Here is a 70,764-nt window from a genome sequence, read left to right on the forward strand (position 1 = left end):
GAGACTTTTTTGAGGTATGTGGACTCAATTTCAACTAGAAACCAGCTGGGCTTTACCTAGTTTTTCATTTTAGTGTAAGCTTTGAATTGATATGATGTCTGTGATATTTGGCACCTGCAGAAGCAGTCAAGGAGCTAAACAACTACACATGGGTGTTGGGAGGAAGTAACTGTGCCCTCTGACTGGTTGAGTTAGAGATGGCAAATTTAGTTTAGGGGGAAAATATCATTTGCAACAGGCAGGAGCCTCACCTGATGTAGTCCGATAATTCACTTATTTTTGACGTCCTGGTTTTCACTAACTGTAAAAGAAAAAGAGACGATGTAAAGAGAAATATAATCTGGGACAGCAGAATTGTTCTCACACACATGATTCTTCCACACTAGTGCTGACAGCATCTACTTTAGTTCTCTTGAGGGAATTAAAGTCACTTAGGAAGTCTTATGGCAATATTATGGCATATGCAAATTATTCAAATAACTTTGAGCTAGAGTCCCATGGGAGATGTCTGAAATACACTAGCACTGTCTGCAGCAGAATGTCTGGCAAATCATGTAATCTCTTTGTGCTTCAGTTTCCCATCTGAGAGACAGTGTGGCCTAGTGGATAGAGAACTGGACTACAACCCAGGAGACCTTGGTTCTGTTCCCAGCTTTTTCCACTGGCCTGCTGGGTGACCTTGGACAAGTCACTTCACTGCTCTGTGCCTCAGTTTCCCATCTGTAAAATGGGGATAATGACAATTACTTCCCTTTGTAGAGTGCTTTAAGATCTACTGATGAATTATAAAAGAGCTCGGTGTTGTGTGTAAAACAGGGAGAGGAATAATTCCCCTGCCTTGTCTGTTTAGACTGTAAACTGTTCAGAGGAGGTACTCAATCATTCTATGTGTCTGGAAAGTGCCCAGCACAATGGGGCTGGTGCTTCTAGCCATGTACATGCAGGAAAAATGCTGGATTGACAGCCCTGCTGAGTAAAGTAAACGTTTCCCCCTCCTTGCCTGCTGCTGTGCCCTGACCTGAATGGAACCTTCTCAAAGTGAGAGTTCAGCCTGTTGTGGCTCGTTGAGGTCAGGGTGTCTCTGCTGGGGGTTTCTGTGATGTGGACCCCTGTCCTCAAGGAACTGGAGAGAGAACCTCTGAATCCATTTCACGCAGTCCTCAGATGGTACCAACTCTTGGCCACTACTGCCCTGAGCTGGAGCCGTCCCCGCAAATCCTCATAATATTTGAATTAATCGTAGGTGAGAGTCAGAAACGGGGCCCCTCTTAGAAACGTGTCTCTCTAGGACATACACAGGACCAGACACTTACTAGAAGTATTTCAGTGGCTTCTTCTATTTCCCCTTTCCAAAAATACCTAGATTTAAAAGGAGAAGAAGAAAGAAAGAAATACAGTAAATGACTGCAGTCCCATTTATACTGGCTCGGCATTAAAATCCATTAAAGACATTGAAGTGCTTTGAGATCTGCTGAAGGAAAGTGCTCTGTAAGAGCTAAGTATTATTATTGTTTGATTTTTGCCTGTTCAGTGCATGCTACAAGGTCACATTTCTTTATCTTGTTCTGTGTCATTCTAGAAATGTCACGTTTTCTAATCACTTGCTGTAGATTTGACTGAGCAGGTGGAGTCACAAACCTGACAGATTGCTGGCTAAACGCTTTCTCCCATGCTCAGTAAGGCCCAGCTCCAGCCCAGGTGGACCCTTGCATCCATGTGGAGCCCCAGTGAGGTCGGTGGTGCTCTCTGCTGGCACAGGGGTCTGCCCAAGCAGAGCGCATTGCAAGTTTGGGAACTACGGCTGGCTGTTTGGACACCGTAGGGAATGAATGCCTTGGATGACATTTATGGGCAAAGAGGCTCGCTTCCCAAGCACGCTAAGGGGCTTTATAAGCATGTACTAAGGGTAGAGCGTTCAGGGGTAGATTGTCTGCCTGAGCCACGTGCCTGCAGAGCAAGGACAAATCTGGCAGCTGGTTGCTGATCCGAGCTGGAAAACCCGAGGTACCAGGCGACTGTAAGCATTTTAAATTACTTCCATGTCAGAACCCCCATGGGATGTGACAGTCTTGAGGGCAATCACTGCATTTATGAAAAATGAACATTTATTGCCCTAGAAAATGTCCGGCTGCTTGCCTGGGGCTAGGTCTACACAGAGTAGATGAGGGAGCGTCTGTAGTGTTGGAGCGGCTGGAGCTACCATGGGTCAGGATTGAGGTGCCTCAGCAGAACTGGGTGGGGGCAAGATTAGGAGGGGAGTCTGAATGTCAGGAATGAGGTGAGTTGGCAGAGCTATGCTGGGGTGTGAACCGGCAAGGGAACAGCAAAGTGTGTTGCCGGGGCTGTTTGGGGGCCCAGGACTGGAATAACAGGGGCAAATCTCCTTGATCACACTCGTGCCCTTTTAGAACAATTCTCTTGGCAGAATGCCGCCATCATGCCACCCGTGCGCCCGGAGCTGGAGGCCAGAAGTCCTCTGGAGGCATCAGAGTGGCTAGTGAGCAGCAGCTAGGGGCTCAGTTGGCCTGGGAAGGAGGAGGCTAAAACAGCTGTGTGCGCATAAGTGTAACCAGGATCCAGCCTTAACACGGATTATCACACACCGCTCTGAAAACAGAGAGGAGCTAATCATAGAACTGGAAGAGACCTTGAGAGGTCATCTAGTCTAGTCCCCTGCACTCATGGCAGGACTAAGTATTATCTAGACCATCCCTGACAGGAGTTTGTCCAAACTGCTCTTAAAAATCCCCAATGATGGAGATTCCACAACCTCCCTAGGCAATTTATTCCAGTGCTTAACCACCCTGACAGTTAGGAAGTTTTTCCTAATGTCCAACCTAAACCTCCCTTGCTGCAATTTAAGCCCATTGCTTCTTGTCCTATCCTCAGAGATTAAGAAGAACAATTTTTCTCCCTCCTCCTTGTAACAACCTTCTACATACTTGAAAACTGTTATCATGTCCCCTCTCAGTCTTCTCGTCTCCAGACTAAACAAACCCAGTTTTTTCAATCTTCCCTCATAGGTCATGTTTTCTAGACCTTTAATCATTTTTGTTGCTCTTCTCTGGACTCTCTAATTTGTCCACGTCCTTCCTGAAATGTGGCACCCAGAACTGGACACAATACTCCAGCTGAGGCCTAGTCAGCGTGGAGTAGAGTGGAAGAATTACTTCTTGTGTCTTGCTTACAACACTCCTGCTAATACATCCCAGAATGATGTTCGCTTTTTTTGCAACAGTGTTACACTGTTGACTCATATTTAGCTCCTGATCCACTCTGACCCCAGATCCCTTTCTGCAGTACTCCTTCCTAGGCAGTCATTTCCCATTTTGTATGTGTGCAACTGATTGTTCCTTCCTAAGTGGAGTACTTTGCATTTGTCCTTATTGAATTTCATCCTATTTACTTCAGACCATTTCTCCAGTATGTCCAGATCATTTTGAATTTTAATCCTATCCTCCAAAGCACTTGCAACCCCTCCCAGCTTGGTATCATCCGCAAACTTTTTAAGTGTACTCTCTATGCCATTATCTAAATCATAGATGAAGATATTGAACAGAACCGGACCCAGAACCGATCCCCTTTGTAGGATGGTTCTGCAGGAGTCGAGTTCAATGGCATCACACTGCTTGAGACTGCTGCGCGAGAGATTGAAGTAGGAACAGAGACTCCTCCTGAGATGGGGCAGGTGAGCCTGGGGCTACTGAGGGATTAGTGGAGTGGGAGAAATGTTAGAGAATTGCTCTGCTTGGAGTGCTGTTGTTCAACTCTACCAGCCAGGTTAGGAAAGGGTGGGTGGGACCCCAGATAGATTTGTGGCTGGTGGGGAGCTGTGTGGTGCATTCGGGGCCTGATCCAGAGCCCACGGAAGTCTGCCTTGGAGTGGATGGCTTCATTGGGCTTTGGGGCAGGCCGTCGGAGAGGCAGGATGGTCCAGTGGCCCAGGCACTGGAAATGGAAGATTTGTGCTAGTCCTGGCTCTGTGTGTGTGGCCAGGCGCAAGTCACAACACCTATTAATAATGAGGTCATTAATACGTCCTGAGCTTCATTCATTAATGACAAGGTTTCCAATCTGTTGGTGGAAGGCCCAGGATGCCTGTGAGTATTATTGCTGTTTCCATATTCCAGGGCCAAAGGCTGCCCCTTCCTACCGTATGAAGACATCAATTAATATTATAAATTTAGGTCCCATGAAAGAAACAACACACATTAAATCATGGTGAAAGAGGCTAAAATCCTCTTTGCGAAGATTTCTATTCCTAAGTAACCAATAAACAAATGGCCACAGGTGGGCATGTCTACCATCCACCCCCTATTCTTCATATGCTTAATGCACTGTGGCAGTACAGGGGTCACTCTTATAATCTCCCTGTCTAGCAATCGGAAAGCAGTGCAGCCTTCTACAAATAAATTGGTCTCCTGATTGCATGGTTTCATTGGCCTAATCCTGAGAGGTGCTGAGCCAGTTGTGGGTGCTCCGGCACCTCTTGGGTTTGCTATTCCTGGCTTAGGCTTCCATTTGCAGACGAGCATTTGTATGTCCTTTGGAGGAACGTTCAGTGCAACTCACATAGACGAGGCCTTCGGCAGGATATTCACGCAGGCAGCCAGCTTTTTATCCATAATGGCCCTAAACAGAACAGACAAGGTGAGTTTGTAAATAAACTGTACTTCCTCCACTCCCGGCACCCTCCTCCACCTTGAGCTGTGAAGTTAACCTTGAGCTGTTTCCTCCAGTGACAAGCCTTGACATCGGAGGCACGATTAATCCGTTTCCAGCTGAGATTAGCTCAGCATGTCTCCTACTTGCTCAGCCAGGGGGAGGGTCCCTCCAGCGTGCTGCTGATAGACCTTGAAGGTTCCAGCATCAGTGCTGGCCTGGGGTAATATGCAGGACTCATTGGCACAGATGGCAGTCTCAAATGCTAGCTAATGAAACCTTGCACCATCCCCATGGTGCATCAGTCTTATCCCCATTTTACAAGTGGGGAAACTGAGGCTGAGATTAAGAATTGGAGCTGGGATTAGGACAAAGGAGTCCCTGACTCCCAGTCATAAACTCACATCATGAGACTCCACTTCTTGCATGCACAGCAGACTAAAAATCATCGAATGTACTAAAGGTTTAACAACATCGGCCTTTTCATACCAGAAAGTTATTAGAAATCTGAAACCCAAATCCATTCCTTCCTGAAAGCTTCCTCCTTTGGTTGTGGACTAGTTTGTTATTGCGGGGCTGCCGGTGCGTTACATCTGGGCTGCCGGCAGAAGTGAGCACAGAAGCAACTGTGGGGCAGGGTAGGAAGAGGGCTAGGAGTACAAGGTCAAAGGTTGTGCCTACCAACCCCACCAGGGTCTCTCTGCTTTTGGAGAGCCCCTCAAGCTTGTTTCTTTTGCACCCTCTGCCCCCAAAATTGTGTTAAACGTTCTTTGAAGGCATGGCCCTGTTAGGCTTGTAATTTGTTTTTCTTTAACTCTGGCCTGTGTTTTGTACTTAGCGCTATGGCAATGAAAACTTTAAGCTCCTAACAATTACACTTGGGTCAAAAATATGACCTCAAAATTCCAGAGGAGTCAGGAGTGAATAGAGAATGAAAGAATAGGAATTAACCCTCCGTGGGTCTGATGTTTGTACACTATTAGCTACTTCAAACAAAATAAAACAAACCTACTTTGGCTCTGAGCAAGTTAAAAATATCGCTCTTGCATCCAGATTATAATAGATCCTAGGTGGGATTATGAAACAAACTATATCATCTAGTGAATCTTTTATCCTTAAAAGAGGATTTCATGTCACAAGCTGTGAAAATACCACATGTAGATTGAGGACTGTATAACATCACAGGGTGACCTGCCCCAAATGCAACCTAAATCAGCACAGACGGTAACTAACCCAAGTCAGCTGTCGACATCCAGGCCACGGGACCACTATGCAATTATGTAACAGGTTCAAATCTGTCACCTAACCCATAAAGCAAAGCTATTTAGATAGCCTGGGTTCTCATTTGGATTCTCATAAGCTTCTTTTCACATCTTTATTATTAGACCTGCTTTGTCTGTCTACACAGTCCGCAGCCAGATCCATGAGACAATGGAGGCGGCTTGTTACTATTCTCCCTGCCACAAGGCAGGACCACAGACTGGCCTCTCCTCTAGTAGCAGGAAGGAAAAGGGACCGACCTGTGGAGGGGGGAGAAAAGCAGCTCCATTGCCTTCTTCCCACAGATGCTGGGAAATCCCCTCCGTGGCAAAGCACTGGGCACTGGGGAGGCGAGATGCCAGAGAGCAGTCGCCCTCCAAGCCATGCTTCTCTTGGGTCTGGGCTGGTTCCCAGCTCCTGGAGGAGCGGGTTGGGTGCAGCCACTGCCAAAGTGAGTATGGCAGCACAGCTTCTGAGGGAGCCATGGGCGACTGTGGGAGTGAAGCCATGCCCCACAGGACAGTCAAATAACCTTAACTCTTCCCCAATGGAACAATATGGGGGAGACTATGAGCAGGTGGCCCAAGGAGCTGAGTTTTTAGCCATGCAGTGTCTGAATCTCATGCAGCATAGAGTATCTCAGAAGGGGGAAAATGACACGATCCAGTGAATGGCTGGAACTGACTCAGTTTTACTATTTAGGTCAAGGTCATACTGTCTTATCTTACTAAGTGATTTGAAGAAGCAGTAACATACTACAGAATGGGGGACAGTTTTCAAAAGATGCAGCTGATTGCTATAATAATACTTAGCCCTGTTCTCCTCAAGGTGCTTTAAAAACACTAATTAATCCTCTTAACACGTTAAGGTAGGTAAGAATTTATCCTCCCCATCTCAAATTTACAGAGGAGGAAGCTGGCCCTGAGAGATTACAAGACATACCCCAAACCACACAGGCAGACGCTATTAGAGCTGGGATTAGAACCGAGGAGTTCCTGGGAACTACTCCAGTATTTAGGTGACACCTCTGTAATGGGTGACCATTTCCCGGTAAGTTATATTGCTTTTGTGGAGTCCTTTGCAATAATGCTGAAGGCTAACATTGACTTTCCTCTAACGAGGAATATCCCATGGATTGCAAAAAATCTCTTTTAAAACAAAAGAGAGAGCCAATCTTTGTGCAAGATTTTATATTTCACTTTGTTGCATCAATCAGTTGGCCAGCAGAGGGAGCACAAATTAATAAATACTATCCCTGACACAAGTAAGGGTGTAAACAACGCAAAGGTATATTGACTTATGTGCCAAAATAAACTGGAGCAGGAAAGTGAAAATCCATTTTTGCCATATGAAAACAGACAAACAGGAGGGCAAGGTCTGTATCAGCCTTCTAACAGAAAATTGCAAACAGCAGAGAGAGCACAAGAAGAAGAAACTTCTGATGCTGTCCCTTTAAGGAAACTATTTATGTCCCTCCTACAGAGATTTGATCCAGAATTCTTGTTACAAATTAGCAGGTCAGAAATTGGTCCCTGAGGAGCACAGACTATGACAGGGAATGCAATATAACTTCTTGTGAAACGGTATCCATTAGGGAGCCATTTAAACTGTGGCTCATGCACATCAAATGTTTAATGTTCAGTACTTATGCATCCATAAGTAGCCACAAAAAGCTTTTCTAGGTGATAACCTATCTCCAGACAATGACACAATTTTCCCATGCTTGATTTTTGCAATTGCTGATGAAGGTTTAAGTGTTGGTGACTGGCACCAAGAACACTTGGAGATGGACACATTTCAGAAGACAAAGGGCATTTAAAAATGCATGTTATAGCAAAATGATTTGCTTCTTTACCAACCCCCCCCCCCCCACACACACACACAAACCTATCTAAAGGCTTAGGTTCCAGATTTAAAGTGGCTCATTCTAGTTGCAAATGTGTTGCTTAGTCAAGTGTAGTTACTTGAAAATCTGATTACTACTTACAAGAAAACACAATGTTACACTTTTTATAGACCCTACACATAAACTAAGCTGTGCACATGTGCTACCGCTGGGAAGAGCTGGACATAGCGCTAGCTCTTTGAACCTATATTTCTTTGCTGTTTAAACCAGGTTAAGGTTTGAACACAAACAAAGATTTTGTATCTGAATTATGGGCCTGATCCAAGCCCCAGGGGTCTTTCATTAACTTCAATAGGCTTTGGTTCAAGCTTTCTTCTAGCTGGCATATTTTATAGCAGTAAAAATGCTACATTTACACTGATCTATAAGTTATTTTTGTCTACTACAGGTATTATATTAAACTCTAACTTGTATTTTAGTAGCACTACTATTACATTAGCACTGCCCTATCTGTCTGACACCCTGAGGGACATAGAACAAAGCTTAATGGCAAAAGCTGACAGTGATGGCAATCCCTGGAGAGGAGCAGTTTCTGGAGCAAACTTGTTTGGCAGCTTGACTGGAAGAGGGAAAAATACAACCACAGAAGCATGAGGACATGGTGACATTAACACTTCAGCAGGAACAGATTCTGAGCTGAGGATTTTAATGGTGGAAAGCCAAGCCAACTAGCCCCTTGCAACTGATAGGAAGCAGTTCCCAGTTTGAGGGCTGCAACATGTCCAGACATTCCAACTCCTCCATTTCTATTTTAAAAGAGAGGTGAGTGGCTGGTTCAGTAATTATTGAAAGAGGCCCCTTACTGAAAGGCAAATGACAATAATCACTCAGATATTTTCATTTCAGATTACTACCAGATAACTAGGAAAACATACTTTTAATTGGAATTAAATGGAGAAGAAAACTGTATAAAGCATGCACGCCACCTCAGCATGCAGGGGATGGAGAAAGAAGGGATATTAGGGGAAACCACTGTCTTCAGATTCAGTGATGTACACACAAGCTCTTAGTTTCAACTGTAAACCCCTAGTACTTGTAACATGATCTATACAGCTGGTGAGAAAATGCAGGTTTTTCCCATGAAAAATCTCAACTTTTTATTGAAAACCTGAACATTTGTGACCCAAAACAGCCAACAACTAAACCAAAAATGTTCAGGTTTTTGTTTTTTTTTGACAAAAAATAATTTTTTTTGAGGAAAGCAGATATTTCCTGGGGAAATTTTCATGTTGTCAAACCCAATTTGCCATCAAGAAATGTTTTGACAGAAAATTTTCAACCAGTCCTAATGATCTACTAGAGGTGTGAGAAGTATCAGGGGTTAGCCGTGTTAGTCTGTATCTACAAAAACAACAAGGAGTCCGGTGGCACCTTAAAGACTAACAGATTTATTTGGGCATAAGCTTTCGTGGGTAAAAACCTCAGAGGTGTGAGAGTTTAGGAGGAAAATCAGACTTAATTTTTTTCAAAAAGTCTTGGGTCTGAGATTAAGGTCAACAGGGATTGCAGACGTGAGACATGATCAGAACCGCATCGAGAATGTGGTTGATACACTACATGAGAAAAGTGATCAAGTTGATGCAGGTGAAGCATGCCAGCTTGAGAGCCCTGGAGACTGCAGCCCTCTGTTAATCCACACAACAGGTAAAGTACCAGGATAAAAAATAACAGGGACATAAACTTCCAGGCTGTCATGACCACTAACTGACTGGAAGCAAGGAAGGAATATCACCTATGATCAGGTTATGGGAATCCTTCTACCTTCCTCCAAAGCAGCTGGTATTGGCCACTGTGGGGGAGACAGAGTGCTGGGCTGTATGGATCCTGGGTCTGATCCTGTAAGGCAATTCCTATGTGAAGGGGACTGTTCTCTAAAGAGTACCAACAGAGTCCTATGCATTTTACCAATGAGCAGGAGGTCACTGCTGGGCAGAGCTTATAATAATCACTTAATACTGAGGTGTTGTGAGACTTCAAGTTTTTAAAGCACCATAGAAGTATAAAGTACAATTCCTGGGATATTGTTTGGTGTCATTCCCTCCCAATGAACTGAGATCTATGAAACACATGGACCCTGGGGGAAATGCAAATATTAATAACAAGATGAAGATGGATGGCTGAAAATGGCTGTATACTTCATGATGGCTTTGGGGTGGATATTTCATGTGTATTTCTATGTCCCAGCATTAACACACATTTGTATTCATACTCTAGACAGATGAAATATGAATAAGCAGAAAAGTAAAGAAAAAGACGTGCACAGATACAAGGCAAACCTGGGGGCTGATGGAACATTCAGGTGTAACCTAGTCTTATCTTCATAAAAGATAATGATCAGCCTGAAATATTTTTAGGTTAGATTATTTGTGAGGTCACCTTCAGAATGCTTCAGGGCCTGATCATGCCCTATGGACCCACAAAACTCAACTTCCCAAATCAGACACAGGCAAAGAAGCAAAATCTCCATTTTGTAAAGACTGGGAGACTTCTACTAAGTATCAATTTTAATATCAATGCAGGTCACTCAGTTATAACTTGCTCTAACTGGTGTGCCTCCAAACTGTATTTGTTTACAGCTGAGCAGTCCTCGAAATCTGAAACCCTTTACAAACACCAAAGAAAATACTTGCAAGCGGAGTCTGGGAATAAGTGCCTCAGTGAGCAATCTAGGAGAAAGATAAAGACATCCATACTAGCAGCTAATGGGTTTTGGAAAATCAGCTTTCATCTACAGAGCCAGTTGCTACAACCCATTATCACTTAATCCAAATTCCTCTGAGCTCAACTTTAATTCATTAATACCAAGAAAAATGTTAGCAAAATACATGTAAATCTCAGCAATGGGCATGAACTGCAGAGAGTGATTTATTTCCTCTCCCTTCCCTGGAAGAGAAGGAACAAAAGACAGAAAATGTTTGCGGAGCTGCTAATGTGAAGCATTTTCAGAGACTAAATGGTCTTCTCCCCAGTAATGCACAGTTATTCTTTTTTGTCATACACATCAAGTGGTAACGCACTTGATACAGTTGCAGTATTGAGGGTGACACAAAATGCCTTTTAGTAGCCCATTGTTTCCTGAATAGCTGTACGGGAACACTCTGTTATTACAGAAGAGAGGCAGAGTTTTTGGCAAGCAGAGAGTTAGCAGGGAACAGAGCTCATAAGAGGTGTTGCAGGAAACTTAACGGTCCACTATAAACATTTCCAGTATTCTGAACAGAGCAGCTATTTAGCCATGTAGCTAGGAATTTGTGAAGTGTTCATCAGACAAATCTACGGTACATTAAAAATGATCTAGATGTATTTGAAGCCCTTGCAAAATGCATTAGAGTAGGGAGGGGTATTGAGTGGCAGATTTTGTCTCCCCCCCAACCCCCCTCTTTTTTTGGCCTGGTTTTCTTTTCTTTATTTTATTTTATCTATTTTAGGCTTTTATACTGCCACCCATCATTGTAGCATCTGGGCACGTCCTACACAAAGTCAATAGCAATAGCAAAGACCCTAGTGGACTTCATAGGGGTCTCTGACACTTTACCCTTTCTAGGGTAGAATCTCTGCTTGGGCTATTTTCTGTTGGTTTCTGTTTTGGGTTGGTTGGTTGGTTGACTGTTACAGGATTTTTTTTTTCTGGAGGAGTGTTTGGGTGTCAGTGTTGTAAGTGTCATTCTTGCTATGGTGATAAGGCTTTTTGAAAGAGAAAAGTTTGGCAACATTTCCTCAAGGTGGTCATGCTCTGGAGTCACCGAATCTCACCTGAACGTTTGTTCCAGAGGCAGATCCCCTTGACCCAGAATGATTTGCCCTCCACCCTCATGCACCGCTGCTGAGCTTTGTGACCTGCATTGTCTCAAAGGAGTTCAGCTGACATGGTGGTTGCTTGATCCAGGAATTGCCTTGAGAATTAGGACTGAGGCCTTAGACTGGCATCTGAAACAGACTGGGAGCCAGTGCAGGAATTGGAGAAGAGGCGTGATGTGCTCACATTAGCCTAGGCCTCGAAGGAGGCAGGCAGCTGTATTCTGCACCAGCTAGATAGATATTTTTGGGGGGTACAATTTTCCTTTAGAAGGTTGAGTTCCTACTCTACAGAGCTGTTTATGGGAGAGAGTTAATGCATGAGTGGGAGAGAAAGTGTGTGTCATGTGGAGAAAAAGGGAGAAACCCTCCTCAGAAATAACTACTGTAAATGAAACAAACAACCCATTACTTCATGACAGCCAGGCTTTGAATTATTCAAGCACAACAACAATGAAAGTGACACCGTACCTTGCAATATCCTTTGCAACTTGTTCATTGGGACAGTTAACGAAAGCAATGGACTGGGTTCCCGAGATATAGCTGCCAGTGACTGCAGAGTGCAGCTGAAGACCTAGACTCTTCAGCACTGGGTACATCAGTAAAGACAGAGTTATTACCTAAAGAATGCAAAATACAACAGTGAGAATGCCAGGTCAAGTGTGTCCCTCAAATTTAGGTTGTATTTTAAAGAAACCCCAAGCATTTACTGTATGTATGAGCCAAGAAGAAAGTCTCCATTCTTTGTGTTGCCATTATTACAATAAAGCTTATTATTTTAGTTCAGAGAAACAATGTTTAAAACAAATAACCATTCCCCAGTAGTGGGTTCAATCCAACATTAGAGCAGTGGGTTTAGTGCATAAATAGGTCAGTTTCAGAGTCCGGAACAGAACCTAGGAGACTGGGGCCACCTGCTTCAGCAATAATCATGCTCAAAATGTGCATGTACAAAAAAATTCACTATACAACCATAAAAAACATTTATAATTTTTTTTAAACAAGAATCATAAAGTACTTTGTTGGCGGGATAAATGACATTCTATCCTTTAAACAAAACCAAGAACAAGCTGAACTGACCTTCAGTATAAACTATTATTTCAGACTTGATACTGAAGGGAAGTAAAGCTGTAAGAGTGGGCCCTTAATATGCAAATAAGATAAAAATGTATAGTTTGGTTGGCTGATCAGACAGTTTGTTTTATGAGAAATTGCATCGTAGAGATTGAAGATAATCAGATTTTTATGCAAGCCTGGTATCCAATTTATTGCTAAAGGAATTTCTGCCTTTCTGTCTCTACTATGGACAAGTACAGCAAAAACATATTTACAGAAGGAAATCATAACTCACTCACACAATATTTGCATACTATGTTTGTTATAGGCACTGATTTAAAAGCACCAAAACTGAAACCGAACAGTCTCCACTGTTATCTCAACTGTGTATTTAATTTTGTGGGTCAAATTCATCCCTGGAATAACTACATCTGATTATAGAGCTACTCCATGGATGAATTTGGTTGTGTGCACGCTAAGGTTAAAGGAACATTGACAACTTACATTTAACTCAAAACAGAGCCAATTCTGGCCTGGGTATTTGCCAGAGTAGAGCAGTGCTTCTATTCCCCTTATTAGGAGAGAAATACATGCTCCCTTCTGTTCAGCATGGCAACCATGAAAGTTATATGTGCATCCCTTGAGGCTGTCCCAGTGAGCAACATTTGTAAATAAAGAGTAATACAATGTTTACAACCCTCCTGTTTTTTCCCGACAAGAAGTGAGAAATCTGATGCAGCAATGCAATCGTTGTTTCCTCGGGTTTGTCCAAGAAGTGAAGGCCAAATTGGAAAATTTTGGATTTCTGGGTTGTTGATCTGGATACACCCAGAGCTGTCAATATTTAAAGTGACTTAGATTCAAAAACCACCGTTGTGGGATCCTAAATTCAGTGAGATGACTGAAAAATATGCAATTTTGTTGGTGCTGTGTTGGTCCCAGGATATTAAAGAGACAAGGGGGTGAGGTAATATCTATTATTGGATCAACTTCTGTTGTTGAGAGAGACAAGCTTTTGGGCTACACAGTGCTCTTCTTCAGGTTTGTGTAGCTCGAAAACTTGTCCCTCTCAAGTTGGTCCAATAAATGATATTACCTCCCCCACCTTATCTCTCTAATATCCTGGGACCAATGGGGCTACACGAACACTCCATACAATCACTGAAAAATGGGAGACTGGAAAGTGATGGTCAAATCCAGGACATTTGCAATTTTGCAAAATCTCATCCCTTAAGTTTTGCAAAACAAAACCTAGGACTGGTTTTGGATCCGGGTTTGAAATCCCCATATCAATGTTTTTGATAAACAACTCTAGTGTTGATGCATCACTAAACGAAATCATCATGGCAGCCTTAAGTAGAGCAAGGATTCCTCAGCACTGGTGAAAGAAACTTTTTAAAATTGCCTTCCAATCAAATGAGAAGTCTGAAAATGTCCACAAGGGAATATTTTTCATATGTGTGTTTCTTCTCTCAGATCAATTTTTTGAAAGTCCCTCTGCCCCGCCCCCCAATCTCTACATCTGCATCTCCTAATCACCCACTGGATTAGATGTCTGGGCATCAGGAATTGATCTATATACAGACTGGCATGTGCATGGGTCTTTTTTCTAAACACTGAAAGCATAACTTGTCTTGGGATCTGCATTGTCCCAAGACAGAGAATTTTGTCTGCAGCTTTCCCACAGCTAGGGAGAAGTTGGCTGGGAAATGCACTCAGGTGGGTGCAATTAGTGTCCCGGAAAAGTTAATCTGTTGTGAAGTTACCCAACAAAACAGGAACGAATACACTGACTCGTCTACGCTCTGCTCTGCTCTGCAGCATGCGGGGAGTTGAACGGGGGTGGGGAGGGTGTTCAGGTGAGGTGCCGCTTGCTCACAGATTCATCTTCCCCTAAGCAGCTCCCCCGCTCTCCTTGCCTGCCCTGCTGGGCAGCTGGTGCCTCAGGGACCAGCGGAAACGATCCTTCCAGGTGAAATCGCCTTGCCCCGGGCGCTGTCCCGTCCATGATCTGCACCCTGCCTGCGCCCACAGGGGCTCTCAGCCGGTTGCAACGAAGGGAGCAATCTTACCAGCAGCAAAGTGAAACACCCCGGACGGGAGCAGCCCTGGGCAGCCGGCAGCTGGCAGCGCTGAGTTAGCCAGTTCAGCTTCATCCTGCAGGTCGCTCCTAGTCCAGGGCCAAGGCCGGTGCCTCCAGCCCGTCCCCCCACCTGCTCAGCCTCAGCCCAGAGCGCTGCTGGGGCCGGTGGCGGCGGGTCTGGCTGGGAGGGGTGTTTGCAGTGGACACGGAAACTCCTCCTTCTGCTGCCGCTGCCAGGAGGGGCTGGTACCCGGCTCATGTGCTACCTGACGCCCAGCTGGGCAAGGCGAGGGCACGGAGCAGCCGGAGCCGCTCTCAGGCAGCCCGAAGTTAGAGCTGGGATTTGCTCCCTTGCAGGAAAGGATCATGTGCTGCCCAGTCTGTGCCTCACTCTGCAGAATGCATTACAGTCCCCCCCCCCCCCTTAGGGTGACTATATTTCCCAAAGGGAAAACTGGACACCAGGTGGGGCTAGGCTGAGGCCTCCGCTCCCTGCGCAGGGCTAGTGCCAGCCTCTCCCGGAGCACTGCTGCCCCTTCCCACACGGGGTTGGCGTCGCTGCTCACCTGCCTGCCCCCCACCCGAGCTCTGCCTCCCCTACTCAGCGGGGCTGGCATCGCTGCCACCCCCACCCCCTGTTCCTCCACACTCCACGGTCCACCCTTGTGACAAAAAGGCATTTGTCCTGTTTGATCAAGTTGACAAGAGCAGACAGGACAAATGTCCAGCTTTGCCAAAAAGTTGGGACGGCCTGGGCAGGGTTTATAAAAGGGACCGTCCCGGGAGGGATGGTCACCCTACTTACTGTGGGCTGGTGGCCGCTGGTTCAGGGAATGGTACTGAGGATGCACTGGGAGATGTACACGGCCATTCTTAGACACAAAAGAATCGGATTATGGGGGAAGCTTTTGATTTGTAGTTTTAGGGACAGATCACTAATCTTTGGTCATTGGAGACTCCACAGTACTTTCCCTGAGTCCTGGCTATATTCCATGCTGGGAAAAGACATTCTGCCCCTTTAAAAATTCCCTTCTGTAGTTTATGTGAGTCATGCTATTCACTTCATTGACACTACTCAGGAGTAAATCAATCAGGGTTTGGATAGTTAATTAATCCTCAAAACACCCTGTAATGTAGGTAAGTATTATTATTATTCCATTTAAAAGATGGGGAACTTGACACTGTGACGTTCGCTGACTTGGCCAAAGCCTATTATGCCCATCACTGTGATATCTGAATCTGAGTAAAACTAGGGTGTTTTTAGCTCCCGCCTCCCAGAATAAGATATTTGAATGTGAAGAATAAAATGTGCTGAAAGTGCACAAAACTAAGAAGCATTTAAAAAAGAAAGTCTCCCTAGCTTTTAATTACAGCTTTGCCTGTTAACAACCCTGTAGGTTTTAAAAGTTATTTCAGGTTTAGCAATCTCATACACTGTGTATCTGCAACGTTTCAGTCAGTTGGGACAACACATCTAGCCTGAATTGTTCCACGTTTATCTCTAGTCAGCTTCACTTTCTCCTTCCCATGCACAAGCGTCAGAAAGTGTTTTGGATTTTACACTGCAAGGGATTGTTTTACATTTAAAAAAATTAATTTTAAAAGTAATTGAATTTGATTTATTTTAAACCTTTCTAATAGTTGGCTCCGTAAAACTTTTTTTTCTTAAACACAAAGCTTAATGGCAGAAGCATGTAGTTGTGGCTAAATGGCAGGAAGTAAGATCTGAGTTCTCCCAGCTCTGCCACTGAATTGCCGGGTGACCTTGGGCAAGTCACTTAACCTCTATGCCCTGTTTTCTCCATCTGTACAATGGAGTGTTCTGGGGTTTAATTCCTGAATATTTTAAAGCATTTTGACATCCTCAGCAGGTGCTATAAAAGTGCAAAGTAGTAGTAGGCATTTTAGGCCTAAAACTTTTTGACAATGTCCCTTTAAGAATTCAACTGTACATGAATAGAGACAGTTATTATGTTACTGTCAGGTCTCTCAAGCTACTACAGCAGTCTAAGTCTAGCTTTAGACCAAAACTTTCTACAATTATAGTACTGCTAACTATCTCATTCCTGGGCAAAGGATGAAGGCCAAATTACCCTGGTATTGTTAGTGACCTTTTAGAGATATTTAATATCATAGCAACAGAGGGTCCTGTGGCACCTTTAAGACTAACAGAAGTATTGGGAGCATAAGCTTTCGTGGGTAAGAACCTCACTTCTTCAGATGCAAGAAGACTTGCATCTGAAGAAGTGATGCAGATGACTTGCATCTGAAGAAGTGAGGTTCTTACCCACGAAAGCTTATGCTCCCAATACTTCTGTTAGTCTTAAAGGTGCCACAGGACCCTCTGTTGCTTTTTACAGATTCAGACTAACACGGCTACCCCTCTGATACTTAATATCATAGATCATTCAGAACCCTTTACAAAATGGAAACGTTCAGGTATCTGCTAAGCTTCATTTGCCTGGTCTATTCCTTGTAGATTGAAAGACTGACACATTTTCTTCTTACACTGATCTCCCCTGCAGGCACAGGCCATCCTCAGCACAACAGAACTGTCAGATTTACACTGCACAGATGTGATTAGGGAGTGTGGAGAGCCTGTATAAGGAAAGTCTATACCCCTGCACATCACTTTGCAATGCTGCCTAGGACAAGCTAGGCCAATGGGACTACAACTGCCTAACTCTACTAATCAAACCCCCCAAATAGTGGGGGAGCAGAGCACAGAGCAGCTGTATTGATACTCCATGGTAGTGGAGGGAGAATTCCCTTCTCTCCTGCCACCCCCACCTGGAGAGTTTTCCTGCACCAAAGCCTGCTTATTTATCATCTAATTATCTCAGCAGTGGATAAATATTAGCTTCATTTTACATTTATCAACACTTATTTATTTAATAACATTGTGCAAAGTGTAAATAAATGAGTACGTTAAAACAAAAGGCAGTTAGTTTGAATCTATGTCTGAAGGGAGATGACCAGGGAGCTGAGACCGGCTTTCCGAGCTCAGCTGAGGAAATGCTGTTGGAGGCTTTCCAGAAGGAGCTGAGTGACGGTGACTTTCCAAAAGTCCTTCCCGGGAGGAGCTGAGTCACCGGCTGTGGACGCTGCTCTGTGAATACTCAGCGACCTTATTTTGTGTTGGACGGAGAGGATGGCAGAGCAATTTGGTTGTGGGGCTAAAAACCTGACTTTTATTGTTGAGAATTAAAAGCAGGGGGTTGGGGGGGGGGGTATTCTGAAGCATCCCGAGACGCCAGGGCGGGTGTGTTATGTGACCTCCCTGCGGGGGCTGCCATGATAGTGGCCACCCGGCAGCAGCTTGGGGTCTTTACCCGGTGTCTTTGTGCCACTCCCGGGGGCGGGCTCTGAGGGGGCTCCCTGCAGCCCCCCCGGGAGGGGCCAGACACCAGCACGGCGTGATGTCACTAACACCCCACAGTGACAGTGGGTGGCTGTGAGAGATCTTCGTCCTCCCCGCACGGCCTGGCCACCGCCTCTATCGCCGCCCTCCCCGCGGCGGACCGCTTCAGCCTGGCCTGGTCCGGCCCGGTCCGCTCCCAGGAGGCCACGGGGCGGACTTGCCAGACTAGTCCCGCCCCTCGCCTTACAGCAGCCAGTCAGCAAGGTGCAGGGGCCCGCCATTTTGTTTACATTTTGCCGGACGCGAAAGGAGCCTCTTAGTTACGCCCAGCGTGGTTGCTAGGGGAGTTCTCGCGATACTGCTAGCCCCACACTCCCTCCCTCGGTTGGGTTGGGTGCCAAGATGGCGGAGGAGGCGCTGGAGCTCTTAGCCCGCGTGTCCCGGCTGGAGGAGCCGCTAGAGGAGCTGCGGGCCCTGGGGGTGGCCGTGCAGGCCCTGCCGCTGAGCGCTCTGAGGGAGCGGGCGCCCGACATCCGCCTCGGAAGCCTCTTCGCTCTGCTCAACGTGAACGACAGGTTGGCCGGGGCGGGGGGAGGCCTGGGCCTGGGCGAGGCGGGCACCCGGAGCAGGGGGCTGGCGTTCGGGGTGAGCGATGCGGCGTCGCTGAGGTACGGGGGGCACCTCAGGCTGCCTCCCTGGAACTGGGGCGCTATGTGGTGGGGGCGGGGCAGCGCTGTCGGGTGGGGGGCCGGGTGTCAGGGGCTGTTATGGGGGGAGGGGGGCGTCATGCGAGGTGGGACCAGGCTGCTGTGGCACATGCTATTGCCGTAGGGGTGATGCTCTGCTCCTTGCTGTCGTGCAGTCTGAGGTGCTGGGTGTCACTGGGTGATAGGGTCCTGTATGCAGAGCCCAGCAATGCAACAGCCCTGGGATCCTGGAGCTCCCTCTGATCATGGCTCTGTCACTGAATCATTGTTTGGCCTGTGGCAAATCTTTTCTCTCTGCCATGGTTTATGTGGACGATACTCCATAAGGAGGTTGGGATTTGTTTTTTTGTGTGTGTGGTTATTATTTGTAAAGCACATGGGAGGAGCTGTTTATTTACTGACTATAAGCTATTGCAATTATCACTGCCAGGAAATAGAATCAGAACAGTACAAAGTTGTTTTGCACGTGCATAGGCCTGTAGTAGTAAAATCTAGATTATTTTGCAAAATTCAGAATGGTGACAAAGCTTAGTTGGTGGGAAATAGCCACAGGGTTGTTTCTGTGTCACAGAGTTGTTTCTGTTTGCCTTACATTGTTAAATTCTTTAGCTAAGGCTGAGGTCCCCAAACTGGGGTGTGCCCCCCTTAAAGGGGCATGAGGATTGTTTGGGGGGCACTGCTGAAGCCTGGGCCAGCCCCCATGGGGAGTGCCCTTTGGCTGCTGGCCCCAGCCCAGGGCCCTAGCTGCTTGCCATGTGCCCAGGGCCCCGGCTAGGGCTCTGCTCCCAGTCCTGCCCACAGCTGTGGCCCCAGCCTCGGCCCCCTTACCCCTGTCCATGTCGTCCTCCCTCCCCGCTGGAGCTGCGGCCCCACTCCTGGGGGGGGGGGGGGTGTGGGCGGATGGGGTAAGAGGAGGTGTGACTCTGAAATGTTTCGGGAACACTGATCTAAGGGGTGTTTTTCCTTCCCCTGCAAACAGAGAACAGGTTGCTTTATGTGTTTCTATCTTGGAGCGGTTTCTTCAGGCAGTGGATCCATTGTATGTAATCCAAAACTTCAGAGAAGAACTTCAAAAAGGACTCTTTCATCCTGATGATTCAGTTAAACTTCTTACTGTAGCTCAGGTATGGACCGTAACTCCTATATTCAAATAGTAAATAGTAGGTTAGATCTTTGACCATTCTTGGCTAGTTTTAATCTATTATCACTTTTTTTATTACAGTTTAATTCTTTACCTCCCAGTACAAAGTAGGACAAAAGCACCATATTGCTACTTGTATATGGATTCTAGTTAGAAATCCTACATAAACTTGTTGAAATTTTTCATGTTGGTGTTTTGCGTCTGGCGGAAACAGACTAATACTATATGTTCAACTGAATTTTTAGGTTGGAAGAATAGTTGAAAATTCAGATGCTGTTAGAGAAATTCTCAATAATCCTGAATTACTAAGGCAAATCATTTATTGCATTGGTGGAGAGAAAATAGCTGTAGCTAAAGAGGTAAGTGTTGCAAACAATAAATCCTTTTTTTTTCTTTTTCACACTAATTGAAAGGTTCAAAGTATCTTATGTTGTATCTACAGTGTCTGAGTTAGCAGCCTTGATTATTCTTGGATAATAGAGAAGTGGGGGCTTGGATAGCCCAGGAGACCGGGATCAGCCTTGGTGTAAAAATTCCAAAAGCATCTAAATGTCTTAGGCTCTGAAGTCACTCTAGGTAAAATCATCTAACAAACCCGTGTCGTTGCTGTCTGGTAACTCTCCTCTGTGAAGTGAATTGATGTGGTCTCCTGTCTGATTCCTAAAGGATTTGTTCACATCACAGAAACCAGCATAATTAGCACTTTTGCCAGTCTCAGCAGAGAGACCAATATTTTTCACTTCTCCCACTGATAAAGCATAGCTCTAGATGTCTTATGTATTATTTAGCCTATTGGAAAAAAACAATTCAACTGACTCTTCTTGTCTTGCTTTTTCATTCTACAGTTGGTTCTGCTACTGTGTGTGTATGTGTCTGTATTATCACAAAACACTGCCTTTATTTGTAGGCTATCAAATCACTGTCGAGAATAGCCCAGACTCAAGATGGGCTGGAGGCTTTATTTGCAAGCAATTTTTTAGTTGACTTGAAAAATGTCATGGCAACAAGTGATGTTGTACGATACAGAGTATATGAGGTAAGAGCAATGTACTTCTTGGTGTTTGTTACAGGGCACCACGACTCTAGTGCATTGTAATTTGGAATGAGATGGAACATAGCTGTCATTTTTAACTGACTTGCAAACTTTGTACATTTCTGGAGGGAAGAAAGATGGCGTGGGGGCGGGAAAGGAGCATACCATAATTCTTTATGAAATTATGAATCAGTTTTTCTTCCCCCCCAAACCTCAAAGGATTTTGAAATGGGGTGGGCTGAAGGTCTGGAGGATATTTATGGGCTGTCCTCTATTATATTTTGTTTTTAAATTATGGTGGATGGGGGCCTAGAGCCTAGGATGGACACCTATAGATATTACTATCAATCAAATAAAAAATACAGTGCAACTCTTTAAAAAAAGAATGGGGAGTGGTGATGGTAAATCACTACCAGCTGTATAACTTCAGGTACGTGGGTGGCAAAGGAGCAGTCACAAAGCTTAAACGTGTGAGGAAGAAACAAAGGGAGTGGAGAGGCTGGCATTTTTAGCAGAGCAAAGGGGGGGGGGGAGAGCAGGATATAAGAAGAAAGCAAAAGAACATACTGCAGTCTGAAGACTTATCAGTGAAATAAGCTTTTAAAGCAGGATGGGGGTTAATAAATAATGTTTTCAGGCAAAAATTCTGTTTGGAATATGTAACGTATAGGTCTGTATAACTTTATAAACATAATGCGGTGTGCAAGCACTCAAAGTCTTATACAAATGCTTTTATACACCTGTCCTTCCTGTGCTTACTTTGTAGTTAATTGTTGAGATTTCTTCAGTGTCTGCGGTTTCTTTGAATTACTGTGCAAACAGTGGATTAATATCTGAGCTAATTGAAGAACTGACTGGAGATGATGTGCTGGTCAGGTATGTTGACAGATTGTTTTCAAAAGCAGATTGTCTGTCTGAAAAACAATTTAAGTACAAGGATCCATAAAAAAAATATTTAAAAGGCGTTGGATTACAACTGTATTCTAACTGGGGAGGGGGAAGAGGAAATCATAACTCTGTTCAAGTTTGTTTGATTTTGTACTGCTAGTCCAAACAAGCACAAGAGGCTGTACTGGAGAGAATTAAACACTGACAAAATATTGATTTAACTAAATTTGAAAGTAAAGTTGATTCTAGATTGGGGTCTCACTTTGATTAGCTTAGTTTGATCATTTAATCAGAGACGCATGCAGGTCCTCACGCCCCACACCCTCACAAGTCAGGTTAATTACTTTTAAAAATTTAGTTGGACAAATTTTTTTAAAGTGCTAATACTTCTGTTTTAAACTCTTTGGGATATGGCCGTGTCTTACACTAGGCACAGTACCACCACATAATTAGAACTCTGCTCCTGATTGCAGTCTTTGGGTACTATTGCAATATAAATATTAGGAGCATGTTACCTTTAAAATGACAACTGTGAAAGATTAAAACATTATTTTCTTTATCAATCTCTTGAGATTATCTAGATATTTAGGTTACTTTAAAAAGGATATGAAATAGGCCAGGTGAGCATTTATTCTTTATCTTCTGTAGAGCTACCAGTATAGAGATGGTGACCTCATTGGCATACACTAAGCATGGACGTCAATATCTTGCCCAGCAAGGAATCATTGATAAAATTTCCAATATAATCATTGGGGCAGATTCTGATCCTTTCTCAGGCTTCTATTTGCCAGGTGATGTTATGCATTGATTGTTTCGAACGTTGTGTAATGTTGTTCACCTCTAAAGAACTGATAAACTAAGGGCTTTGAGCCTTTTGTCCTGAGAGGAAATGTCTATTTTTGATAGTAAGAATGTTATAAATGTATATGTACCTGAAATGTTTATGAATGGTCTAAAACATGATTGCCTTCTTTACATAAGGGCACTGGGAAAAGATGAGTTACAGGGATGCTGTCAAGTATAGTAGGCACACAGTTGAAGAATTGCTGTTGTCTCGCTAAACAAGATATTAAAAGGACCCCAACAACTTGAAACCTAGTCAGTTTAAAAAATGTAAATTCAAAGAAGTTTGAGGTACTCCACTGCCCAGATACATCTGAAAAACCACAAAAACTAGCGATTATATTTTTACTATTTTTTTTAAAATGTAAGTTTTCACCTCTGTTGCTGTGTGAAACTCCTGCACAAGTGGGAGAAACTCTGCATCTTACAAAATTTTGGTGTACAGTGTTTAAAAACAAAACAAACAAACAAAAAACTCCACTCCTTCATTTTCTCCAATATTTCAGTTTATAGTAATCTGAAGTGTTACTTGCAGTAAAAGAAGGTCTTTAAAAAAAAATCTTCTGGTAGAAATAATTTTGTTTCTCTTAAAGTTGGGATATCCCTTTTAATAGAAATGTTCTCCTGAACTTTTATTGGGAGTGAAACATTTTTTTGTGATTTTTTTTTTTTTTTTTTTTTTTTTTTTTTTTGAGACTCAGAAAATGAGACTGACTAGTCCTGTTTTCATTGTCCAAGGTGATTGAAATGAGAAGCAAACACCATAAATAATTTTAATATCTAAGGTGTTAGTGACTTAAGTCACTGTTTTTTAAATATTACTTTTAACCTGACAGTGTCTCTTTTAAAGGAGGTACCAGTCTTTTTAAATGGGTAGTGGTCAGGAAAAGAGTGGGGAATATGAATGAACTACATCCTGTTTGAATATTGAGCAACTGCAATTTGATCTGAAATTCAGGATCCAACCACCTAGAAGTGTGTAACTTTTATGTGGAACTCGGTGGTGCTTGGGTCAGCCCATTTATTAGTAGACAGGTGTCTATTTCACACAAACAAGGAAGCCATTGCGCTGTTACAGCTTCACCAGAGAGGTGATGGAAAATGAGCTCTTGTAGAGCAAAGTTGAAGTATACTGTGGGGGCATGTCTAGGCTGGGATAAGAGGATTAAAAAAACACCACCACTTAAAAACTCTTAGCCTTGTCTAGATATCCGTTGAGCATGTAGGAGTAGCTTGCACTACCTCTGTTTGTGCTATACACATTTGTTTTAAAAATACTGGCTTTATCTAGTGGTGTCCTTTCAGTCATATTACTTTTTTACAGCTGAACAATTTTATCTTCAACACATTTCTTTAATTATGCCATTCGTGTAAAAGTCTTTTTTGGTATCTTTTCCTGGTTATTGACTTGAAATTATGCTACTGACGTTATTTTTCTTTTCTGTTGAATGTTTCTTGCTTTGCTTTTGGTAGGATTTGTGAAATTTTTTGGAAATCTGGCTATTGTGGACAGCCCACAGCAGATCTGTGAACGATATCCCATCTTTATGGAAAAAGTATTTGGAATGGCCGAAGGTCATGACCCAACCATGATTGGAGTGGCTGTGGACACGCTTGCAATCCTGGGATCAAATGTGGAAGGAAAACAGGTTTTACAGAAATCTGGTTTGCATCATTTTTCCCCCCTTATATTCTAATAAACAAAGGAGAGTTTACTGAGGGATTTTCACACTCAGGAGTGGGGAAAGGGACCTTAAAATATATTTACTTACCAAAGATTTCTATTTGTTTTAATAGCTGCAAAGCACCAGAATAATAATTTTTCTATTCAGTCCCTCTTTAATTTTGGTAGGGTGTGGGAGAATAGGGGAAGAGGAAAGTACTACTGGTTCTGAAGAGGAGCCTAATGTATATGGCATTACTGGCTGTGATCAAACCATGTTCATGAAACACATGGCAGTGTCAGAGCTGCAGCTTGGGCTGTCAGCTAAAATTCCTCGTATTGCAGTGAGCAGCATAATGCAAGTCCACAACAGCACTGTAATTTTAGGAGATGTTCATCTTTCTTCTGTGATATGCTTTCTTAAAAAGGATGAGGAAAATACAGCCATATAATATACATCTTTTGCCTACAGACATGGATGAATATGCTTTTTGTGTGTCTCCTGGTAACATCACGTTTTTTTGAAGATGATAGGACTTCTTTTAGTATAAGATGAAATGGCTGACCAAAATGGCCCAGAGGATTCGAAATGAGATACAGAACCTTTTTCACTACTGGTTCAAAACTAACCCAGTTTGGTGAAAGTCCATACCAACAGATGGCAGCTATATGTATTGTCAGTATAGTATATCTAGAACTGCTCTTGCTCAGGCTGTGCATCCCAGCACTCTTCTCTAGCATTTAATTCAGTCTACTGTAATACTGATAATTTGACAGAGTACAGAAGTTACTGGAGATTTTATTAGTATGTTGGGAGTATGCATGACAAATGAAAATGTCTTAATGTTTTTATTTTCAAAGGGAGTAGATTTCAACATCTGTTAAACAGAATCGGGCACCAGGCAAAGAATCCCCCAGCAGAGCTAAGACTTCGATGTTTGGATGCCATATCATCGCTTCTTTACTTGCCAGTAAGTTGTTTGAAATGTAGAGAAATGACACTATTGTGTGTTTTGTAGAGGCTAAGTCAAGGTTTCTTAATAGTTTACTGTTTTTGTAATGAACTCTTTAAACTTTTATTTAAAAAAATACTGTATTTGCTAGTGGAGAAGAGTAACATTGTGGTTTTAATTCATGTAAGTGAAGTGTTTGTGCTTAGATACATAACATTTCTGCTAAATAATAGCTGTTTTCAGTGTTCAGAATGCAAAGTTCTAAAGTTCCGTGAAATTGTCACTTTGCTCAGAATAGACAACTTTTACAATGAAAAGGAAAGTGCATGTAGTACAATACTTATGGCTTAAAGGGACATTGTAAAACTACTTGAAGACCAGAATGTTGTAATTGGGTTGTGTAACCCACCCCACTTAATGGAAATGGTTTCAAGATTTTTTTCACCTGAGTGAAGCATCCTCATTTAAACTTCCCCTGCAGCCTTGTGAATTCCAGCAGAAGTAGTAGTAGTGAAACTCCTAAGAATCCGTGAGAAAATTCTACCCTCCAAACTGAGTGAAATACAAAAAGTGAACTGCATATTTGGGAAAAGTAAATTTGATACTTAAAATTCTTTGTTTAAACTGCTGTTGGCTAGGTGACTTAGTTTTAAATTGATTTTTTCCTTTATAATTTTCCTGACTCTTGAGAACGAATATTAAAAATGCAAAAATTATTCATCACAATGTTTCTAGCCTATTTCATACTTTCTCTCCATGTATAGCCAGACCAGCAAACAGAAGACCTGCTAGGAATGACTGAATCCTGGTTTGCTGCCTTGTCTAGCCAGCCATTGGAACTCTTCAGGAGTATTGGTACTCAGCCATTCCCTGATCTCCACTGTGGGGCTTTAAGAGTGTTTACCGTAAGTTTCCTTTTTTTAAAAATGAGACCAGAAGTTGTAAATTCCTTTCCTAGTGATAGCATCAAGTTGTAATAATGTGTGTAAATATTATCTTTGTAGACTGATTTCTGTATACAAATCTGTGTCCAACCCTCATACATCAGACCGGAACCCAAATAGAATCCAAACTAGGCACCAAATGAGTCTGGTCTGCACTTTATATCCTCTTGTAAACTAAAAAATGAATTAAGTTTTAGCCTCTCCTCATTGTTTGGTGCCACAAAAGTGATGATCCATAATTCATTTACAATCTAAAGGGGAAAAATAACTCTAGATCTGTGTCTAGAATTAAAATACTACTGCTTGATTGGACAGCCACAATGTCTTCTTCTAGTCTCCATCCTCCGGTCGCCCAGACTGCATATCTGATTTCAGTTGTATTCTTGTCCCTGACTATTGCTTAACAATCAGTGTATTATATTAGCATATTAAAAAAATCCAAACTTGATTATTTTTCTTCTTTCTTGATGTTTAGGCTATTGCAAACCAACCATGGGCACAAAAACTGATGCTTGACAGTCCAGGATTTGTGGAATATATTGTAGACAGATCTGTGGAACCTGACAAAGCTTCAAAGGATGCCAAATATGAACTGGTTAAGGCCCTTGTAAATTCCAAAACAATAGCTGAAATATTTGGAAACCAATACTACTTAAGGCTGAGGGCTTATCTGCATGAAGGTCCTTATTATGTTAAGGCTGTTTCTACTACTGCTGTGGAAGGGGCAGAATAATATCAGCGTCATCACATTTTTTCCTTTTTAGCAATCCAGTGTTACTGGAGCAGTGGTTGGTCCAAAATGGCTCCAGTTTAGAGGCTCTAACCTCATGAAAGAAACTTTAGAAAGCATTTGACTCAGTTGTTTTAATCTGAAAATAACTAAGAGTCAGGAGAGTAATTCTCAAACAGCCGTAGGGCACTTTAAAGCATCATGGTGTACATAAATCCGCTTCCTGTACATTTATAATGTTGTTTTGATATAACCTTGTCTAATTGACTGACATAAGCAGTTTAGTTTATTACAATTACACTAGCTACTTTTGGGGGCTTTCATGCCTACAGGAGATGGTGCAAAAATAATTTGTGTTTTTTTTTTTTTTCCAGTTTGGTTTGCTGGATGTAAGTCTTGTATAAACAAACAGTTCTGAATGTTCTTTACATCTTATGGGGAAAGTGAACATGAAAAATCTTACATTTTTAAAGATACTGTCTGATAAAGTGAGTGTTAAATCAAATTGGAAGCTGCCTTTTTTTTTTTTTTTTTTTGACCTGCTTCTTTGTACTGCAATTAAGATAATTTGTTTAAGAGGACATTGTATGAACCACAGTCTGTTAGTCAATCTGTTTGCTTAGAAACAAATTTTAAATAGATTTTACTGTCATTTTCATCAAAAATTGATCTCTCTTAATTTTAAAAGTTATCACTTTTAAATTATATCTGAACTTCGGTAATGTTAGTTAGAGTAAAAGTGATAAGAGCATAAAGCCTTCTGTTTAAGGACATAAATTTAGCCGTGGAGGAAGTAACTCATGGCTATAGCCCAGGGATTGGCAACCTTTGGCACGCTGCCCGCCAGGGAAATCTGCTGGTGGCCCGGGACGATTTGTTTACCTGCAGCGTCCGCAGGTTCGGCCGATCGCAGCTCCCACTGGCTGCGGTTCGCCACTCCAGGCCAATGGGGACTGCAAGAAGTGGCGGCCAGCACATCCCTCAGCCTGTGCCGCTTCCCGCAGCCCCTGTTGGCCTGGCACGGCGAACCGCAGCCAGTGGGAGCTGCGATCGGCCGAACCTGCGGATGATGCAGGTAAACAAACCGGCCCGGCCCGCCAGCAGATTTCTCTGGCAGGCCGCGTGCCAAAGGTTGCCAGTCCCTGCTATAGCCTATTATAATTTGGTAAACCACATAGGTTTTACACATTCTCTGAAGAATAGTTTGACTACTATGGAGGACAGGATTTCAGACTAGATGGGCCATGTAATGTATTTTGGTCCACAAATCAAGACTCTTATATATATTTTTTCTTCTGTCTTATTTTAACCATGAATTACATATTATTTTAGTTCCAAGGATAAAAAATAAAATATGTGGAATACTCAAAAAATGTATTAAATGAAGGTAACCACAGGAAGTAGTAATAAAAATATCAAGTTGGATATCTGTACAGAAGTAGCTTGTTCATTTCCCTGCCCCCCAAATCAGGCAAATGAATAGGATGCCTTGGTTGCACTGCAGCACCCCTCTGGCTGAGCCAGGGAGAAATGGCGTTGGGCTGCAGAGGAAACAACATCCAGCTGACTGCTGCCAGATCAGTGCTGTGGTGCAGGACCTTTTAATGGTGATGCGAGGTGCAAGAGGACTTAGAAAAGCTAGAGTGTTGGGGGCGGGAGAGGAAAGGTAATGAGTAATATACTATTTAAACGCAGAATAACTTTTTATGCAACATGTCTGTCACTTATTCTTATGAACTGGAATTTTAGAAAAGATTTTTTAATTCAAGATTATACCAGTAGCGGCGTATAAATCCTATGGTTGTAGGTGCCCAATAAACACCTTAGATAGCATTACCTCTGCACAGACTGTATTGGCCAATATTAACTGTTTCGCTTTTTACATGGGAATGGCTAATGACTGTCTTCCACCGGCACAGTGCAAAAATGTCAGAAATCCTGCATGCATGGAAAAACTTTAAAACAGTAAAAATTATGTTGAATGTAAAAATACCTTCCACTTGCGCTGGCTAGTTTAACTTTAAGATGTTAAGTGGTTTTTGTATGCTGGTTGCTATCTGAACAGTGTACTGACATTTCAGTAAACTTTTCTACAATTCGTGAGTCTCTTCCTTTATGTGATAAGTGTGAGCATTTGCAATTGTCACTTATGAAAACTACTATGTATAACCAATGTTTGGGAACGTTGGCTGCATATGCTACATTTGTCTATGCAACATTTTACAATGCCACAGAGGTGTTTTCATGTTTGTATATATACACTTTTTTTTTTTAGGTGAGCTTTACTGAAAGCTGCCACTCGCTTTAATTCTGAGGGAAAAGTGTGTGTGTGTGTGTGTGTGTGTGTGTGTGTGTGTGTGTGTGTATATATGTAATTTTATTTTTTTTCTCCCTTCTGACAAATGCAGACACTGATCCTTCAGTGAGTTACCGCTAGCCACTTAAGCACTGTCCCATACTCCTTCCTCAAAGCCATGTGGCTTGCATGCTGTTGATAGCCTATAATGTGCACACATGAGATATAAAATTAACTATTTTTTTTCTCCTCAGTGGTTAAAGCAATGAAGCAGTCAGAATTCAGGAAAATGACTTGGCAAAATCTCAGAGGTTAAGAGCTTGTCTGCATAGGGACACTCTAGTTAATTCAGTTTAACTTTCTTAAGGTGTGAATTTAAAGTGGATTAATTAAACTGCATTAGGCCCCAGTGTAGAACTAAAATGGCCTTAATTCAGTTTAGTTAATTCACTTCAAAGTGAAATAAAATAAACTGAATTAAGGTCACTTTAATTTTGAAGTTGTCCATAAAGGGGCTTAATTTTCTAGCATGTCCCCATGTAAATGATCCCTAAGTAAAGCACAAACTCCCACAGCCCTCTTCTTTCAACTGCTCCAAAGTAAACTTCTGACCCTCCTGCTAGCCAGAGCAACTGCATTGAATTAATAGCTGAGGACTCAATGTGTTCTTTCACACACTCTTTACCTGCTTATTATTAGAACTGTTCAGAAAATGTGTGTGTCTGAAAGGAGAGGAGTCCCCTTTCACCATCGAAAATATCAATGAAAAAAGAATCCATAGAAAATTTTGACTTTTTTTTAAAAAAAAAAAAAACCAAAAGATTTCGGCCCAAAGCAGATTTGTCTTGAAAATGTTTTGACAACAACCCAATTTTCTGTCAAAGCAGTTTCAGTGGAATTTTTTCACCAACTTATCATATAAGACCAATGTAACAAAACTGGCATTAAGTCCAACATATGAGTGCAGCTCTTCCATTAGCTTCACAACTTTTATCCTGCTGCTCTCTTTGGTCATCCCTAGGGCCCTACCAAATTCCCGGTCCATTTTGGTCAATTTCACAGTCATAGGATTTTTAAAATAGCAAATTTCATGATTTTAGCTATTTAAATCTGAAATTTCATGGTGGTGTAATTGTAGGGGTCCTGACCCAAAAAGGAGTACTTGGATGAGAGACTTCCACAGAGAACTTACGGCTTTACAGGAAGTGGTGGCAGACATTAGGTGGCATTCTTATTGCTGATTCAATGCTGACCCCCATATTCCAACATAATTGTGTTGTATAGGGCTGCTACAGGCTATGTCTTCTGAATGAAATATAAACAGGTCGTGACTGCTTGTGTTCATTAAATACAGGGCAGTTAGGTTGGGTATTCTGTGTGAAATCTGCTTCTCAAGCTGTTCCCCTGGTAGTTTCAACGGGGTGCTCTATTCTTCATTCTGTCCTACACTGTTAAAAGGATGCAGAGATAACTACATTTCACTGGAGAGTGATATGATTTCCATATTTTGCAAGGTAGTTTGGGATTGAATGATGCATCACTCAGTCAAATTGGATCAAAACTAGTTGCTGCATAGAGGGGCAAACAAGTAGATGACATGAAAAAAGTGGATATACACCAATTCTTTAAAACAGTTTTTACTTAGAAAATAAGAATTGCATGCAGTTCTACATTCTTTATGTGAAAAAAAGCACATCCGGTGCACGTATCATAAATTAAATTACTGAATTAACACACACATCCTTTTTTAGCATCAGGAATAATTCACTGTCAGAACAGGGTGGGGTGGGGGGAACTTTCACATTTAAAAACTAACGTTGAGAGGAAATGTTCAAAGCAAAAGGTGAAAGATAAGATGAACTTTCTAACAGGAAAAATTACAGTTAAAGGTGTAAGTATAGAGTTTCTTAACATAAAGAAATGAAATCTTAGTTGGTAAAATGCAAAACCTCATTTTTTATTGTTTCCCATGTTAAAATGTTTAAACTTGTCAAAGTAGGTCAAGACTCTGCAGGACACCAGCCCATAATAAGTTTCCAGTAAAGTGCAGTCTTTTCCATCACTTATCTCCCTCCATTCTTTAAATAGCTCATCTTTCATTTCGGAAGAGGTGAAAATGAATTTGTAGCAACATCGATTGTATCTAATGTGCTTTTTCCCAGAAAATCTAGAACTTTGAATGGGTATGATGCCAGCGTTCTTAGCACAGATTCCAACAAAGACGTCGGGAGGAACCAAAACTGGTGTTTCCTTGGCAACAATGTATATCTTCCGAGCAATATCCTGGGAAATGACAAAAGCCATTCCACTACAGTAATCTGGGTAATACTCTTCTTGGTATTGACTGAGAGAAACAAAGCTCTGGCTTTGAGGGTCTCTGTCAGGCATATCTTGATGAATGACCCTTCCAATATAAATATCCTCGAGATGTGTTCTTAAGCTAAGCAAGTATTCAGCCAAACTTGGAATGTTGACAAACATTTCTTCATTGGTTTTGAGAATAAACCTTGCGGTGGAACAGAATGTTACAGTCCATTCCATGCTCATCACAGTCTTCAGTGTCTGATTCTCAAAAGAATCAAGGAAGTTTCCTTCAATGATGTCTCTATGCTTTTGAGACTCTTCACTGATGTCTAACTGGATGGCTTCTGAAGCTGCCTTTCCTAAAGCAAACAAAACAAGCACAGCATATCCCCTGATGCCTGTCACATTACCCCATGTTCGTCTGATCAGGTTACGCCTTGTGCTGTTTTCTGGGCTGCTGCACACAATAACAAGCAGAAATATCTCTTGATCTGAGCACACCTCTGAACTGCTGATGATGTAAGATTTGGACATATTGGTCTTTAGGGGATCCATGTCTAATTTCCTGGCCTTCTCCCTGATTTTGAGAATTTTCATGTCAGTGTAGGTGACAGGTAGCGAATGTAGAAAGTATTCCTCCAGCAAATCTCCTCCAAACAGCAAAGCATGGAAAAGCATGATGTTGAATATAATAAAACACCACTGATGTGTCCGAAGCCTGCAGAACATCACCTGGAGAAGAGATGGACATTCACTTCTACCTCTAACTGATTATAACGGTAGTCATTTCAGATGATACCGAGCTAATGTAGAGCCAGGGCATCCTGGTTCTGTTTCTCTGCTCTGCTATTCTGGACAAATTACATTTCCTCTCTGGTCTTTACTTTCCCCGTTTGTGAAATAGAGAATGATGCCCACGTTTTGTGAAGGGCTAAAAGATCCATGGATGAAAAGTGTGATAAGCCCATTAGTCTGTCAGGCCTACTCTGTTCAGCATATGGAAATGGTAGCAACATACATTAACATGCTAATATTTTCTGAATTTGGTCTAATTTATTGGTGTCAGTTTTCCTAATGACCCAAGAGATTACACAATGTGCTCCAGCATAAGTTGGATAATTTTAAAAGCTTTATGCAGCAGAGTCTTTGTGACATTTAGGGATAGCTCAGTGGTTTGAGCATTGGCCTGCTAAACCCAGGGTTGTGAGTTCAATCTTTGAGGGGGCCATTTAAGGAACTGGGGTAGAAATCTGTCTGGGGGTTGGTCCTGCTTTGAGCAGTGGATTGGACTAGATGACCTCCTGAGGTCCTGTCCAACCCTGATTATTCTATATTAAATGCCCATAACTTGAAGAATTATTGTGAACTAAAGAGGAAAGTCTCTGTGACTTGTTAATTATAGAGACTCATTCTCATTCAGAATGCCAGAAATTAGAGTTGGAAGAAATTGATCATTTCATCTAGATGATCTCCCTACTAATTAGGACTGTCCCCTGTTGTATGTCTGGTAATGTTTTGCCTGGTCTCATTTTAAATATTCCAAGGGATCGGGCTGCTATTTACCTTGGGAAAATCATTTATCATTTTAGACTTCCACCTCTTAGGGTAACACAATTGTACATGCTGTATTTAGTAGATATGGACTTCTTTTTTCCATGCTTTTTTGTAGTCATGGTTTCTAGCATAAATAACTAAAATTAACCGACTTTCCAGTTACTTTACTATAGGCATATTCATTAGTAAGTGGGATGGAGTCAGCGCAGTCCTATTGTAGCTGATGACCCAAGGTAACATTTGCAATTCTAAATTGTCTCCTCCCCCAGTGTATACCGTAGCTAAATGCTAGAAAGCACTTACCTGCATGGTACCAGTAAATTCTATGTGCTGTCAGGATCACTGGAGCCTTTTTAGATGAAATTATTGTTTTACATTTATAAGCGATATTTCCACGTCTGAAACTGAAGAGGCAGGGTTGTATGTAGGTTTGTCAAGCTAAGATTACCTGCTAGTAACCAGATCCACTGCACCTTTTACTTCCTCTGACTGTGAAAGGAAATACAATCCGGGACAATCAGTATGTTGCAGCTGCATAAAACCCAAAGTAATTAGAATTCTAGCCAGTCCCTTTATTAATTTCTGATACACAGAGGGAGGGGAGACCTGAATAGAAATATATTTGCCCTCTAAAAGGGACACCCTTCCTAAAAGAATAACGCAACATTGACATTGATCTGCTTCACAGTGTTAGGCTGCACTAGTACTAATACAATAAAGTTGTGTTATACATGCCCAACTTGTGTGGGTTTTATGTTTAGGGGGAATCACTTGTACATTATTCTGCAATTTCTGTGATCAATACTGGGTCTGTGGAGGATGAGTTCATGAAAGGCCCATGCCTCTGTTCACACAGAGCTATTGTGGAGCTGCATTGTGAAAATCCTTTGATGTTGGTGCTAGATTCTGTAAACAAGCTGATGTGGTCAATAAGATTTGCCCACCTGCTTTCTAAGCTTTACTCTGTGTCGTTGTTGCTGCAGAGCAAAACCTATGAAAGAAAGGGACCAACTTCCCATTTCCTAGTTTAAGACAATGCGAGCACAGCTTAATGTTGTAGTTATCTTTCCTTACTTGGTGAAGAAGTTCTCAATTTCTGTCATTCCTGGGCTCTGGAGCCTTTGACATAAATGTCCAAGTGTAGCTGTAGCTTCTGTTCTTGTCCTACCACCTGGTGCTGTGATCCTGTCTTACTTCACAGGCTGGGCTGGGTCGGGGCTTGGACGGCACCTCTAACACACAGTGGAGCTGGTGACAAATGCTGAATAATACTGAGCTGTTGTTTGATAAGACATAGAAATGAAACCTTGGCAGTTTGTGCTCATTGTATGATGCTTTTCACAAGGGTAACAATATTCAACCTTGTATCCTGGTCATAGTCCAACTTAGGGTGCCATGATTTCCTCGGCAACATCTCTCTTTTTCCCAGCCCTACAGCTTGGGAATGTGCAGCATGGATATAAGCTGGCTAGTGCAGGCTTCATACACCCTATAAAGGCCAGCAGGTACCGTTCCTAACTATAAGCCAATTCTACACCTACATGCATGGATGCAGTTCCTAATGAAGACAATGGGAGCTGCATTAGTGGGAGGAATTTGACTTTAAATAATTAACTCCCCAACAATACTCAAAGGTACCATTTCTCGGTAATGCCATGTGAACAAAATGAAATGGGATTTTCCAGCTCAAGCTGCTCCTGAGAGGGGAGAAACCCAAAGAAAGTGAACCATCTTTTTTTTTTTTTTTTTAATCTTGGCTGCTCTTAACTCTCCAACCGCCTAGTTTGCTTCAAACCTTCCAGAAACTTGAGTCCTTCCCATGGTAATAGATGTTGCTTAAAGCGTGAACTAGGCACCAGCACTCTTGTCTATCCTGGTCCACTCTTGGCATGTCCTCTGTGTTAAGTCCCCATAATTTTTACCTTTGCTTTGAGTACTGTTCGATGGAGGGATACTTTTGATCGGCCTCTTCTGTGTGTTTCTCCAGCTGCCCGATGGCACTCCTACACATGCAGAAAATAATGTCTGAAATTTGGGGAGGATTTTTATTTGATTTTTGATAAAGGGGAGGGGGGCAGTCAAAATTGGGCATAGAATGGAAAACTTCCTGCAACATTAACTCTGCAAGAACTAGCATTTCTCCCTCATAATCTCCTCCAGTTTCTGGAATCTAAGATAATTGCCTTTGTGAGTACCACAGAAGTACATTACTTACTGCTCTCCTTGCAATTCAGGTGCCAATGCATTGGTATCTCAGAATACGCTCTTCCCATGGCTATGAAAACACAGAAAAAGAACTGTGAGGTGATTTGAGACATGACCAGCAGAGGGCAGTGTTTCATAATGCAGAGCAGAAAGGCTGTCTCAATGGAAAGCAAAGGTAAGCCCCCAGAGAGATGTGAGGCTGGAATAACACCTAAGGCTGGAGATAAAGGAAAGTGTCTTACCTGGGTCAGAGAATGTGAGAGCGCGTCAGGCTGTGGAACCCAGGGTTTGGCTCATGGGAAGATGAAACTATAAGGATCCTAGTCAAGTCAGCATGGCTGGGATTGCTGCGGAGGGAGCTGTAAAGGACCCTGAGGATATGTCTGCAACTGCAATTAAAAACATGCAGCTGGCCCCTGTCAGCTGACTCCAGCTTGCAGGGTGTGGGCTAAGGGGCTGTTTAATTGCAGTGTAGATATTCGGGCTCGGACTGGAGCCTGGGCTCTAGGACCCTGTGAGAAAGGACCATTAGATCAGCCAGTCTGGCCTCCCTGTAGAGCACAGGCCATGAAATTTCATCCACTTACCCTTGTATTGAGCCCAATAACTTGTGTTTGGCTGAAGTATGACTTGTATGCTGTCCAAGTGAATGTATGCAAGCTGACCCTTGACCCTATGGACAGGATCTTTTAAGATGCAAAATCAAAGTTCTTGTAACTTGTAGCCCTTAAAGGTCCAGTGATCTTTTTGTAAGAGCAGGGATGTTAAGGTCGTGTACCGGCTAAATGCCAGAGCAGTTGTTACATTCTGCCAAACTAAAATTCACTCTGGAGTTCCAATTTGATAGGATTCTTTTTGCTTTTTGTCCTAAACAGTCATGTAATGTTGCTGTGTCCTGCTAAACAACTGCTGTGTCCCACCCCAGAAGAGGCTGCATTTCATTGATGGCTTCAGTGATTCCTGAGTGTCTGAAGAATGAGTATAACAGAGCCTTTGCTTTATTAATCTCAGCATGGCATACAGGCACTGCTGAAGTTTACTGGGATGCACAACAACAGGGAATTAGAAGAGTCATGTGGCAAGCACTGATGGCATCCACAGGGGTGATAGTTGAGTCTGGCAACATTCCTGAAGTGGTGAAAGGAAGCCATCACCACAACGTGATCCACATGGGACTTGCAGGGCAATTTAAAAGTGGAAAAGGACTTCCAGGTTCCCAGCAGCCAGGCCCCTGAAAGGTACTAGGGACGTGGAGTAGAGTAGGGGTGGCCAACCTGAGCCTGAGAAGTAGCCAGAATTTATCAATGTACATTGCCAAAGACCCACAGTAATACGTCAGTAGCCCCCGCATCAGCTCCACCCGCTCCCAGCGCCTCCCGCCTACCGTCAGCCCCGCCAATCAGTGCCTCTCCCTCCCTCCCTGCACCCAGGGCCGGCTTTAGGAAGTGCGGGGCCCAATTCGAACATTTTTGGTGGGGCCCCAGCAGGGATGACTCCCTATAAAAAGTTCTGATTTAAGAGAGGTGTCACAGTATGTATTTTTTTGTACCAATAGGGTTACCATACGTCCATATTTTCCCGGGAGGAATTTTTAAAAATTCCTCCCGGATGGCGATTTAAGAACCAAAAAGCCTGACATGTCCGGGAAAATAAGGATGTATGTTAACCCTACCTAAAGTTCTTTTTTAAAAAGATGGGCCTGAACTAGAAATGAGCTCCGTTTCACATGTGTGGGTCCCCACCACTCCCTGGGGGTGTGCTAAGGTGACCAGATGTCCTGATTTTGGGGTCTTTTTCCTATATAGGATCCTATTACCCCCATCCCCTGTCCCTGTCCCTGCTGGGAGCCCCAGGCCCCTTAAATTGCCCCGTGGGGAAGCCGGGCCACCCGGGTACAGCACACCGGCTCTTGCTGGTACACCGTACCAGGGCTTGGGGGCGGGGCCCGATTCAGGGGAATTGGTTGAATTGGCCTAAAGCCGGCCCTGCCTGCACCTCCCGATCAGCTGTTTCGTTGTGTGCAGGAGGCTCTGGGGGGGAGGGAGAGGAGCAAGGGCATGGCAGGCTCAGGGGAGGGGTGGAGTGGGGGCAGGGCCTGTGGCAGAGCCAGGGGTTGAGCAGTGAGCACCCCCCGGCACACTGGAAAGTTGGCACCTGTAGCTCTAGTCCCGGAGTCGCTGCCTATACAAGGAGCCGCATATTAATGTCTGAAGAGCCGCATGTGGCTCCAGATCCCCAGGTTGGCCACCCCTGGAGCAGAGGGCAGAAGTGTAGGCAAGAAGCAGCCGACAGCCAAAGATCTGGGCAAAGAGGAACCTGAATGGTTGCATGTAGGAGGCACAAATTGGGAATTTTTCATTAATTAAATGAAACTAAAATCCCTCCAGACTGACATGTCTCCTTTTAAAAATACAGCATCTCCTAGCCAGCATACTGTACATACTGCTTTGCTGTTGGGTTGCTTATGAGCTCTGGACTGTGTGCATCGCTCTGTTATCGTAGGGTTGTTTGTGAGCATTCAGCTCCACAAATTGGTCAAAAGCCAAACAAACCCGAAGACACCACACAGCCTTTTTTCAGGCGGCAGGAAGCACGTTGTTACCCTAGTGCATGGAGAAGGGTCATCATCCATCTAGGAATCTGGTGCCAATCAGAAGGCCACTAGACTTAGAACAAAAGTGGCTTCTACTCCCACCTCCCTCGGGTTCGGTGTCTTGTACTAGAGGGGGGTTTCTTTAAATCATCACAAATCCTGTTACTGTGGCGAACCTCTTGCCCTGGGCTTGGAAGAGGGTCAGCTGGGGTATGCAAGCTCTCATCAGAGGGTACGCAAGAAAAATCCTGTAATGTGGACAACACGTTGTCTTCTCCTTTACAGACACTTCTCTCCCCCCCCCCCCCATTTTCATAGGTATGTTATGACTTTAGCTCAGATGCAGGTACACGGTAGACTACGTGGTTTGGAAGAGGTATGCAGCCTAAGAAGTTTGAAAGCCACTGTCCTAGGAACTACATTGTGGAGGACATTCCAGTGCAGATCAGATATTTCTGCCTATGTGGAGGTGGATTTTGGTACTGCATTTGGAGCATCTCCCTGGCTTCTACGGTTCACAGCGCTTTGCAAATATTTACCATCACCAAGTCCCCTGGGAGGTAGGTCAATAGCATCCCTTGTTCTATAGATGGGGAAACTGACAGTGAGGGTGACTTGCCTAAGTCTGCCTGGTAAATCGGTGTCAGAGCCAGGATTAGCAGTTGGTGATTCCTAGAGTCTAGTCCTGTGCTCAGTCCCACTAGATCATGTCTCTAGATAAATCTGTAGTGACAAACTGAAGTGCAGCGGTAGCAGGCTGCCTCTCTACTGTCCTCTCTACTCACAGACATCCCTGTCTTACATCTCCCCAGGTTAAGCGCCATTGGGCTTGTATCCAAAGCTTTTAGCAAAGGTCAGGTTTTCCCCACTCACCCTTTTGGGGGTATTTTTAAATGGTTTGTCTGTTTTGCAACCATCTCTGAGACGGAGGGGAAAACTGACGATGGAAAAAGCAGAGAGAGGCTCCAGCCTACAGTACTTCTCTTCTTGCTGGTGCCCTGTTTATGATGGGCCATTAGCCGTAAGAGAGAATTGATACATGGATGGGTTTTCCCCGCCCTCCCTTGTTGGCTTTGATTTGATTTGACTGTACAGTTCACTGGGGCCCCGTGACCGGTACTCTGATCACTTCAATGCATCCTTGTATAGGCTTCAAGTTTGGCCTATTAGCCAAATCCAACAGCAGCACCCTGGAAAGCCTGCAAGGAAGGCTGGGCAAGACCTTTGCTTCCTTTATGCTAATGGTGGGGGAATATCCAGTTGCGCAGGACAACAAATGCCCTTGATTCCCACTGTTGCTAGCAGAGCCCCTCTGATGGCTCAACACCATCCCTCCTGATTTGGTCCCATGGATGGAATGGCTCGGAGAGAATGTCTGGGCCTCTTGGAATGTGGAAGAGATCTTTTCCCACAGGTGCTCTGGGTTTTTTTGGGTGTGTTCAGAAGCCTTGATGATTTGTACTTTCCAACAGCTGCACGGGGTCCTGTGGCATTGACAGCAGAGCCCCTGTTGTTTATGGTTATGACGAGCACAGGCAAATGGAGGTGGGGCTAGAACGACATGCCCAGTGTTAACAGTCTGAAAATACCTACATCTTGTGAAATGTGTTTTTATGTTGTCACAAGCTGCACTGATTGCTTGATTGATCTCCCCAAAAGTGCTCTAGTGAATGATTCCTTCATGGTTCCCCCATTGTTAATTGCTATTTAATTAGGCCTATTATGTATTTAATCTAGGAGCGGGGCAAGGCGAGGTTTGCAGGGGAGGAGAGGAGTGAAAAATGGAAAGTGTTTTAAATTAGGGGATGTCTTTCTAGTGCTTGTAAATGCAAGAAAATGAACCGGGGAGGAAGGAAGCAAGGAAAAGGTTCTCAAACTTGTGTACTGGTGACCCCTTTCACATCGCAAGCCTCTGAGTGCAACCCCCCCTTATACATTAAAAACACTTTTTCATATATTTAACACCATTATAAATGCTGGAGGCAAAGCGGGGTTTGGGGTGGAGGTTGACAGCTTGCGACCCCCAGTTTGAGAACCCCTGGGCTAAAGCTTCACAATTCTGAGTATTTCCCAAGCACTTTCAGTCTTCAAAGCACTGCCCAAATATTAACTAGTTAATCCCCAGAAAATCTCTGTCAGGTGAATGCTGTCCCCGTTTATAGATTGGGAAACCAAGGCACAGAGGTCCAGTTATACTCAGTAAAGTGAGTGTAACCATGCCCCCCTCTTGCTCCTCTGCTCCGTTTCCTGGGAACATTCGGTCAGACCTGCTGACTTCAGCAATTTAAAAAAAAAATAAGGTGGGGAGGGAGTTATGCCTATTGTCCCTACCGAGCCACAAAGCTTCAGGTGAGGGAGCTGGATCCTGTTCTGGCTCGTGCATCCTCAAGGGACTTGTCTGAGTCTGCAGCAGTCAGTGTCACAAGTGGGCTTAGAACCCCAGGGTTGCTGGTTCCTAGCCTGAAACTGATCACACTCCTGTGTCTGTTTCTCAAGATCTATGGATTCAACATGCAAAGCACAACCTCAGGGCTTAGTAGCCTTATTTAATATTAATAAGCATTATATATCTTGCCCAATTCTGGGTAGAGCATTCAAGCAGCGAGTAGGGTACCGTGGGGCAGAGGAAAAATAGTCATTGTTTTCCCACCTTCAGCTGCATAGGGCAGGCTCCTGACTTGCCCTCCTTGCCGATTATATGGGTGGATACTGCCATGCCCGGGCTCTGGGGAAGTCTCTTACCTACTGCATGAATCTGGACTGAATTTGTCCAAGAGACTTCAGTGGAGCTGCAATGAACTTGCACAAGCTCATGGAAGGGTTTCTTGAGGATCTGGGTAAGTTTAGGATCTCCTGCCCCTCCACATGGTTCTCGATTCCCTGCTACAATTGCCCCTCCCCCCCCCCCACTAGTGATGCTTTCTGGCATTCGGTCTCTGATCCTTTCAACATGTTTTGACTGTCGCTGGTGGTGAGTTCGGTAACAGCAATAATATTCCCATACCATCAGCTCTTGCAAATGGGCTGTGGGAACATGTCAAACAACCCAAAATTTAGTAATGCCAATAGCTAAATACATGCTTGGCAAGGTCTTTAATGTATCTTTAACAGACTTCTTTATATCTGAGCAGAAGCACTTCAGGAGATCGGTTTCCCTCATTAGATTTGAATACAGGCCATCAAGGATTATGGCCCATTCAGGTCACCCTCTGGCACTAAGAGTGCCTGCATATTTGATTCCTATTGCTGGTCCTTTGGTCTTGGATAACCCTGTGTAAACGTTAGGCCAGTTTAGCGGTACTTTCTGGTTCATGAGCTGGTGCTACACCAGGGAGGGGGCAGGGGCATTTGCAGTAAATGGATGATTAAACAATCTGACTCCTTTAATGGGGAAAGGGACAAATCTCCCCTCACTGCTCGACGCAAGGGAGCTGCATGAGTTCTGAGTTGGCCAAGCGTGACTCTCTGTTGGCCCGATTATAGGGGTAACACCTAGGGCCCAGGTGGCTTTGTGGGTTACCATATTCATCGCTGGTCTCTGCAGAGCTGCCTTTGGATCTGGTTAGGCTTACAAGGCCTAATGAATTTGGGGGCTCGCTGTCAATTGGGTGTATGAACCCCTTACTAGGCAGCAGCCCCCTGCAGCAGCCCCCGATCACAGGGTTAAGTAACACTTAGGGGCTAAAGGGGCCCCACGCCCTTGCCGAGCATGCTCAGACTGGAGGAGAGATTTAAAAGCCAGCCAGGCAGCTCAGTCTGGGGCTGACAAGCCAGGGAGCAGGATGTGCCCTGGGAACTCTCACGTAGGACTGGAGCAGAGCCAGTATCGAGCCGGTGAGTGAAGGAAGCCACAGCACCTAGTGGACGAGACACGGACCAGAAGCCTGAAGGCAATGTTCCCCAGGGTCGGGCGGTGGTCAGATGGGAGGCGGACGGGAGTGGGACGTGACCCAGGGAAGCTGAACACCACATGAAGACAGATGAGCAGCCGAGTCAGCCTCACAGGGCCCTGGGTCAGAACCCGGTGGAGTAGGGGAGGGCCCACTTTCACCTGCTTCCTCTGCGCCCACCCAGGCAGCAACCACTAGGCAGGACTGCTGCCGCCTTGGACTACTGCCACTAGGTGGGACGGTCACTATAGTGAACCATGACCACTAGGCAAGAGCCCCATGCAACACTCCCCGATCACAAGTGCCTAGTGGATGTGGGTCCACAGCACCAAACTGCCACTGAACTTGATAAGAAAGGCTACTGTGAACCTACCAGGCCTACCTGTGCTGCAAGAAGCATTTCCTATTGCCAGTCCCTCACTTCAATGCTCCTGGCCAGCCAGCCAGCCCACATGTTTTTCCTCTTGACTCTTAGTGGTTTAAATTGAATTAATTACAATGTAAAAGAATAGTTTAGAGAAGACGGTTTCTTACAGTGAGAGGGCATTGGCTCCCAAACATGGCTCTGATCGGGGTAAATTTCCTTAAACTTTACCAGCAAAGTTCTCTCTCAGGGATAGCAGAGGCAGTGGGGAGGGAGGACAGATGGAATTAACACACAATACAGAGGAGGTGGGGGGAAGATACTAAAGTACCAGGTAGGCAATGCTCCCCATGGAGGAGCTGCTGGTGACAAGAACTGCATGGGAACGTCACTAACACAAGGAGTGGAGGTGGAGCCTGGATGAAATGAATATGTCTGCTTTAAGCCATGTCTGAAAGATGGCACCCCCCAGCAACTCAGCACCCCTTAATATGCAGGCACACTGGGGTCAGCACGGGCTCAGAGCAGAGCGACCAACACTATTTCCTGCCCGTAAAAGGTAAAACTCATAAAGTAAATGGCTCCTTCCCTGCTGCTTGGACCCAAGCAGTGATGAGGGCTTCAGAAATCCATGAGTGTAGCTCAGCTGAATCAGAATGTGATGTCCCTCTCGCATTTAGCAGCCAATAAGGGGTGAGTTTCCCTATCGGAATACACTGGTGACCTCAAACCTCCTACTGACCTTTTAATTACTCTCCCTATTTTGCAATGTATCATGTTATCTAGAGCTTGGGCTGATCTGTTCTGATGCTAATCATACAGTCCAGTGATCACTTGCTTTGCAAGTGTCTGCTTCTAAACAGCCTGATGTAGCTGGTCTGGAAATTCCCCAAGATTTTTATGGCTTTTAGCTTCTGGAATCTATTTGCTGGAATTCAAATCTGACACTCATAAACAGAAGGTTGAAGCACCAAGTAATGTGTTCTGTAGCCGCTGAGTAGAGATAATTCTATGCCATTTAATTTTATGTTCAGTTTTGTCTGTTAAGAGGTTTTGGAGATATTCACTGCAGTTTGACTCTTCTTGTGACACAAAGCCCATCATCTGCACTGATCTCTTACCTCTTAGAGCAATGAGTCAAACGGCTGGTATCTAATAACGTTCACCACTGGGTAGTGAACCCCACCGTGACTTTCCTCTAGAATCTTCTCTCAGCCCTACTTAGGGCAGCAGGAATGTTCTTTTTCTGTCTTTGATGCGGAGATAATATTCTGCACTTGCATGATGCATTTCATCAGAGGGCTTCAAAGCATACTCTATAAACTTTACTTAAGCTTTCCAGATATGTCGTGCACCCCATTTTACAGGTGTTAGGAAACAGAGGTTCGGAGAGGATAAATGACTTCTCCAAATCCATAAAAGGCGGCAGTGGTAGTGCTTGGATTAGAACCCAGGAGCCTCCATTCCTAGCCCTGTGACCTAACCACACGTACTCAGTTTCCATCAGAAAAACTCTTTGGGATTAAGTACAGCCAAAGGGCAAAATACAAACCCCAACAGGGTGAAAGTCCATCACAAGTGAGTTTTAATAGGAAACTTACTCTGAACAACACATCAGCTGCACTCAATGGGCAGAGGGGGTAGATCAAATGACGTGTCTCTTTTGCTGCATTGGTAAAGTCTTCATCCTGCTTCTGAGAGTTTTTCCATTGATGGGAAGAGGGTCGGACTTTGTGACATCTTGTGGAGATTCTGCTCAGTAATTCATAAGCTACGTACTACCTACAGCAGCTATTGTGAGGAGGGGTTGGGGAAGAGAAGAACATGAGTGTCACAATATAGTGTCCTGTCTATAAAGATACTTACAGCATGTGAAGAAGTAGGTTCATGCTAGGCTTGGTCAGGAATTTTTTTTATGAAACTTTTAAAATAAAAAATGCTAATTTGTTGAAACTGAAAATTTTCACAGGAAATAGTCAAATTTGATTAATTTCTCAACTTGGAAATGTTTACATTTTTTCTCTTTAAATTGTCTAATCATCTTGTTTCAATATTTTGAAAATGAAAAATTCCAGTTTTCTGGTTCAAAATGACTTTTAATTTTGAAATTTAAACTAGTTACAGTAAAACAAAATATAAAAATTGGTCAAAATCTAAACAAAACTTTTTGATTTTTTTAACCACATTAAAAATTTTTTTTTTTAAATTTTTGGTTTGTGAAAAATGTTGCGATTGACTTCTTGACTCATCAAAATATATTGAAAATTTTTGTGGGACGGGAAAACTGTTTCCCACCCAGTTGCTGTTGATACCCAGCCACTCTCACGATGAGCTATGCAGAGAAACTGGATCCTGGATCAGAACCATCTCTAATCTTAGTTTTGACTGATAACATTTTGCTAAACCATAACTTGGCGTCCTCTGCTAGTGCAAGTGGTATACGGGAGTAACTCCACCAGAGTCAGTGTGGATACATTGGTGTGAGCCAAATCATGCTGGGGGTTGCAGTGGAGTACAAGCCAATGTTTGTGGGTGGGGGAAGTGATGAGATCTTCTGTATTAGCACTTCAAAAATGCTCCTAGCTCAGAGTGATTTGTGAATGTGCTTCTTGGAAGAGAAAACAGTAAGGAAAGAATATATTTCAGTCTTGGTACATAGAAAATAGGCGACTTAGCAAATTTTCTTCCTTTAATATTCATTCAGTTCCAAGGATTCTTGAGTCTCCTGCACTGAGCGACTCGGTGTATGCAAACGTTTGCACAATTTCATTCTTTACCAGTTTGGATTTTGATTGTGTTTCACCCTGGGTTGGGCAGCAAATGTCTTAAGGATTATTTCTTTAAATAGTGTCTCTCTTTTTGCATGCTATAGTCTTGGAAACAAGAATTCCCAAAGTTCTAGTACCCTGACAGTGGATGTTTAACAGCGTGTGTTTGCAAGTGTTATCTCAGTGGTGACATCATCGGTCACTTCTAGTCTGATCATCCTCCGAGGTTCTGAAAGCCCTCAACTCAGAGCACTGATGTCAAGCTGAAATAAGCCAATTTAAGCCATTCTGTCTTTCATTTTATGCAATGTATTAAGCATTGTTCAGTTCTCCCCTGCACCTGACTTGCTTAAAGGAGAGAGGAAATAATTGCAGAGCTCGGTTAAGAACTAAATTAATGGCAAATGAGGAAAGTAGTTGGGATGGATACTGTTGCTGCTTGATGCCCAAAGTCATGGTGAGCAATCTTCCTGGGGTAGGAGGACATCTGGTTTTGTTGCAAAGGGGAACAAAGGATTGAATGGAATTTCAGTGCCGTCACATGCTCTATGGTCTGAAGCATGCAAACTATTCCTATTTTTGGCTTGTGGGTTGACATATAAGTCTCTAGGCTCCATCTGGACTAGATGTGGTCAACCCAACCCTCTTCTTTGTGCTAGGAGCTCCTTCAGTGCTCAGGGATGGGTGTGTATGAAGACAAAGGGTGAGTACCGTACATTTTATGAAAGGCTAATGTGGGAGAGGAGCACACAATTTGCACATTATTAATTTGACTTCAATACTTGCCTTTAAAGCAGCCATAACCCTTCCCCCTCCCCCCCCCCCAATAATCTTCTCTTCTGACCCCACTTACTACTGCTCTGCACATTTGAAAGGCACTGGTGTTTTAGCAATAGTAGAATAAACTCACCTGGGGTAAATTTGAAGCCACTCACACACACTGTTTGAAAGTTTGTCTTGGGTTTGAATTTTGTTGGGTTCCTATTTCTGCTTAGGATTAGAGGGGAAAAAATCAGTGGAAAAACAGGGTGAAAAATGAACTGAAGACTGGGGCTGAGTGACAAACTACAGAACAGTTGTGACGAAGGGAGCAGGTAACCAATGCAGTCTATATAGTGTTATATAAGGCCTTCATTCATACAAACCTAGTTTTGGGGTTGGGGAAGATTCTTCTCTCCCTTACTACAAAAACCGGGCTTCCTTTTTGGTTAAAAAAAAGTTTTAAAAAAATATCAAACCCCTTTTTGGAAAGGGAGGACAAGAGAGATTTGTTTACAAGACCGAAGAAGACATGTTAAAGTCCTGTGGAACAACAGAGAATGGGAACCTTTTTATAGGCCTCCATTAAAATGCTATCAGATGGTTGAAAGCGAATGATCTCCCTGCTTTAGAATTCTCTAGGAAGGATCTCATTTTCTATACAGTTCTATAGGTTTTTGAACAGACTTAACAGGTTTTTAACAGACCCCTGTTAAATTTCCATAAATTAATAAACCATATTAGTTTCCTCCTTACTAAATACCATAGTGAGTTTTCTAGAAAGGGTAAAAAGGAACTCAAACTCTTAATTAATTTCGCAATCCTGAAAAGAGCTTTAGGTTCAGAAAACCTCAAACTTGACAAAGCTCACCCCTCAGCAACATTTGTGATGCAGGCTTCGTTGTCCAGGTCAGGGATTTTCATGGACTTCGGTTTGCTCGGTCTGTGAGAGGGCACCTGACTCCAAAACTCACCATCTGCAAATGAAGCCAGTGAAATAAAAAATAAACCCAAATCTATAGTCCTCAGAGAAGTTCTCCCTCCTGGATCCTGCAAGACACTTTAAGCCCCTCTCTGGATCATTAGGGTTGTTTGTTTGTTCTTAAAGCTGTATCAGAATGGATGATGCAGCAGCTGTTTTGAAGGTCTCCTAATGCTATTTTAGCTCTCCTGTATTGTGTGCTTGCCCAGCACTAAAGTTTCCCCCAGGATGTGGTAGTGCCCTGTCCCCATTGCAGAGCTGTTCTGGGATAATGTTGTGACTGGGGAATTTGCATTGCCTCAGGGAGCAGCTTGAATTGCAAAGGAAACCGGTTACCCAGGACTCTCGGTCTGGAGCTTACAAAGCAAGCAGGCAAGTCGAGCTCATTTTTGCTGGTAAGTTTGTCCTGTCTCCGTTTCTGTTGAATTTGTCTGAGATGCATTGAGTTGGCCACGGTGTTTTGGGAAGGCATTAAACATACAAAGGCAGAAGAGGCCTGGAGTCGAGCCAGAGCTGAGCATGTAGGGTGAGGTGTCAGTGGGAAAGGACCTTGTATTCTAAGAGCCTGATCCAACTCCCACCAGAGTCAATGGTGCTGAACTGAGTCCTAAATATCCTAAGTTCTAGAATGGGGGTGGTCAACCAGCCTGAGAAGGAGCCAGAATTTACCAGTGAACATTGCCAAAGAGCCACAGTAATACGTCAGCAGCCCCCCATCCGCTGCCCACCGGCAGCCCCGCCAATCAGCACCTCCCCTTCCTTCCCCACGCCTCCTGCCCGCCGCAGTCAGCTGTTTTGCAGTGCGCAGGAGGCTCTGGTGGGGAAGGGGAAGGAGCGAGGGCATGGCAGGCTCGGGGGAAGGGGCAGGAGCCTTGGGGGAAGGGATGGAGTGGTGGCAGGACCTGGGGCAAAGCAGGGGGTTGAGCAGTGAGCACCCCACAGCAATTAGAAAGTCAGCATCTGTAGCTCCAGCCTCGGAGTCGGTGCCTATGCAAGGAGACGCATGCGGCTCCGGAGCCACAGGTTGGCCACCCCCGTTATAGAAGAAAAGGTAGTATAGGGACATGGGGTGCCATAAAGAAAGGGGTTTCTATCTTAGTGTGTGTATATCCCTAACTCTACAAATATAGCACCAGGGACTAATGTGGCTCATAATCTGCATTGTATATAATCATACTTGGTACTAAATATTATTACTGCTTTTCATGTCCAAAGTTCTCCATAGCCACGAAAAACTTCCAGTGCTTAACTACCCTGACAGGAACAAATTGCCTAGGGAAGTTGTGAAATCTCTGTCACTGGAGGTTTTTAAGAAGAAGTTAGACAAACACCTGTCAGGAATGGTCTAGTTATTACATAGTCCTGCCTGGAGTGCAGAGGACTGGACAAGATGACCTCTCAAGGTCCCTTCCAGTCCGACACTTCTATGATTCTCTGACCTAACTAGTACTCCCCCTGCCCTCCTGGAGGAGTTGGGTGTTTGTTTTCCTGGGGAAACTGAGGCACAGAGTATTGATTTATCTAAGGCCACAGAATGGGTTTCTGGTGCCTGCAGGCCTGAATCCCAACATTGTCTCTGTTTGGATTGTGAGCTCGTAAGGGAAGGGACCTGATGCAGCCACTTGCACTGTCAGGCACCCAGCATTGTTCTTGGCATGTCAAAATAAACATCATCTCAACTGTGGGTGCATTCAGAGTGGATCTGGCTTTGGAGCTCCCCAAATTCTGGGGTGATTTTGGATCCAGAGCTCAACTGTTGATCTAAAGCTCAGGTAGGTCAGTCCTGTGTCTAACTTCTATAAGCACTGAATGTGTTCATGCTGCTTATCTAACTGCAAGGCAACACTTGTGTGCAATTAGTGTGCTGGTGGAGTTGGTGTGCAGGTGAGTCTGCCTATTTAGGAACTTCAGGAGTGGGCTTGTGATGTTGCCTGAACTGTTTTGGTTTTTCTTGATTGATGTAACAAATCCCCCAATAGGTGGGTAATGCCCAGATCTCTGCACGCAGAGGACCTGTAACATCTCTTGGGGAGATATTTTAATCCTAAATGAAGGACCATAAAGAACAGGGTTTCAGGAAGATGCTTTCTCTCCATCTAGCTAATTCTTCTGCTCTAAGAGTTGTCTGTGTCCCAGGTTCCAGAATGAAGAGATGGCTCATAGCACAAAAGGGTGTAAAAAGTTTATTAATGTAACATTTCCCCTTGGTTTTCTGAGAGGAGGCAAAGTGTATGCAGCAGCTATATTGTTTCAATGAAGGTCCACTTTAAAGTGGAGATTTCCTAGTTCTAAATACTATTTAGATACATCTGAGTTGGAATGGCTGCACTTAATAGCTCAATCTTAAAAACATTCATAATGGTTAGAGAAGTTTCACTTTGTTCCTTGGCAAGCTGGCAATCAGCATGAAAAGTGTCCATTAAATTCTGTCATTAAAAATAAGCAGCTAATAGGAAAATCTTTTCCCATTTAAAAAAAAAAATCAGAATATATTCTGAAAACCTTTACTCCTCCTTGCAGAAGTTCCAACCCCCTGCTAAACTACGTATTGAGCAAATGAAGAGTAGCATTCAAAACCATTTCCATGAAAAAAAATATTCACACTGCAACTTATGTATTTATAAAACATTAATAATCAAACTCACGACTGAATCTTCCCGGTTGCAATTGGTTCCAATTATGCTCAATGTGGTGTTTGCAGTACTCAGTGGTGAAATCATTTATTTTAAATTGCCTTGTGATTGTAGTAATCATTCCAAACAGTTACTGCAATGGTAATTTAATAACCCAAGTGAAGATGCTGCTTCAGGCCTGTCAATAAACAGCTGCTGATGGCCCATCAGAAAATGCTGTAGATGTAAAAAGTCAATAAACTGACAATGTTTCCTACCTGTCTTTGAATTGTCCCTGGCTGTATAGATGGGAGCCAAAATAACAGTCAGCAAAACCCACCCCAAAGCCCCAGATCAAAGCAGTATTATTGCCTCTATGCTTTTCCCCAGCTGAGGCATCAGTAATTGGTTTAATTTGGGAAAGAGAATTGTAGTGTTGTGGAGTTTTTATGTGATGGTTTATTTTCCTGGGTGATGATATACCTATCCCCATGACCGCTATGAACAACAGCAACATCTTTGGGAGCCAATGAGGCCCCTTTGATGACAATAAGTTTTAAAGCGGTGCATGCGGAACCTAGATACCATGGCGGTGGGCATGTTGTAAATGCATAAGAAAGCGAGGTGACCAAGAGGTCAAGCTGTGCATTCAGAAATGGAGAACAGTGGCACCTGCAGCTGTACCCATGCTGCGTACCATTGGCCCATTGTGATGGGGTGGCAGGACCAAAATTCAGCGAGTGGCATTGCGACCTGGTGCATGGGGGTCGCAGAGCCCCTCAGGTTTGGCCCTGACCCCTCCATTGTGATGGGGCCAAACCAGAGCCATGCTGCAACTCCCGTGCACCAGATCACAACCACACTCACTCCATTTTGGCCCTGCTGCCTACCATCATGATGGAGAGCCGTTGGGCCAAATCTGAGAGGGCAGTGGGGTGGCCAGCACTGCTGCTCCTCGCCTCTGCCGTGGGGCCAGCTCCTGCACCAAGGCTCCTCCTGGGGGCCTGCCCGGCCTCCCCCCACTTCCAGCAGCCAGTGTCCCCTCTGCTCTGCCTGCAGGAGTCACTCAGAGACAGCCTCAGCCTACAAGTATGGGGAGAGGCAAAGAGTGCTTGCTCAGGGGAGCTGGCCAGGTGGGGAAGGCAGGGAGCCCTGTGGTGCATCGGGTGAAAAATGTCTGGGGGAGCCCCCGATGGAGAACTGGGGTGTGTGTGTGTGTGTGTGTGTGTGTTCTGTATATGCCCTGTTGATAGCTGTCAGTAACAGGTTGAGTGTGAAGTGCATTGCATGCTGTACGTTTCAGGGTCAACTCACTTGGACTGGAGAGCGTGGATTGGCAGATCGGCACTGCAGTGGTTTGGATGCGATGTTCATAGCCCATACTGTGACTGGTCGGCATGCTGGCACGAGCTTTGAGGTGGGGAGGGGGAGGAAAGGGAAGTGAAACATAGGGTGGGAAATCCATTACAATGCAGGGCTTGACGGTTTGATGCAGGCCCTGCACCTCCACTACGTAGATCGTTGTTTAATTCTCAGACTTTTTTAATCCTCATCAGTCCTATTTCTTCTGCTCCTGTTGTGCCATGTCTCTCTTTCCAGTTGGAGGCTGGCTCCCCAATGACCATATTGGTGGTGTGGAATGTTATAACCCCCTGGAGCATGAATGGAAAGTGCTGGGACCTGTCTCTAGACATCGCTGTGGTGTTGGTGTGGCTCCTCTTCATGACTTCATCTATGCAGTCGGTGGCTATGATGGCACAACCTGCCTCAGTAGCGTGGAGAGGTAACCCTGCATCCCGCAGAAGTCCTGTGCTATGAAACAGATGAGTAGAACAGAAGGACTGGGAAACTTCGGGTTCTGCAGGGTTAAGACATTTTAAACTTGTCTGTGCAACAGAAAATCTGCCATGTTAGGCACAAAAGAATGTATCAAAGGGCTGAAGCCTTGTGTTTGTTTTGCAGATACAAATGGCCCCCTGCAGATTTTGCCCCTATAATTCTGCAAATGAATTTCTGGTGCAAACCAGGCTATGTACATCTTGCATTCCCTGCTGGCACCTGACCCTGTGGTCAGGTAGGCAGAGGAAGCACTCGGGCTGCCATCCACTGTGCACCTGCATGTGGAAAAAGGCAGGTGTCCATTATGCCAGAAAATGGAAGGCTGCCCCTTTTTGAAAATGTGACCCAAGATGTTTGTACATCAGGAAGGAGACAACCTTGAGCCACAGAGTTCAGATCCAGATTTGGTCCCGAGCTTTCCCAAAGTTTGAGAGATGCTTGACTCTTGGTTCAGCCCCTTTCACAAATGAGGTCCATCCACAAAGTTCTGATCCAGACAGACCCAAATGTGGTGGAACTTTCAGATCTGAGGGTTTGATTTGGGTCTGTCCCTACAGGTCATGAATTCAAATCCTGCTGCAAATTAGAAACGAAAACTGTGTTGCTCTCAGACAAAACAGGCACTAAATGACATTCCAAGTCATCTGTTGGTTTGAAGTCACGGTCTTTTTTTTACTAAAATATAAAATAAACACACATCTGAGTGTCTTAACTCTTCCTTTCACTCTCAGCTATTTATTTTAACTCTATTTAGCAGTCCCAAAAATCTTAGTAGCAATTCACTTTGATGCATGGCATGTCAGGTAGAAATTTAAACATTAATTTGGTTCTTCCTGGCTGGCTTCTATATTTTCCACTCTCTGTAAAGCGGCTTCATCCCAATTGACTGAGAGAAAACCAGAAGTTAAAGTACAGTTCATTTCTTAGCTCTCAAATGTCTCTTTCTCAAAGCTGAAAGATGATGCTAGGAATCTACAGCTCCTATTGCTCACATGTTGAGCTCTTAGAATGTGGCGATTCTGTTTATCTAAATAGTCTGGCGGAGCTAGTCAGTTAGAAATCTGAGGAAGAGCAGAAATGAGTGCTGAAGGGTAAAATAACTGTTCTAGTATGATACAAATAGTGTTGGCTTCTGAGGATTAGATAGTTTTGAAATCTCTCATGCAAATCCAGGGTTCAGACTAATGGAGCATACAACTCACATGCTTTTTATAACAATATCATCTTGCTTTTCAGCTTGCAAAAGTGAAAAGCCTTTAGCGTTAATGGAAAGACTTTGATCCCATTAAGATTAATGGAAATGAGAGGGAACTTTAATCTGTGAAATGGACAAAAGTCAGGCCAGTCTGGAGCCTGAACAATCTCAATTCCCACAAGTTAACTAAAGGCCTGAGGCACTTGTGGTGGTTCTCAGGATTAGGGGAGATGGAACCGGAATCTCTTAGAATGCTCCTCCTGCAAAGTGGAGTTTCGATGTAATATTTGAAAGTTGTTTTGGCTCAGGCAGGAAGGTGTTAGCTGCTATATGTAATTGCCCTGGAACTCTAAAGCCTTTACTCTGTTTCACTTTATTTCTGGGACTGAGTAAGCATCCACTAACAACAGATGGGTTGGCTCATTAATATGCTGCAGTGTTGGAGCAATCCTTTGCACCTTGGGTATGTCTACACGGCCCCTTTTTATCTATTTGTATTACAATGGTGCTTAGAGCACTCACTGAGATTGGGGGCCCACATGCACTAAGTATGCACATAGTAATAGACAGTCCATGCTCAAAGAATTGACAATCGAACTAGACAAGACAGACAAAGGGGAGGGGAAAGAAGGGGCTATTGCCATTTACCCATGGGGAGCTGAGTCACAGAGAAACTAAGCGACTTACCAACAGGGGCAGCTCCAGGCACCAGTGCAGCAAGCGCGTGCCTGGGGCGGCAAGCCGCGGGGGGCGGCCTGCCAGTCGCTGTGAGGACAGCAGTCAGGCGGCCTTCGGCGGCGTGCCTGTGGGAGGTCCGCCAGTCCCGCGGTTTCGGCAGCAATTCGGGCGGCGGGTACGCTGAAGCCGTGGCACCAGCATATCACCCACAGAAACGCTGCCGAATCTGCGTGACCGTGGACCGCCCGCAGGCATGCCGCCGAAGGCCGCCTGACTGCCGTGCTTGGGGCGGCAAAAAGCATAGAGCTGCCCCTGCTTCCCAAAGTCCCACAGGGCATATAGATCATTAAAAATCAATATATTTCCCCCTGCAGTGCTTGCCGCCCAAACTTTGCAGCATGTTGCTAGTGGATAAGAACCAGTAGGTGGAATGGACTTAGAAAGTGACATGTCTGAAGCTGTTTGCTACATTTTAGAACAGTGGTGATAAATACACTAGACAGTGAAAAATGATTTCACTTGTAGTCAGCAAAGGTGTAAACTCCTTACTTAGAACTGTGACACCACCTCACTAAACAGTTCTGAACACACAGTTCTCCAGCTGGGTTGGGAGACAGTGGAAGGAGATGGCTTAATTAACTGAATTTGTACAAAATTTGTCTTTCTCTTGCAATCTTTAGAATTATTTTTAATGGAAATTGAAGACTTTTTTTAAATGTATCATTAATAAAAAGTGCTGACATATGAAAGACAAGTGAGTTTGACATTGGTAATATACAAAGGAGATATTTCTTCTGTTTAATGAGTGGCTAGGGCTGAGCTGACAACATGCTTTTATAACCGCATGCCTCGCATTTAACTGCACTTTGCATACAGGGTTCTTGGGAATGGAGAATCTCCCTCATATCTGTGGTGGTTGTAGTTACTACTTGAGTTTAATGACAGCGTTGACAACCAGTTACTGCTTGTTAAAGACTACTTTAAGCCCTCTGCTCATTCCATAAGTGCTACATTCAGCTTCTGAAACACATTGCTAAATATAAGTTGAATTGAGAGAGTGCTAGCATGTGAGAAATGTGTTAAGTTGTCTTTCCAAGGCTGCAAAACCCTTAAGGTGAGTTTATTCCTGATGGGCTGTCTCCTTTTTGAGATATCAGTTTGCCAAAACACCAGCCCACCTAGTGATATACAGTGAGAGTTTTCTACTTCTTATGTTAATTTGCACAACATACCAAGCATCCCACTTTGCACCCTAATTTCCTCCTCATTGCCTTAAATTAGATCCATACCATATGCTATTAAATCTATATTCCATGTAAGTATCTTCTTTTAAATACAGGATCATTTCTTAAATTAAGAATTTTTAAATTAATAAAACTGAGCTTTGTTGATAAAATAATACCACCTAGCTCTTGTAAAGGGCTTTTCATCAGCAGATCTAAAAGCACTTTATAAAGGAAGTCAGTATCCTATCCCCCATTTTACAGATGGGGAAACTGAGGCACAGAAAGGTTAAGTAATATGCCCAGGGCTGATCACTAGGGCACACTGCCTGCATTATAGATGCACTGTTAGGGACAGCAATATACCCAGCACATGTTAAAACAAACATTACATTCCCTGTGGAAAATGTTGCTGTATGCATAGCAAAGAGATGGACACCTAATGACTGGCTGCTTCATGTACACATGTGACCATCTCCCAATCAGCACAGTACCCAAGCCCTTCGCAAGCTGTACTGAATTCGTCATTCTCACCAACCCTGTTTTTCAGATCTAAAACTGAGGCACAGAGAGATGAAGGGATTTGCCCAAGGTCACACAGGGAGTCTGTGGCAGGGCTGGGAATTGAACTCACATCTCCCAACTCCCAGTCTAGGGCCTTAATCCCAAGGCCCTCCTTCCTCTTGAATTCCCATTACCATGCAGGCACCTACACAATGCTCAGAATACTCAGTGCAAGAGACTCGCTCCTGTCTGAAAACAGAGTCCAAACTCAGGCACTAATTCAGGGGTAGGCAACCTATGGCACGCGTGCCAAAGGCGGCACGCAATCTGACTTTCAGTGGCACTCACACTGCTCGGGTCCTGGCCACCGGTCTGGGGGCCTCTGCATTTTAATTTAATTTTAAATTAAGCTTCTTAAACATTTTAAAAACCTTATTTACTTTACATACAACAATAGTTTAGTTATATATTATAGACTTATAGAAAGAGACCTTCTAAAAACGTTAAAATCTATTACTGGCACACGAAACCTTAAATTAGAGTGAATAAATGAAGACTCGGCACACCACTTCTGAAAGGTTGCCAACCCCTGCACTAATTAGTCTTGAATGTGTCGTTTCTAACCCCATCTTTCCTTGCATGGCATGTGAGACGTTTGCCACCTTGTCACCTTTTTAAAAAAAAACAACCAAAACTTTCTTCGCCCTGCACAAGGTACGACCCCAAGACGCAGGAATGGAGACGTGACGTGGCCCCCCTGAGCGAAGGCAAACGAGACATGGGCATAGCGGAGCTGGGAGGCTATCTGTACTGTGTAGGAGGCCGTGATGGGATCGTATGCCTCAGCACCGTGGAAAGGTATCGTAACCCGTGTGCGGATGCACATCACTTTCATGGACTGTGCTCTGTAGGACTGCCAATATCTGCGTTCATAGTGAACCACTGGGGTTAGTTACAGCCACCGAGGTTGCCATCTTGGCTCGAGAGCTTTTGTTTAATATGGAGAGAGGTGCCAATGTTGCCTCGATACCCTCCACAGGCATGAGGCACCCCGGCTCTGCCAGGCAGGGGAGCCGGGACCTGGAGGTTTCTGGTTTGTAATTCACAAGATGGCCAGCGGCCTGCTCTCCTGTCAGGGTGCGGAGCATTGGAGGGGGGAGTGCAGGCGAAGCTCGCGCTGCCCGTGTCTGGTCGGAGCCTGTTCTGTAGACGGAGGGCTTCAGTCTCCAGGCCTCTTCAATCTGACTCCTTTCGCCAGCGCTCAGTTCGCACGTTTTGATTTGTGAAAGGGCCCAGATCTACCAGCCAAAGGACCGAGGAGGGCGAATGGGACTTGTCTGATAAGGGTTGTGCATGGAAACGGGTGTGTCGTGTTCTCAGGGAGCCTTGTATAGAGACAGGCTGAATCCCAGACAGCCTGCTCGTAACTTAGCCCGGAAAGCAGCGCTCGTGTGCCGTACCTGGGACAGTCCGTGGCGTTCTCCCGCACTCCTGACTGCCTCCCCCTGGCTTTAGGTATGATCCTCGTGGGAACAGGTGGTGCAGGATGGCACCCATGACCTGCCACCGTACAGGCTTAGGGGTGGCAGTGCTAGACGGCTACCTCTATGCTATCGGTGGCTCGGATGGCCAGTCTCCGCTGTATTCAGGTAACGGAAGAGTGAAGTTGGCACAAAGATGAGCCCCTGTCTAAGATGCGTGTACGATTCCCACACCAATATATTCGGCCTTGGGCTCTATGGCAGGTTAGATTCTCTCCACTGCTCTGCCTCCCTTCCCTCCCAAAGCAGAGGGAGCCCTCCGCCATCTGGAGAGAATGAGGAAGCTGTCCCAAGCAAGCAGAGCCCCCTGCGCCACCCCCACCTTCCCTCCAGTGACATCTCCAGCATGGAGCCGGAGAATGGTTCCATGTTGCCCATGCTCAGACCCGGCCACCCTTTGCTGCTCCCCAATTATGAATCCTTTCCACTGTTCAATCCAATTAACTAAGGCCAAGGCGGGCAGCCTCCTAGCTGTCTGATCCGTGGAGGTGTGACATTTTTTTATTAACTTCTCGTGTATCAGTAACAAAGCTCAGCAATTGGGTGCTTTTAATCTTCAAAGCATTTTGCAGCCATTATTGACTCAGCCCTCACAGCACCCCTGTGAGGTAGGTGAGTTTTATTTTCCCTGTTGGATACTGGGGAAACTGAGGCACAGAGCGATTGAGAGATTGGCCCAAACTCACAGAAGTAAATCCAAGATTTACCAAAGGGTCACAAGGGTCAGAGGTGGGATTAGAACCCAGGATCTTGTGGCTCTTTCCTGGGCATCTTTCTTCTGGTTTCTCTCCCAGTGGAACGTTACAATCCTGAGGAGGATTCATGGTCCTCTTGCCCTCCCTTGGGCACCTGCAGAGAGAATTTTGGCTGTGCTACATTCCAAGGGAAAATCTATGCTCTCGGTGGCCGGGATGACCTCACGGAGCTCTGTAGCGCTGAGCGGTTCGATCCAGTCACCAATGAATGGTCACCGATGATGCCCATGAAATCAAAGAGGAATAAGGTATTTCATGTGAACAGTCTTTTACACGCCTCAAGCTTCCATCCAAGGGTCCTGTAGTGCTTTACCATGGGGTCTAGTTCATTATTCCTCCCACATCACAGTGATGGGACAGTATAGGAACCTAAGTGCAACAGATGGAGAAACCAAGGCACAGAGCAGGGAACTGACTTGCTCAAGACCACACAGAAAGTCAGAACCAGAACCTCTGTTACCAGCCCATTCGATTGTAACACAAACACAAGAAGACAGACACAAAACTGGATCAATGTCACCCAACTCCGACGCCCCTCCTCCTCCATCCACCCTGCCAGACATACTCTCCTCCTCAGGAAAAGGCTGGGGAAACAGACAGGGTGTGCAGCATGATCTGAAGGTCTCCAGATCTGGTCTGTATACCAAGGGAGCTGGAGGAATGAATTCCAGAGTTGGTTGCTCCTCACCAAGAGCACCTTCTCATCTCTCATTGAATTTGGAGACATGGTAGCTCAGGTAACCTGGACCCAAATAATTCAGGGTGCAGATAAACCCCCAAGTTCTCAAATTTCATTCAGAGATCAATGGTCAGCCAGTTTGGGACACAGAGGGCAGGTAGAATGTGTTCCCAATGGGAAATGCAACTGAAGAGTTGGGTATGGATTACAGTGCCCAGGAAGAAGCAGCAAGAAATATTGTGAGTTTAATTATTTATAAATTTCTTTTGTATTAGTTACCTCATCCAAATGAGGTTACTTTGAGGTTTTCTCCCTGCTGAGGAAAGGATATTTGTTCCTGTGTATTTCCTCTTCTACCCTTCCCCTGCTGATGGCAACATATGCAATGATGAAGTAAAACGAACTCTGATTAATGTACTGTAGCGAAGATGAGAGGCTTTGTCATTCTGAAAATAGGCACGGCATCACCCTCATGAGCGCGTTCTTAGCGTTCTCTACTAGTTGCATGTTAATTGTGTTTGAAAGTGCCACCTTCAAAGAAGCATAACCTCTTTGCAATTACAGAGCTACACAATGGCTGGAATTTGATTATTTAAAAAAAACCCTGAAAAGTGAGGGGTGGGAAGGGAAGAGGCATCTCTGCATCCAGGGTCATCAGAAGATGGGCTGGGCAGGCATTCAGTGGTACTGTCTGGTGGCTTCTCATCAGCTTCTGCAGAATTTAAGCTCCCCTTTTCAGAACCAAGAGGGTCTGCCCACCTGTCTGTGAAGAAGCAGGGCTGCTTTGCTGAGGCTGCAACTAGATATAACCGTGCTAAGAGATGGATGAACTGCCCTATTCTGCTCAATGGAGTTGAATGCCAGTAGTTCTGATGTTAATGATCATCTTAATAGAGATGTCAGATTACACGGGCACTGTGGGCAGATCTCGAGTAGATTCTGCCCCTTTTCTTCCATCCCAATCCCTGCCCTTGTCACTTCCGCGCCTTTTTCCATGAGCTGAGTGGTTTGGGATATTAAACTCCATTTACTCCTAGCAAATGCCAAGCCTGTTTTGTTTTCCTTTTCAAATTGCCAAGCCTGCTTTTGGATGATTTCTTTTCTTTCCGGGCAGAGAGGCTCGAATATACCAACAGAGCCAGAGCGCGTTGCTATGCTGATCCCGGGCACAGCACTGACAATCGTAATGCGGAAGATCAACAGCTGTAAGAGTCTCTAAGGATGGAAACAACCCAGTTTTCAGGGTCTCGTCCCCTCCCTTTCCATTTATTGTTGCTCACAGTGTGAAAATATTCTAGAGCTCTTCAGCCCATGAGACCAGATTAGTTTTAAGCCCCTCCTGGCTTGTTCCTTTCATCCTCAGTTCTGAAACCTGTGGATTTGTGTTTAGGTGAAAGCTGCTGCAGCCAATGGATACCTACTGGCCATCGGGGGGTTCGATGGTGTCACGCACGTTACCACTGTGGAAGCATTTGACCTGGATGCCAACAAGTGGAGGTAAATCGATGTCGCATTGATTATTTAATCAGCCTTTGCTGCTCAATTAACTGCCCTTGCATGCACTCAATTGCATTTACAGCCTGGGTTTGTTAATCTGAATCACTCCGGAAACCCCGTGGGTTAATGACCCTGCAACCCACAGATTAAAAAATTTATTACAGCCTGTAGATGGCCCAACACTAGATCCAAATAAACTAATTAACCATCTGGAGCTGATTGGATCCACACTGGATTTTAAAATAGTCCCACGATGCACATGGGTCATTATTTTTTGTGGTCATGAAAGACACGTAATACAAGAACCCTGGAGTCTTCTCTGTGCAGAACAGGTACAGCACAGGCAGTGGCACATAGTGTTCCCCAGCACACCATCCCGCCAATGGGCCTCAGCCTTGTTCCAGGTGGATCCTTGCAGCCGTTGGAGGAAGCTTCACGCTCCGTGTGCCATCGCTCTGTGGGCCTTTCTGGGGTCCCACTCACTGGAACAGCCTGGTGCAGTGCAGCAGCTTTTGGATGCTACTTATAAGGGCCAAATATGAACTCTCATAAACATGAGCTGCATGGGAACGTGGCCTTGCCACCAGTGGTCATTTAAAACGGGGTGAGATAGAAGCACCATCCTGACTCACTACATTACAATGATGCGATCTGTTTTAGGACAGACGTACCATCACCTTGACACCACGTTGATTGTGATAACACACAGCTGAAAAGTATGTTTCAGGTGCGGGACTTTGTAACCAATTTGGGAAATAACATCAGACAGGAGCCACTTATTCCAATAGCTGCCCAGAACAAATCACGGCAAGCAGAGAGTGCCGTTCTCGCTGAAGGCCCTGGTCCTCGGTTGCTGTGACTAGTCACGGCTCCATTGACCTGAGCTGAGGTTTCTCACTTTACACAGGTTGAGGATCTGGCCCATAGTTTCTTGAATAGAGAGTCTGTAATATCCTACGGCCTCTTCTTGTTGCAGACCCTTTGGAAATACCAAGACCAGTCATGCTGGTGGAGGTGTGGCTGTGCTGAAAATGACCATCTAGGAGCTGAGAACTTTCCAACCATCCTGTGCTGCACTGAACACTAACAATGAAGTCTGGTTTTGTGGGATGGTAGTGTAAGCCGGAGAGGAGGAAAGGGAGAGCAGCAGAGTGGATAAGATGGGGAATGGGATGGTACCTTCAATGAGTTACTTAATCCTTTTGTGCTTATGTGAATTCCATAAGACCTGGGGAGTTTATGCATGGGGACTGCAGAGCACAGGGTCATCTTGTTATCTGAATGTGAGCCTCCATTTAAAGAGTTCATGCTTTGATCACCATGCCAGGATGTGGTGTTAGCAGTTTCCTTTGCAATGTATCTCCTCATGTACGGAGTGTAGCTGTTTGGTAGGAAGAAGAGCCATGTGGTTAAAGCTCTAGACTTGGTCCTCAAGTTCTGGGCTTGGTTCTCAGCTCTGCCACAATTTTCTGGTGTGATCTCGGTCAAGTTACTTAATTTCTCTTCAGCATCTTATCTGTTGGAACCCCTGATCTTGGCATGGGCCTCTTGGTGCTACTGTGATACAACTAATAAATAATACCGACTGGAGCGCTTCAAGAGCACCCTCCCCCCACCCCTCTCCTCTTCTGTTTAATTTTTACAAGGAAAAATGCCCCCTCATGCTTTTTATACAAACAACTATTTAACACGCTTGGCTTTATTATGGTTCAACGCTATTCTGATTCCGCGGAGAGCCAGATTTTTTTAAAAGCAGGGAGATGTTTCAGGAACAAAAACCTAATGTATCACTACCAGTGTGTGCGACTATCTATCCATCTCTCTATACCTGTCCCTGCCGGGTGGGGGCGGCTGGATAATGTGTAGCAGGGGGAGGCTAACCTTGCAGTATTGGCACAGCGTGGAACTGGTGCAGGGACCGTGGCAGAGGCTTTTCTCCCTGCAGAAAATCTCTACCTGCTTCACTGTCACTTTCGTGGACATGATTAACCTGACTGAATGCCCCAGGCTGCTGTCCAGGCATGGAGTATGACTTTGAGGAAACAAATCTTCCTCTCTCAGGAGAAATATGAGCTTCCTGTCCCCCATTCTCCTTCAATGACATGCTGCAGGTAAATGGTGCTTTGGAAATTCATGTTGTAAAACATGTGCCTAGTGAGGCGGAAAAGATCTCCTTGGATCGCTGCTGCACTCATTAGTTAGCTGAAATCGGAAGCCCCGCTGTGCCCAGCTAAGGAACAGTTCCGCTGGCCTTTCCTTCTAGCAAAACCTCAGCATTAAGCTCAGAGTTAGTGGAAAGCTTTGTACTGCTATTCGAGCCAAGAGCTCATCTGGCCCCCCCTCCCCCGCCAATCCCTTTGCACGAGACTGGCACGTCTTTCTCCTGTCAAATACGATGGTCAGACACTAGCTCCTTCCTTGTGAGAGGAGAAAGGACAATATGGTATCTGGGTAAGCTTCACCATAAACCCCCACAGGAATTAGTTACACCAGAATTAGTGAGGTTAATGAAACCATCCCTATATGAATAGTTATTCAGTTCCAAAGAACTGAGGCATGCTCGAAATCTGCATTTTCCAACAGCATTAATTAGCTCCCCAGAAAATTACTTTCACTCCTTCCCTGCTGCCTCTGACTCATCCTCACTGTTACCTCCCACAGGTTTATCTATTTCTCTTCCCATACATAGAAATGAAAAAACACTGTCCCTGCCACCCTGCATGAGGCATAACCTAGTTGGACAGCCCGGGTGAGGGGATGACCTACTTGTTTGAACTAGAGGGAGGCCGTTTCTTTATTATCACAGCTCTGCTCTTCGCCTTCAGAACGTTTTACAAAACAAACTCCTCTTTGACCCTTCTCCGAAAGCTGCAAGCACGTGCCATAGAACGTGTTTCACCAACCTTCCGTGGACAAGCGATGTCTAACGGGAACCCTGTGACCTGGGCTTCCATTGTGCCTTAGCCCGGTTATATTTCAAATGTAAACACAGCTGGGAAATCCATCTCTGTCTTCCTGAGAAGCCGGATGTGCAGGGCTGCATTGGGCTGCCCAGTTTCCCATTCGATTATTGTATCGGTCCTTAAAGAAAGGGCCAGGATCTGTCCCGAACCCTGGATTAATCCTGCTGGCTGCTATGCGGATTTGAGCTGGGCTGCAGTAGTAAATGAGTGAGGTTCGTTTCTGGAAAGCGGCTCACCTCCTGATGCCAATGTGAACCCCAGTTCTGGAAGCGGACATTGAAACTCCAGTTAGGTGGCAGCAATATTGTGAACATGTACCATTATTAGCTATACAGGGGGTCCCTGGTATACGTCTCCCCTTATCTGTCGTCTCGCGTATCCATTGCTCATCAATAGGGGAACGTGTTCCGAATAACATATCCGTCGCTTCACCTTTTGCGTGGCTTTTCTTTGGGTGCTTCCCCCAGTGTGCAGGAGGTGCTGGGAGGGAGGGGGAGGTGCGGGGACAGGGTGCGCTCAGAGGTGGGGGTGGAACTGGGCGGGAAGAGGCGGGGCAGGAATGGGGGGGGCACTATTTCTTACGGGGAAAACTTGCCCAGTATCTGTCGTTTCAGTATCCATTGCCCTTTTCAGGAACGCAACCCTGACGTATACCGGGCACCCCCTGTAGTAACCAAACAGACCCATTTTAGAGAGCTCAACCAGAGGGCAGACCCAGAGAATGAACCCCTATGTTGGTGCTAAGTCTAGTGCAGGGACGGAGGGGAGAAGACAATGCAACTCCCTCATCCTGGGGGAGTGGGGGGGGGGGGGAAAGCAGCTTCAGCGACTGCTGTCTTTGTGCCTCAGCTGCACTAGCCCCTGGGGGCTCTCTGGCAGCTAGGATGTAGGAATGCCCCAGCTGTGCGCTGGGGGGTGGCATACAGTTAGCTACATTGGCTCTACTCCGGTTGGGGAGGCCCCTGTGCACCCCACAACGCACTACATCTCTGCTGTGTCAGTGTGAAGCCAGAGCAGCCGGTTTGCATGGAGTGAACCTGGTGTAACCGTAAATCGAAATCTGGCTCTTGAGAGTTCAGATATTAGCCTCACCGTCTCTATGCTCCACACTAGCCCGGCAGAGAGCTGTGCCTTTTTCACCCCACCCTGGCTCAGCATCGATGCAAGGAATGCTGCACCAACATGGCTCGGTGCATGGCTCAGGCTTGGTGCAAGGTATTTCACACTTGGACTGCGATCTGAAACACAATCACATTTTATGGGGCTGTGATCAGTTGTAAGTAAAGTCAGAGGGCCAGATCCGCAACCCCTTTCCAGAAGTGGTGGAGCAGGGCTGTGTTGGTAGATACCGTTGCCCTGGGTCTACTCATAGCTGTCACGGGCACTAAGTTCACTGGGCAGGGGGAGGGCAGAGGCCTCTCTCTTAGGAGAGTTCTAGTGCAAGGGTTCTCACAACAATGTTTTTGGTGGCCTCAAAGTGTGGCTTTGCCCCCCCCTGCTTTGCCCCCCCCAATAACCACCCAGGAGACTGTGGCCACAAGAAAAGCCTCTGGTGGCCTCCTGCAGCCACGGTGGCCACCTTTGAGAAACGCTGTAAGTGGCAGCTTGTCGCCTTCTGATACTTCATCAGTTTAAAGACTCTTAAAGCGACGGTGATGCCAGGATTAGTTCTTCAAACAAAAAGGTGGGCGTGATTCTGGAAGGGGTTGGGCTCCTTCAGCTCCTGCTGACCTCAGTGGCTGCTGAGGGCGTTGGCACCTTGCAGCCGGTGCTCAGCATCTCTCAGGATGGGGCCCAGTGTTTGCTGAGCTAGGTTCAGGAAACAGTGCCTACCGCAGGGGAGAGGGCTAAGAGCACGTGGTCTTGATGCTTTACCTGGATATTCATGTGTGCACCTGATGTTTAGCATCAGTCCACAAAGAGCAGATTTCCTCAAGCCTGCTGCTGGGTTGAAGGGCAGCAAATCCTCCTCTCTAGGGGATTCAGAGGCGTGCTGAGAAGGGGTTAGTTACCTCTGGGGTGTTGCCCTCAGGAGGGGCGACTGCTCCTGCAGCGGAGAGGGCAGAGCAAGTTCTTCCAGCAGGCTGTAAAATGACTCATGTTGCTCCCAGGCCCTCCGGACGCTGAATACCAGAGGGGGTTTCATCTGAAGTGCAATTGCGAGGCTTCATTACAGAGCAGGGAACTATGCCAGCAAGAACCCTGCTTTCATTGCAGCAGCAGAAGTACTAGCTGCTCCTCCACTAGCCCTTTAGTGTGGCTTTAAAGCATAATGGAGCCCGCAGAAGTCAGAACAATAGCAGCTAAGGCTCGTGCCATGGCTATGGTGGACAGCATGTGAATCCAGTAAATGGCTGTGAACGATTCACCCAGTTTACAGCGATCCGTTTAGAAAACTATTGTCCTACAGTGACTAAACTCTGAGTATAATGAACGCTGGCTGCATGCAATGCAGCTCCCACCGCTGGTGGCTGGCTGCACATGCACACACTCATGAGAGTGGGTTTCCAAAACATAGGCCTTTACTTGGGCAGCTAAACCACAGAACAGTCAAGGAAACTGATTAGCAGCTGAGCAGCCCTGGCATCTTCAGCCCACGAGAGGGCAATAGTGCCCTTACACACACATCAGTTCTATGGGACACATCGGTACAGTGGGACCCAGAAGGACAAGCTGAAAGGGAATGGCCGTTAGGCTCCCAAGAGCAGATATCTTCTCTGTGCAGCTACTCGACTGGTTTGGTGTGATTTTTCGAGATGGAAAACCAATCTATTCAGGCTCAAGAGAATTTCTGCTAATTTTCATCCAAAAGAGCCATGAAGCTCAATGTTTGTAGCTCTTAAGAACCAAGCTGGGTTTGTTTTATGTGGACTGAAAATATTTGTGGCTGTGTGTTGTACTCTGGCTGCACTCTGAAGATTTTTATGAACTACGCTGCATCACAAGTTTCAGAGTAGCAGCTGTGTTAGTCTGTATCCGCAAAAAGAACAGGAGTACTTGTGGCACCTTAGAGACTAACAAATTTATTAGAGCATAAGCTGCATCCGAAGAAGTGGGTTGTAGCCCACGAAAGCTTATGCTCTAATAAATTTGTTAGTCTCTAAGGTGCCACAAGTACTCCTGTTCTTTTTGCTGCATCACAAGGGTCTGTATGAATATCTTGCATGTCAGAGTGCTTTACTTAATGATGTTCAACGACTCTTTCTAAGGTGGCATAAGTATTATACACCTGAAAGTGAATCAAAGTGAAGCTGAAATACTTTAAATTAGCAATATTATTCCTTTCACCCACTCCAAATGGGATTGCCGATTCACTCTACTCTTTCCAGAGATGTTGCTTCAAATCCCAGTGCAGGTCACAAGTCAGTATGAGTGAGCAAAGTGGTTCTATGCTACTCCACATTGCAAAACCACTATTCAATTTGGCAGAATTGTCTGTCTTTAGGCAGTAGACGCCTAGGACTAAAAATTGTAGGCACCCATCAGAGCAGCATAGGTAACATTTGACCTATCTCTGGCTGTAGCTACTCTCACTTTTATGAGTACTAATTTTATACAGTAATTATGTTTTATGTATATTTATATAAAAAGATTCTAACTATACTTTAATTATGAGAGTAAAAAGCTCCAAAGGCAATAACTTTTTTGATAGTGGTATTACAAGCAAACATATGGATTTATTGCAAGACTGTCAATGTGGGTAAAGTTAAACTGCTGTCCTTTTGGTTAAACAAACCCAGTAAGAAATTAAAAGTGCTGTTAATGTCACTACCCCCTCCAGAACAGCCTGTTGCTTCCTGTTAAACGAGTACCAGTTCTACCCAAGGACATCTTATAGGATGAACAAAATGTAGTGGTTAGAGCAGGGAAGATGCTTGGATTCTACGTTCCCATTGGCTTATCCAGTGTTGTTGGACAAGTCTCTATGCCTCAAGTCCCTAATCTGTATCAATACAGAGGTGTCTGAGATCCACTGAAAGGTACTCTACACATGCAGAGTATTGCTAAAACTAGCATTAGCTATAATGTCTGGGAAGAAAGCAGAACATGAGTTTAATTAGGTCTGGTCCTAACTAGCAAGAGATCAGAAAAAACAAGCTAATACACTAGGGGGGAAAACATAATGATCCTACCTTGAAAATTTAACTGCTCTAGGTCTGGAAACAGCTGATGTAGAGAACCTGCATCCAAAGCTTGCTCTTCGGCAACAGCCAAATATCTAACTGGGTCATTCTTTTTTAGCACTAACATGATCCTTACCTGAAGCTAAAAATAAAACTATAGAGCCAGTTAGTTATTACATTAATAATGAGGAGCTGAAGGAGAAGGAAATGAGGTTAGCACAGCAAATACATTTGAAATCATTTTAGGAAACACTGATTCTATAAAGCTGCATCTACAGGAGACAGCTAACATTGCTGAAGCACAGCACAGCTTAGACATCTGTCTCAAATTCATTTTAGCTGAAAGTTCCTAAGAAGAAAAACAACATGTTTCATTTGATATTTATACACCAGTTACACTGTTCTGGGCTTAAAATCTACAGCAACCAAAAGTAAATAGTGTCAATGTATCCAAAGCTTGCAACTTGCTAGCAGAAGCTGTTTGTTCTAGTTTCCTGAACGGATCAACCAACTGTGCAAAGTTTACCTACAAAGGGCCAGATGCTGTTTGACTGAAGTCAAAAGAAGAATTAGAAAAGCAGTGTGCAATTTAATGGGAAATTGGTGCACTGCTTAGCAATCATTCTACATCCCTCATTTGGCCCCCATATTCCCAAGGTGATGAAGAAATCTTATTTTGAAAAGCAACTGGACAAACCTCTCTCTAAGGGGACTGCAGCATTTTTGGAGGCCTCTGATACCAAGTCCTGGGCCTGTATGGATAGTCTGCTATTCACAGAAGCTGCTGGGGTATGACTTCTCCACTTCTTTTGCCTGCACAAAGATAGAAGTTGGCAACAGGTACTATTTTAGACCAATTTTACTGTGGCTTCCATGTGAGACTATTCAGTACATTTTAAGGCGCAGGGAACTTGGGAATTCCCAAACTCAGGAATTACAATATCTCACTGAACTCTTCAATTTATTTTGCAAAATTAAATAGCTCCAAAAGTGTGTCCAAAATCGTTATAACATTAGCTTGCTAAACTAAATGTGATTTACTGTGCCCCGTGGATTTTTACTGTACAATAAGAAATTCTTACTAGTCATTGTATAGAAAAGTTATACTCACCCATATGGATTTGTTTTGGGTTCTCTTCCATCTCCACCTGGAACGGGTTTGCCAATATTGTCAGTCATCAGCGTTCTTTGCAATTTATGACACATCTCCTCAGAGGGAGCTAAAATCTGTCATTTAAAAATACACATAATAAAAGTGAGACCAAGGTGCTAACAGAGCCTGTCTACGTTAGAGAAGAGCAATCCTTAGCACTCACATTAGCACTGTGTCCTTGAAGCACTGCAAAAAGGTTAATTGTACAAAGGTGTCTAAATCTTAACATTTTCCTTGCTCTAACTAGAAGGTCATTATTGCCCACTAGACAGTTTGTTGTCCATTGCTTTGCTGCTGCTGGGCAACTCCCTGTCCTGCCCCATAGCCTAGAAGGGGCTTTGCATGCATGCAGGCAGCCAGTTGTGTTATAGACTTGGGGTTCAGAGGCCTTTGCAGAGCATAGGGGGCTCTGAGTCCAAAGAGTGGAGACCGCATTATAACCGATTGCTTTTGTAAGGATAAAAAACCAAACCCCAACAAGACCAAGACACTGAGGCCTCATCTACTTTGGAAAAGTGGGACCTGGAATTGCCACATGGTGTTGCTCCCCTGGGGAATGGCCAGCAGTGGAATGGCAATGGTGAAGCTGCAGGGCAGTGAACGTATGTGCGTGTGTGGGGTGGCGGGAGAGGAGAGGAGTGGGGTGGTATTGTTGCCTCCTAGGATTTTATTTGCTAGCACATGCCTGTGGGGGGCCAGCAGAACTAGGAAAGTTCTTGTTTTCCCACTCACAGTTGAATGTTGCTCTGCTGGGAAGAGCTTGTGAACCAGCTGCAGGTATTTCATGGTCCTCTCCAATGCGAAGCCATGTCACCCTTTCATCCATCAACCATGGGAAGAAGTTTGCAGAGGTGCTCGCAGCTGACGGCATTCATTTCCTAATGCAGACCATGTGCAGGATGTACCTATAATAATCGCCCCTGCCACTATCCATGGTTCACTTACCAGGGGATTCAGGCCAGGAAAGTGTTACTTGGACATGTGCCGCCTGCTTCTCAATTGTCAAGAGAGAACGTTTATCCGTAATATACAATATTTCATAACTTTAGCCGCACTGCTGCTAATCGCCATCTATGTCCAGCTGGGTTGCCTGTTTTTATAGCCTAGAGTAACAACCAGCCCTTCCTGAGGGTGTTTTTCAAAGTCAGCGAAATAGCAGGATAACCATGGTCAGCAAGACAACGGCTCCCTGCCCTCTGGGCCTCCAGTAGGGCCAATGTGCTGTTAATCACTCTGGTTTTTAATGAAAGGCTTTCATAGATTTGTCAGAAGTTTATTATTTTCAAAGAGAAATACTCAGCTGGAGATTCTCTTTCTGGGTGTTGCTAGTGTAGGGGCAGGGGTCCTTTACCTCGATACAGCACTGGCCAGGCAGAGGCTGGCTTTCGAATAAACCCCTCAGGGATACAGATTCTCTCTCTCTTGGGCCCCCACAGTGTGCAGGGATGAGTGGCGGGGTGTAGGAGAGTCTTGCCTCCTGTGTCTGTCCTTGACCTCATTCTGCTTGTTGCTTTAGAGCTGGCTAGCCTCCAGGGACGCCTCCCTCTGAAGCTGGTTCAGCAGAAGATCTCCTTTTTGGGACAGCCCCACTTTCAGACCAAGAGCTGGGCAATCAACAGAAAGGGGTAGAGAAAACAAGAGACCACCATGCGGGTCACCAGCAGCCAAGCAGCATGTGTGGACATAAACGAGAGACACGCAAGGAAGAAACGGAGGTGTGTTTTTTCACCTCTCAAGTCAGTGCTGGGTGGAGGGTGGGGATGGTTGCCTTAGTTTTTTATTGCTGGTTCTCCATTCCACCTCCTGGCTACCAGTCTCCAGAGACACATAATTTGAAACACCAGTGCAACCCAGTACAGTGCCTGATACCGTACCTTTGATTGCAGCCAGGATGGTAGGCAAACTGGAGAATACTTCACTCACATTCTGAGATTACTCCCCCAATTCCGCATACAAAATACTGCAATAACCAAAACACTATCAGTTACATTAGGGTTTAGGCTATTACTATTGGTGGAGCAGGTAGTGATGCCTATAGTTACAGTTACCTAACACCTTCCATTATCCCACACTTTTTAGTTGCCTATAATTTTTGCCAAACTATAACTGCTTGGGCTGTAGTTTTCCATAGGAGGGGTCTGCCTCAGAATGAATTTTTTTTTAAAGTTTCAGCAAAAAAATAGTTCAGCCATTTCCAAAAACAAGATTAGGGGAAAATACAAGGTTTTGCCCATGTTAAAAAAAATTCTTACAACTATTTTGTTGAGAAGCTCTAGCTCCATGCCTTGGAGCATGGACCTGAAATCTGGCAGAGTGGGGGTGGAGCGTCACCTTCGTGTCAGGGATGTGCCTTTTGCCAACCCTAATCCATCCCAAATTAGTTAAGTTAAAAGCTTTGGAAAAATCTCAGTTCAGACATGCTCAATAGAGCAAGATTCTGTCTGCACTGAGCATGCTCCAGCCATGCAGGCTTTTTTCCAGGCTATTGCGCCTCCTGGCTACCACCACAATGCTGAGCATAGCAATTGAGCAGGGAGAGACTGGCTCTCTCCTGTGCTCTTAATGGCCCTTGGCTGGTTCCAAGGAGACTGGAATGCGGAGGGGTGAGGTGGGGCAAGGACAGCCTGGAGAGGATGGGCAGAGACAAGCTGCAATGGGTCTGGGGGCAGGGGCTCAGACAAACTGGTGGTGGGGGGAATTGAGGGAGCACAGAGTCAGGCTGGGGAGGAAGGATGGGGCAGAGACAGGCTGCAAGAGTATGTTGTAAGAAAGGGCAGAAGGGGAAGACAGGGTGGTGGGGTCTAAAGGTTCAAACTCTGCTGATGACCCACTTGGGGGGTCAGTATGGTTCCAAGTGAGGCCTTTTGTTTTTTGAGATTTTTTTAAAATCTGGAAAACTAAATTAAAAACCCTACAGTTAAAGAATATAAAGGTTGCAAAGTCCAAGCACCCAAAAACTAGGAAATGTCAGAACTAAGGTTACCTGTGTGACCATAAATCAGTACTTAGGCATTATGAGAGAGTCTTATGTGATCACGTACTATTTCCCCCACAAGACCTCTGCCTCGTTCAGCGCACAGAATAGCTGGTGCTCAGGAAATGAATCTGAGTTATTTAATGAAGGAGGCTATTGTATGTAGGACTCCTGCCTCATTGATTACAGAAGTTTATGCAGGGGAATTGTTGCAAGAGAAAGATGGTCTAGTTATTTAGGCAGTTGGAGAACTGAATTCTATTCCTGCCTCAGCCACAAACTTCCTG

The 70,764-nt window shown here is 44.6% G+C and overlaps 4 protein-coding genes across 4 annotated transcripts in view; 2 read left to right on the forward strand and 2 right to left on the reverse strand.

Moving 5' to 3' along the window:
* The window catches only part of LOC135891110 (protein CutA homolog), a 16,903-nt gene extending 2,068 nt beyond the window's left edge, over positions 1–14,835 (reverse strand). The window contains exons 1-5 of the mRNA XM_065418582.1: positions 14,752–14,835; positions 12,095–12,243; positions 4,573–4,632; positions 1,314–1,359; positions 252–301 (exon numbers count right to left, since the gene is read on the reverse strand). Coding sequence (XP_065274654.1) covers positions 252–301; positions 1,314–1,359; positions 4,573–4,632; positions 12,095–12,243; positions 14,752–14,835 — 389 coding nt within the window. The remainder of the gene's footprint in view (positions 1–251; positions 302–1,313; positions 1,360–4,572; positions 4,633–12,094; positions 12,244–14,751) is intronic.
* A 3,690-nt stretch (positions 14,836–18,525) lies between these two features.
* PSMD5 (proteasome 26S subunit, non-ATPase 5) lies at positions 18,526–27,997 on the forward strand. Its single transcript, XM_065418978.1, has 10 exons — positions 18,526–18,791; positions 19,810–19,954; positions 20,217–20,330; positions 20,879–21,007; positions 21,771–21,880; positions 22,541–22,683; positions 24,209–24,400; positions 25,260–25,369; positions 26,116–26,256; positions 26,771–27,997. Exons 1-10 carry the CDS (start codon positions 18,526–18,528, stop codon positions 27,026–27,028), a joined length of 1,608 nt encoding a protein of 535 aa, XP_065275050.1. The 3' UTR covers positions 27,029–27,997.
* Positions 27,998–31,271: 3,274 nt separating this feature from the next.
* Positions 31,272–32,354, reverse strand: B3GALT9 (beta-1,3-galactosyltransferase 9). Its single transcript, XM_065418612.1, has one exon. It carries the CDS (start codon positions 32,352–32,354, stop codon positions 31,272–31,274), a length of 1,083 nt encoding a protein of 360 aa, XP_065274684.1.
* An 8,417-nt stretch (positions 32,355–40,771) lies between these two features.
* Positions 40,772–60,306, forward strand: LOC135891423 (kelch-like protein 20). The gene is made up of 7 exons (XM_065418979.1): positions 40,772–40,814; positions 50,952–51,135; positions 55,506–55,649; positions 56,307–56,440; positions 57,127–57,335; positions 59,157–59,263; positions 60,240–60,306. The coding sequence occupies exons 1-7, from the start codon at positions 40,772–40,774 to the stop codon at positions 60,304–60,306; spliced, it is 888 nt and encodes a 295-aa protein (XP_065275051.1).
* Positions 60,307–70,764: the final 10,458 nt, after the last annotated feature.

The sequence above is a fragment of the Emys orbicularis genome, chromosome 18 (assembly GCF_028017835.1).
Source record: "Emys orbicularis isolate rEmyOrb1 chromosome 18, rEmyOrb1.hap1, whole genome shotgun sequence".
Classification (NCBI taxonomy): domain Eukaryota; kingdom Metazoa; phylum Chordata; order Testudines; family Emydidae; genus Emys; species Emys orbicularis.

What these genes read in the sequence shown, in the direction of transcription:
- PSMD5 (XM_065418978.1), top strand. Translation starts at nt 18,526, where the DNA reads ATGGCGGAGGAGGCGCTGGAGCTCTTAGCCCGCGTGTCCCGGCTGGAG. An exon ending in AAATAGCTGTAGCTAAAGAG is followed by an intron (nt 20,331 to 20,878) that starts GTAAGTGTTGCA and finishes CTTTATTTGTAG; the next exon opens with GCTATCAAATCACTGTCGAG. An exon ending in GGGCTTTAAGAGTGTTTACC is followed by an intron (nt 26,257 to 26,770) that starts GTAAGTTTCCTT and finishes CTTGATGTTTAG; the next exon opens with GCTATTGCAAACCAACCATG.
- LOC135891423 (XM_065418979.1), top strand. Translation starts at nt 40,772, where the DNA reads ATGAACTTGCACAAGCTCATGGAAGGGTTTCTTGAGGATCTGG. An exon ending in AGGGTTTCTTGAGGATCTGG is followed by an intron (nt 40,815 to 50,951) that starts GTAAGTTTAGGA and finishes CTCTCTTTCCAG; the next exon opens with TTGGAGGCTGGCTCCCCAAT. An exon ending in TGAAATCAAAGAGGAATAAG is followed by an intron (nt 57,336 to 59,156) that starts GTATTTCATGTG and finishes ATTTGTGTTTAG; the next exon opens with GTGAAAGCTGCTGCAGCCAA.
- B3GALT9 (XM_065418612.1), bottom strand. Translation starts at nt 32,354, where the DNA reads ATGTTCTGCAGGCTTCGGACACATCAGTGGTGTTTTATTATATTCAAC.